The following is a 51,475-nucleotide window of genomic DNA, read 5'->3' on the forward strand; positions in this document are numbered from 1 at the left end:
GTGGGCGGTGCTTCCATCTGAGTGCCAGTCGGACCTTTGTTTTGCCCCCATATCGAGAGCTATTCCGGTCGGTCCTCTGGGCTGCCTTGCTTCCCGACGTAGAAGTCGCCTGCTGTACCATTCGCTTGGTTTGAGCTTTCTGCTGTTGCTCCACAATCTTCGCTGCTCGCGCTTGGATGAGTGCGTCGAACTCTTCGAGGGAGAGTGTCACCATGAGTTGGCGTCCAGCTTCTTCCATCTTCTCTGCTCGGATTCATGTGCGTTCCCACATACGGCACCAATTTGATCCTGTCCGAGCGCTGAGTCGATGGATGTTGGGGACGTGGCGCTCTTCGCTATCCTCTGATGATGGTGTAGACCTCCGGCGAACCTGCAAAGAAGCCGAGCCGGGAGGGGTTTCCCGGCGACGACCATCCGACGCTCAAGTCAGGCAATGAAGAAGAAGAGGAGCAAAGTAACGCTACTGTGGCTACAGTGATGAGAATCGCATACCTCCGTCGAAGTCTGGAGGGTCCTTATATAGGACCCCGGGGAGGCACGGGCATGCTTCTCGATAGGTGCACGCTTCCCCAAACATACCTCAGTAGGGTTGTGTCAAAAAAGCATTCCTGACGCCATTCCGCAATCGTCTGAGCATATCCCTGACGTAACAGTGGAAACTTCCACTGTACGATACTATGTCCGCTCCGGCCGCCGACCATGCTGTTTGTTGGCGGCAGGTGTCTCGAGGATGATGTTACCAGCTGTCCCTTTTGTCCCTTTGCGCCTCTTGCCTATTTCCGGGCCGAGCGGACCGGTCGCTCGGCGCTCATGGCCTCCGGGAATGCACATACCTCGGACCGGGCGGGGAAGCCCTGCTCATGTGCTCGGATGGGATTGCGCCTTATTGTCCTGTGGCTCGGCCGAGCGGCCTGCCCGCTCGGCTAGAGACTCTTTTAACTTCAGCATCGGAAACCCGACCCCTGGTCGGGCTGTTTTTCATCCTGCTTGGGAGACTCTTGGCCGGATGTTCGATTGGCCGGATGCTCGGTCGGCCCGCCAGTCCGCTCGGCATGACCTCTGTCCGCTCGGCACGACCTTGGGGTTGACCCTCTTGACCATTGACCTCCACGTGTCGTTGACCTCCCGCCAACGAGGGTCCCCCGTCCTTACCACCAGATCAGTATATTTGTAATATATATACTAATGTGAGTATACTGATGTGCTCTTTTTAAGAGCACTTATACACACATTTAACTATATAAAATTAACCACACAAGTAGTAAAAGGATTATCAATGTACTTATTTCATTATCAATTTCCTTGTTTGAAGCTCCTTGAATGCCCTTGTTTGTCGATGACAATGATTTCATTGAAGCCTAAATAACTTAAAGAGGTTTAGGAGAAATTTGACTGAAATAAAACCTTGATCAAATAGAACTTTTACTAAACACTCAAAATTACAGGTCTACCTAATTTTATTTTATTGCAAAATGATTCAATTATGAACCTTCACGTATAACAGTATGTTGGCAAAACAGAATGTTATTGTAGCTTGTTTGAAGATATGGATGCTGGTGATTAAACAAAATTGTTATATATATATATATATATATATATATATATATATATATATATATATATATATATATATATATTTGAAGAAATTTAAGTAGATTAATGAATCTTAAATTAAAAGGTAGGATATGCAATTAGAGATTAAGATGCTAGCATGTGGATTGAAACCTTGAGCCAACAGTCCTATTAAAATTTATTGAATTTCTCCTTAGGTATATAATTTGAGTCTCTATGACAGTTTGCTCATATGGGGCTCCAAGATTCTATTTTTTTTGTCAAACTGTAGGATCCTCACATTCGTGAAACAAGATATTTAATTTAGTAAACACGGAAATATAGTCCAATTTACAAGAATACTATTATGATTGCATATTAGTAAGTTGATTGGTAATCATCAAGGTATATAACAATGAGAATAATCACTGATCTGGTGATATTAAATCACATAAAAATTGTTCCAATGGAATTAGTTGTATATATGAATATGATGTGTTTAGTTTTGAGATAATTTGTTGAACCTGTTGTTTGAATTTTGGTTATTTGTATATATGAACATGAGGCTTGAACAAAGGATATGAATTGCAAACAACTTTAATTTCACATTGATACTTTGCATTTTATGTCATGATGATACTTTCCATGTTATGACAAATAATCTTAATAACAAATTTCATTCATGTATGTAAATGTTAGATACAAATATCATTAATATGTTTGATAGATTTTTTTAGTTATAAATGTTACTTATTGTTTGTTTATAATTTGACGTAGGAAAAGAAGCACGGAAGGCGACCGAAGCTCCGGAGACATGACGATATGTATTTTATTTTCCTTTGGATGCCTTGTTACATTTGTTGTTTGGATTATTATAGAACTTTCATGTTTGATATTATGAGTTGTTGAACTTGTTAGGATTTTGGTTAGTTGTATATATGAATATGATGTGTTTAGTTTTGGGATGATTTGTTTGGATATAAGATATATGGATTATGGATGTGTTGGATATGATGTATTTAGTTTTGGGATGATTTGTTTGGATGTCGTATATGGATGTATTGGATATAATTTGTTAAAGATGTTGTAATTGTAATATATGTAAACAGAAAAATCAAAAAACAGTTTTTGGATTTTTTTTTTTTTTTTGGGACAAATTTTGTGACAAATATATCTTTGTCGCAAATTTATTGTAAAATTCGTCCCAAACTTCGTCGCAGATTTAGGACAAAAATTAGTTTTTTGTCGCAAAAGAAACAAATTTTGCGATGAATCAAGATTTGTCCCAGAATTTGTCGCAGATTTAGAACAAAATTAGGTATTTCATCGCCAATTAGGAACAACTTTTGGGACGAATTCAGATTCGTCGCAAATAGTATTTTTCTGCTCGACGTGGTTAAAGTAACATTTTTGGGAACCAGTCCCAAATGTTTGGGACGAATCTGGATTCATCCCAAATTTGGGACGAATTCATATTCATCGCAAATTTGGGATGAATCCAGATTCGTCCCAAATTTGCGACAAATCCAGATTCGTCCCAAATTTGCGACGAATCCAGATTCGTCCCAAATTTGCGACGAATCTGAATTCGTTGCAGATTTGCGATGAAAATGTGTTTTTGTCGCAAATTCCCGACGAAAATAGGGTTTTTTCCTCTGGTTATTTGTAATTAGGCAACGTTTTTTGCGACGAAAGACAAAAGTATATGTTTGTCGCAGATATAAAATTATAAAATTTGCAACGAATAAATATTCGTTGCAGATTTGCAACGAATTCTGCGACGAAAATTTAAATTTGTCGTAAAAATTTCCAATTAACGAAAATTATGTATTTGTCGCTAACTTTTTGCAACACCATTTTTGGGACGAATATAATTTCGTCCCAAAATTCGTCGCAGAAAATTTTGCTATGAATTTTTTTATCAAATTCATCCAAATTTTGTCCCTAAATAGCAGTTTTTTTTTTTTATTATAGTTGGACTAATTCAAAAAAACTCGGTCTATATAATATTAAAATAAAAAAGAACATAATTGATATCATATCATAACTTGAGATAAGAGGGACAATTTTATATTTTTGAGACAAAAGGTCAACACTTAGGCCGAACCGACTAAGGTCTAGTTGAGCCGAAAGAAGAATGAATATGCAAGTCTTTGCATTCACATATAGTACGGATCACATTAAATCATGTCAAATCTCAAAAATATATAATCTAATGTGATCTGTTCCGAAAAAGTGGAACAGAGGATCTCATCTCATCCTAATGGGAGTTAGGAATATTTATAATTTTCCTCATCAACGATGTATTTCACTCCACCACATCTCTAATTTTTTCTTAGAAAGTCTGAGGCATCGGAAGGGCCACGCCGGAGCAAGACTAGCACTAGGTGTTTACTTAGGATAGGAATTTATTTTTAAGACTTGGAGACGATCGAAGAGCTCTCCGGCCACAAACATCCAAATTTCTCCATAACGATAATAATTTGAAGAAACCAAGCCACAAAAGAATCCTTCCAAATAATGATCACTCAGCATCGATAACAGTTATATAATGGCAAATCCAATGACCAGCAATTAATACAAGTTTATTCCCAATTGAATCAATGAAGAAGAGACGTTCCTCGCCGCCGCCCGGATCGAGCTCGCTTCAGTTAACGCTTCCGTCGGGGGATGATGCAGGATTGCACGCACAAGTCGTGGCAGGAAGTGACGGTGTTGTCCCTTTCTTCGGGGCAGCGGGCGAAGCAGTCGCGTAAGCAGTGGGCGCCTTCGACGGCCGGCGCCGACGAGGCCACGAGCATGGCGACGAGGAGGAAGACAACCACAACCATCTTAGTCTCCGCCATTACTAATTAGCGATATATTAATTAATTAATTAATTAATGACGAGGGAAAATGGATATATTAAGCGAGGATTATGATTAATTAATCCCTCTGATCGATGGTTAAATAGTTGGCTTCGACGAATGAAGGGGAGGGGGAGGGGGGTTTTATAAGGTGTGGTGGGAGGGTGAAGAGGTGGTCGAGAGAGATCTTCGGATCAGATTACTTTAAGATTGACCGAGTCGAAGGATACTAAAGTTATCATGATCAAGTACAACCGTTGATGAGAGACGGATTGGTGCGGCGTAGAATTTAGCTAGGAACCTTAAACCCTTAATTCAAATAAAATCAAACAATAAACTTAAATTCAAATTCAAATTTAGTCTGGCGTATATGAACCTTAATTCGAGGATATGTGTACTAAAATTATATAAAAATAAATAAATAAATTTTTTAAAATAAATAATGAAATCTGAAAAATATTTTTTTCAATATTTATTTTTTAAAAAAAATAGGAATAAAATGCGTCTAATACTAAAATGACATTTAAGATAAACAAAAAAATATTTAAAGGGCAAAAAAAAAATATGAAAACCAATATTTACTTTAATTATCGTTTTTAAAAATTTCGATTCGATTTGAGTTACTTTTGTTAATATTTATTTGATTTCCCTTGACTCGTCCGAAATCCCAACAGAAACCCTCGAGTCCCCATCTCCGTCGCCTTCCCCGAACATCCCAACAGAAACCCTCGTGTTCTGAGGCACACGCCAACGCATGACTCTTCTTTGTACGTAATTTCTTCTCCGATGTTGCTCTTCTTTGCACGTGATTTCTTCTCCGTCGTTCTTTCTACCAAGGCATGGATCCTCGGAACAAGTGGTAATCATAATCTTCTTCTTCAACCATCTTCTTCGTCTTGCAACATGTGACACTAATTATAACCTAATCGTGCAACAAGGATCATTTGTGTGACCTAATTACGTCGATTCTCGCAGTGGCTATCTCACTTGATGCGGGCTAACGGTTGACCTTTGCTCGTGTGACCTAATTGCATAGCACAGGGTTGTCACACACTACCTCAGTCGCTTGTGCGAACTGCGATCTAATTGCATGGTGGTTACTATTTGTCGCCTTACTACTGCTTGCGACCACCGCATTGGTCTCAATGTTTAGGATACACTAAATGAGCTATCAATGTTATCGATTAAGAAAGAAAGAGTTTGACTAGTAGTATTTATATAATTATTTAAAATATTTATTACTTTTTATTGATGTAATATATTTATTTTTAGATTATTTATATATTTAGTATATATGTTACTTGTAAATTGAACTTCATTATTATTTACTATAGTAAAAGAGTCACATTTTAGTATGTGTTTCAGGCCCCGTCGAATATAGGTATGTCTCTATTTGTGAGTTAAGTCACAGGGTTCTCTGATCCTAGATACAAACAATAAAATACCCTCTAATTCTAAACTCAATCACAAGGAGAGTTATGCCTTGCACAAGCTTCCATGTAGTGTCCTAAATGACAAATTTGAAAGGTTAGACTGCTAGAGTATTCATTATGAGTACTTTCAAGTTTATCTTGATAGTCGGTTGAAATTTTTTATAGAATCAGATTGATTATTCTTAGGATTAATTAGTTTGAAGGGTTAGATTCCTTGTGTTAGCTAAAAAAATAAAAAAAATAATTAGAGTCATCAATTTAGATTTGTCCATGGAATTGATTTATCCTGCCAAATAATTAAAGTGAGTTAGGTTAAATTATTCAGCCTATTTAAAAGCAGACCTAAACATAGTAGTTTATGTGGATTGCGGATCTAGATAAATCGATCCACGACGGACTCACGTTGACTCGTGTTTGAGATTTTTTTTTTTCAAAACCCAAAACTACAGTGAAACTCAATCAATCCTTACTCAAATTTAAAAATTCCAATATTTCATATTTTTAAATTTTTATGGGCTCGTGGGCTGATTTATCTAAATCGCAATCTACATTGATAAACACATCTCAATAAGTTGCCAGTAGCCCAGTAGGTTTTTTTGTCGTGGGATTCTCCCTTCTATCTAGTTGTAAATGGAATTATGAAACTCTCTCCCAGAGCTGCAGAATTAACCACTCTATTAGAAAGTAAAGTAGAATTAGCAACTTTGGCACTCATCTGAAATTGAAATTGGATGAGATCCGTCGAGTGGTCGCTCAGTTGGAGATGGTATTGCACTTGTTTATCGATTGAACGAGATTCAAGCTGGGAAAATGGTTGGGAAAGGAATAGTCTTAAAATCTTGAAATGCATTGGACTGATCCATCGTCCGATAGCTTTAACTACGAGAGCGAATTTAAATATATTTTGAAAGGTCTGTTTTCTGAATATAAGTAAATTATATTTTAGATTTATCCTATGAACACTACAAAAAAAAATTACAATTTAGGGACAAAATTTTGGGACGAATAAAATTCGTTGTAAATTTGGGACAGATTTTGCAACGAAAAAAACATTCATCGCAAATTAGCAACGAAAATAGACACGAAAAAAGTTCGTTGCAAATTCGCAACAAATACAATTTCGTCGCAAAAATCATTGCCAATCAGCGTCGAAAAATAAATTTCGTTGGAAAAATTAAAAAATTTACGTCAAAAAATTTGTTCATCGCAGAATTTGAGATAAACAGATAAATTTTTGCGACAAATATCTGGTTTCATCGCAAATTGGCAACGAATATAAATTCGTCGCAATTATCGTCGCAAATTTGGGACGAAATGCCGAGTTCGTCGCAAATTTCTATTTTTTAAGTAAGACTTTAAATATTTGGAAGATGACCCTAGAGATCTCGGATTGACACGAAACAAGTTTCTATGGGTTCGTATCGTTCTCCTCATCTTACTAGTGGGCCCAAATCAAATTTTTAACCAATATTCTAAAGTTTATAAATTTTCTAACCCGAACGAGTAATAAATATTAAAATCTTGATTCAAAAATTTATAAACGTCAGAATATTAGTTAAAAATTTTGTTTGGACCCACTAGTAAGATGGAGAGAACGATACAAACCCATAGAAATTTGTTTCATGTCATTCCGAGCTCTCTAGGGTTAGGGGTGTAATCGAGCCGAGCCGAGCCGAACTCTTGAATGTTTGAGTTTGGCTCGTTTATAATCGAGCCGAGCTCGAGCTTTATTTAACGATTATATTCATGGCTCATGAACTTATTCGAGCTTTTATCGAGCCTAATCGAACTTAATAATTATAAATTATAAATTTAAATATTCATTAAAAACTAAATTATATATATTAAAAAAATTATAATATTCTTGTTAAAGTTTATAATTTTATTCTAATAAATAACTTTAATATATTTGTCTATGTTTATCATAAGTAGAGTGTAAAATCTATAAATTCAATATCAAAACTATTATTTTTTTATTTAAAAGTTGATTTATGAGCTTAGCGAACATGTTCACGAGCTAACGGGCCGAATATTGTGAAGTTTGAGCTTGGTTTGTTTATCTTAACGAGCCTCATTAAACGAGTTCAAACGAGCTTTTATCGAATCGAGCTTCGAATAGCTCACGAGCGGCTTGACTCATTTACACCCCTATCTAGGGTCATCTATCAATTTTTTAAAGTATCAATTAAAGAAACAATAAAAAAGAAATTTTGGGACGAAATTTGGAATTCGTCCCTAATTTGGGACGAACCTGGAAGTTTGTCACAAATTTGGGACGAATTCCCAAGTTCGTCGCAAAATTTAAAATTTTCAAAAATCAAAATAAATGCTTCCAAAATACGGGAGATGGACCTACAGAGCTCTGAATCACATGAAACAATTTCCTATGGGTTCGTATCGATCTCATGATCGCAACGATGCCCTCAAATATTTTTTTAAATTTTTTAATCGTAATAATAAGTAGAAGGAGTTCATAAAGCTTAAGAGTTAGCGAAAAAGAGTTAGTGTTTGAAAATGGTGAAGTGATTTTGGTATTAAAAAATTACTCACCTAAATATATTGTGTGAAAAAAATATTTGAGGTCACTGTTGCGATCAGGAGATCAATACGAACCCATAAGAACTTGTTTCATGTGATTCGGAGCTCTGTAGGTCCATCTCCAGTATTTTGGATGTATTTATTTTGATTTTTTGAAAAATTACAATTTTCCGACGAACTCGGGAATTCGTCCCTAATTTGGGACGAATTCCCGAGTTTGTCGCAAATTTCTATTTTTTTTAAGTGAGACTTTAAAAATTTGGAAGATGACCCTAGAGATCTCGGATTGACACGAAACAAGTTTCTATGGGTTCGTATCATTCTCCTCATCTTACTAGTGGGCCCAAACCAAATTTTTAACTAATAGGCTGACGTTTATAAATTTTCTAACCCGAACGAGTAATAAATATTAAAATCTTGATTCAAAATTTTATAAACATCAGAATATTAGTTAAATATTTTGTTTGGGCCCACTAGTAAGATGGTCAGAACGATACGAACCCATAAAAACTTGTTTCGTGTCATTCCGAGTTCTCTAGGGTCATCTATCAATTTTTTAAAGTATCAATTAAAAAAACAATAAAAAAGAAATTTTGGAACGAAATTTGGAATTCGTCCCTAATTTGGGACGAACCTGGAAGTTCGTCGCAAATTTGGGACGAATTCCCAAGTTCGTCGCAAAATTTAAAATTTTCAAAAATCAAAATAAATGCGTCCAAAATACGGGAGATGGACCTATAGAGCTCCGAATCACATGAAATAAGTTCCTATGGGTTCGTATCGATCTCATGATTGCAACGATGCCCTCAAATATTTTTTTAAATTTTTTAATCGTAATAATAAGTAGAAGGAGTTCATAAAGCTTAAGAGTTAGTGTTTGAAAATGGTGAAGTGATTTTGGTATTAAAAAATTACTCACCTAAATATATTGTGTGAAAAAAAAATTGAGGTCACCGTTGCGATCAGGAGATCGATACGAACCCATAGAAACTTTTTTCATGTGATTCGGATTTCGGAGCTCTGTAGGTACATCTCCCGTATTTTGGATGTATATATTTTGTTTTTTGAAAAATTACAATTTTTGAAAAATTTGAGTTTGTCGCAAATTTCTGTTTTTTTTAAGTGAGACTTTAAAAATTTGGAAGATGACCCTAGAGATCTCGGATTGACACGAAACAAGTTTCTATGAGTTCGTAGCATTCTCCTCATCTTACAAGTGGGCCCAAACCAAATTTTTAACCAATATTCTGATGTTTATAATTTTTCTAACCCGAACAAGTAATAAATATTAAAATCTTGATTCAAAAATTTATAAACATCAGAATATTAGTTAAAAATTTTGTTTGGGCCCACTAGTAAGATGGTGAGAATGATACGAACCCATAGAAACTTGTTTCGTATCATTCCGAGCTCTCTAGGGCCATCTATCAATTTTTTAAAGTATCAAATAAAAAAAATAAAAATGAAATTTTGGAATGAAATTTGGAATTCGTCGCAAATTTGGGACGAAATGCCGAGTTCGTCGCAAATTTCTGTTTTTTAAGTGAGACTTTAAAAATTTGGAAGATGACCCTAGAGATCTCGGATTGACACGAAATAAGTTTCTATGGATTCGTATCATTCTCCTCATCTTACTAGTGGGCCCAAACCAAATTTTTAACCAATATTCCGACGTTTATAAATTTTCTAACCCGAACGAGTAATAAATATTAAAATCTTGATTCAAAAATTTATGTACGTCAGAATATTAGTTAAAAAATTTGTTTGGGTCCACTAGTAAGATGGCGAGAACGATACAAACCCATAGAAACTTGTTTCGTGTCATTCTGAGCTCTCTAGGGTCATCTATCAAATTTTTAGATGGCGAGAACGATGATGATGATGAGGAGGAGGAGGAGGACGACGACGACGACGATGACGATGATGATGACGAGGATGATAATGACAATGAGGATGATAATGACAATGAGGACTTTGATTTTTTGTAATGGGTAAGTTTTGTTATCTTATTAAAATAAATTTTATGATACTTTATTTTCATATATGATACTGATTTTTTAGGAGCAAATTTAGTTTTAATCTACAAATTACAAAACTCATAGCTCAATTAGTTAATCTGTCTCAATTAGTATATAATTATTTTCTTTTTTCATTTATATATTTTATATGTTAATACTATGTAGTTTTTTCTATAGGTGATTAGAAGTTATATCTCATCGTCGTCTCAGGGGTTTGTGCACTCTCTTATTTTTAGAAATTATGGTGAGTTTTTTTTTTCAAATTAGTCATTAAGCATAATATTTGTATTTACTTTATCATATTTTTAAATTTTCATAATATGTTTCGACGGGGTGGCCGTAGACGGAGCTCTCCAATTACAGCACCTGCAGACACTGTTGCTACACCCCCAGTAGAGGATGCATACACCTATGCCAGTACCATCGCATACACCTATGTCAATCCCATCGCATATATCTATGCCAGTACCTTCCTATACAAGATCGCCTTCTCCTTCGACAGTGCCTTCTCCTTCCACAGCACCTTCACCGATTGAGTCGCCAGTACCCTCTTTCGTTCCTTCTCGACACTCGGTTGCTGAGAGGCCAGACACTCGAGAGCATATATCCCCTTATGGAGATTCATAAGTAGAATCAAATTATTTTATTTTTTTAACTATTTTAATTATTTAACAATTTTTTTGTAATTTATAATAGATTTGATAATTCTGTCCGTGTTATTCACGAGATTAATAAAATCGTGAATAACCATTGGAGAGGAGACTCGATGAGTTATACAAGCACTCCAGCACCGACGAGAGAGCTATGGTGGAGTGAATTTAAGGTATATCTCAATCATTTTATATCTTAAATAAAAGTGAATATATAAATATTTATTTTTCTTCTATTGTAGCGATCATTCACTTGGGACATGATTGATGAGATGGAAATAAAGAGGATTTTCATGAAAAAATATGGCGATCACATTCGTCATGTACTCAATCATGCAAAGTCGAGGGGGAAAAAACCACCATTCATCACCGAGGAAAATTGGATAAGGATTTCAAATTTTTGGGAAAGTGAGGAGTTTAAAAAAAGAAGTTACCAGAATAAAATAAATCAATCTTTTAATTCTGGAGAATTGACTGCGACATATGCAGGAGGCTCTATCAATGTGGATGAGCATAGACGTAGATTGGTAATTTTTTAACTCTCCTAATATTTTCTTAATCTATTTTACACTATTTAATTATTTTAATTATCTTTTTTATACCAAAGAATTGGGAAAGGAGCCTAATTTTATAGATACTTTCACCCGCACATTTCAGAAAAATGATAAGACTTGGAGCGGGGACAGAGCTAAAGCAATTAAGATTTGAATAAATTTTGGATCTTAATTTATAACTTAGAATCTATTATTAATGTATTTGCTCTAACTTTATACTCTTGCATTCCTAAAATTTTATTATTGTAAATTTGTTTTATTTTATTTTTACAATACAGGAAAAATATGTTGAGTTAGAGGTAGCACAGAGATGTTCAGCTTCTGCTAGTTCTGATATTGAGGGGTCTGAGTCGTCTGTTGGTAGTGATTTCAATTTATGGGTACAGGCGAGTGGGGGGCCAAAAGGGGGAGGAAAGATATTCGGAATGGGTTCATTGAGCAGACCATAGAGTTGGTCGTATATCTTCTTCCTCCTCCTCACATACCCAACACATGCATAACTTGATTGAAGAGATTTCCTAGTTGAAGGGCATTATAAAGGACAGGGATGAAGAAATGAGAGAAATGCGTTGACAACAAGATTTTATTATGCGACATCTTCAGTTAAGTTCTGTTCCAAGTCATATTCCTCCTGGTGATGGCGATGATGGTGATGATGATAATGGCGGTGGTGGTGATTCTTGATAAATTTATGGTAAATTTTATGTTTGAATTTTTTTCATGTCATGTTATAGTTGATTATATATTTTCATTTTACCTTGATACATTGCATCTTATGTCATGTTTGCTATCTATATAAGATAACGCTGCTAAACAAATTCTACTACATTATTATTAATTTAGCTTTGTATCTTCATGTCCTTGCTCTTTTGATTGTTTCTTTTGATTTTTTTTAGAACACCTTATACTGTGATGCGTTATAATAATTCCATGCTGCCTTTGCATAATTTTGATGTTTGAGTTACAATTATGTCATCTTTTTGATGCAATGACTAGTTTAATTTGGTGATCATTCTTTTGAACCTTTCATAGAGTAACTATCTCTAATATTGATTTGAGTTCTTTTGTGAATTCTTTTACCAGCGTTTATATTTTTGTTATTATTTTTGTTGGGACTGGAAATCTTGTTCTAGTATAATCACATTAGTATATGATCCTGTCCGAGCGCTGAGTTGATGGGCACTGGGGACGTGGCGCTCTCCGCTATCCTCTGATGATGGTGTAGACCTCTGGTGAATCTGCAAAGAAGCCGAGCCGAGAGGGGTTGTTGGAAGATCGGTGGTCGGCTTGAAAGGGGGTTGGATAGCTAGGCCACCCCCAAGACGATTTCTTCTCTACAAAAGGTTAGTGCGTAGCGAAAATACAAAAACTAAAGCAATTAGAAACAAATAATAATACAAACGCTAACACGCTTGATGTAACGTGGTTCGGAGATGATGCTCCTACTCCACGACGTGTCCTTGAGGTGGACGAGCCCTTGATCCTTCGGTGGATCAGTCCCCGGCAATCTCCAGCTAGAGCTTCTCCTTTTCGGTGGAGTAAACCTCTCACAAAGGTTCTCTTCCTCTTTACAAGATGGAGTTTAGATTGGGAGGAAGAGAATTGACTTGGGAGCTTTGGGCACAAAATATGAGTTAATCTGTATGCATCAGTAACCTCCTTAATGCCCCAAAGCTCCCCTTAAGTAAGAGGAGAGAGTTGATCACAAATCAACTCAAACCCAGACACCAGTCGACTGGTCCAAGCACCAGTCGACTGGTGTGTCGTTGGACCCAGCCAATGACTCTCTGCAGAAAGTCAAATTCTGCCAACGGCTATGTACTAGGCGACTGGTCTCAGGACCAGTCGACTGGTCCCCATAGCCGACAAGCACAGAATGCTTCTGTGCATTCAGTGAAGCTGGATCAGTCGACTGGTCCCAATACATTCACTCCTCTCATCCTTTCCGGAGTTGCCTTTAAAGTCCTCTTCCTCGGCCTTCGTCCCTTAGATGCACCCGAGCCCGCGGCTCCTCTCCGTGTCATCCTTCACGCTACCTTGAAGTCCACTTCCCTCGGTTCCACTCTATTGCTCCTCGTCTTGCGGTCCCTCAGATGTCTTCCACACCACCCTTCACCGACTCAATGATCCGAGTCCTTGGATGAGCTTCCCACACTTGGTCGCACCAAGTTCTCATGTGTTCCACCAAGTCCTGCAAGACTCAAAACACATATCAAATACATATGAAAGTCTAACTTAAACTCTTTGACACACACATCAAAACCTAGGTCGATTGCACTAACAGGGGTTTTTCGACGATGACCCTCCGACGCTCAAGTCAGACAGTGAAGAAGAAGAGGAGCAAAGTAACGCTACTGTGGCTACTGTGATGAGAATCGCATACCTCCGTCGAAGTCTGGGGGTCCTTATATAGGACGCCGAGGAGGCGCGGGCACGCTTCTCAATGCGTGCACGCTTCCCCAAACATACCTCAGTAGGGTTGTGTCAGAAAAGCATGTCTGGCGTCATTCCACAATCGTCCGAGCATATCCCTGACGTAACGGTGGAAACTTCCACTGTACGATACTCTGTCTGCTCCGGCCGCCGACCATGCTGTTTGTCGGCGGTAGGTGTCTCGAGTATTATGTTACCAGCTGTCCCTTTTGTCCCTTTGCACCTCTTGCCTATTCCCGGGCCGAGCGGACCGGTCGCTCAGTGCTCATGGCCTCTGGGAATGCGCATACCTCGGACCGGGCGGGGAAGCCCTGCTCATGTGCTCGGATGAGATTGCGCCTTATTGTCCTGTGGCTCAATCGAGAGGCATGTCCACTCGGATAGAGACTATTTTAACTTGAGTATCGGAAACCCGACCCCTGGTCGGGCTGTCTTTCGTCCGACCTGGGAGACCCCTGGCCGGATGTTCGGTCCGCCGGACGCTCAGTCGGCCTGCTAGTCCGCTCGGCACGACCTTGGGGTTGCCCCTCTTGACCATTGACCTCCACGTGTCGTTGTCCTCCCGCCAACGAAGGTCCCCCATCCTTATCACCGGATCACATGCCTCCCCCTCAAGTCTAGTCGAAGGAGGCGCTAAGTCCGACTGACTGGACTATGAGTTTGGCCAAGCGACAGCCATCCTGCCACTCCCGAAAGTGTACCTCCGCTCGGCCACTATGGGGTCGAATAGCGCCGGTCGGCTAATTGCCGAGGGCCGCCCAAGTGGCTTGTCGATGAGCTGTGATGATGTCCGCGGGATCTTCTCAGAATGCGTGCAAATCTCCGCCATTATGGTTGAGCACGCGGGTTCTGCCTTGTGATGGGGCTCATTAAATGCCCTCCTCTAACCGAGTGCCATGTGGCGCAGTTGACATCATCGTACGATCGTTGCCTTACGCCCGATGCGACGTTCATCGGTTTGAAATGGATGGTTGGATGCGGGCCTCAGGTTATGTGACCTGCACCCGACGGCTCGGGCGGATCGAGCCCATCCTTATAAAGCTCTTGTCGCCTTCTTCCGTCGCACTTTCGCCGCCGCGTGCTCAGAAGCCTTTTCCTGCGCTCGTTGCTCCGATGACCTCGTTCCTCGGCACTTCGGCGACCCCTTGCCCTCTTCTTTCGATCCTCATCTTTTCTGTAAGGTTCTCTGCCTTTCTCCCTTTGATTCTCATGTTTTCTTTGCGTTCCTTGCCGCGTTCTTGTCTTTCGGTCACTGTTTCGTTCGTCTTCCCTGAGCCTTTGCGTTTTCTTCCGATCCTTGCCTCCTCCACTGTTCCGGCGATGGCTAGCTCTTCCCAGCCCACGGACCTCGCTCTCGACCCATGGAGTCGCAGTTCGATTGGCGTGATGCCGAGAGTCTGATAAACACTTTTGACATCCCTTCTAATTTCGAACTGATTTTACCCTCGCCTTCCGCTCGGCCGCACAAACCGCCGCGCGACGCTATTTGTTTCTTCCGCGACCAATTCACAGCCGGTCTGCGGTTCCCTCTCCATCCCTTCATCGCCGAAGTTTGCCATTTCTTCGGCATTCTACTCGCCCAGTTGGTTCCCAACACTTTTTGCCTTCTGTGCGGAGTTGTGATATTATTTAAGATACACAACATTCCCCTCCGCCCAGAAGTCTTCTATTATTTCTACTATCCCAAGCAGTCCGAGTCGTGCACTTATTTGTTTCAGGCTCGGCCCGGTTTAGTCTTTTTTGATAATCTGCCCTCTTCCAACAAACATTGGAAAGAGATCTACTTTTTTCTTCGTATTCCTGGTTGACTTTCTTTCCAGACCAAATGGCAGGTCGGACTGTTGGTTAGATCTAGGAAAACATACCGGTTCCACTGTACAAAAATTTTTTGTACAAGTGTCGAACCTTTCCTTAAATAACCTATTGTGTTCTTTAGAAGTTAAATTAGGAATCGCAGACGGAACTTAACATCATTTATTCCAAATTTAACTTATCTGTTATTAATTGTTTAAATTTGAATCGCAAGCGGAACTTAACACTATTGATTCAAATCTACCTAAGTTATTAATTCCATAAATATTAATTTCTAAAATTGACTTCCAGGACTGCATAGCGAGGCACATGGCCTTCTTGGATATGTGAGGAACCACCACCGCCTAGGCAAAGCCTTTTAAGGAAAGCTAATATTTATTTCCTTAAATAACTCTAGGTTAACCAAAAAGAACAATCGAATCACAAATTCGAAAAAGAAGAAAACACAAACTCGAAAAATAAATTCGATAAACACCACCCAAGATGAACACCACCCAAAAGAGCTTCTCCTCTTCTTCTAAAATTCGGCCACCAACACCACCAAGGAGAAGAGAGCAAAGGGAAAGGGAGAAGGGAGAGGGTCGGCCACCTAGAGATCTCCAAGCAAGAGAATAAGGGTTGTGTCTCATGAAGCCCCCTCACCCCTGTTGGATCGAAAAGAATTTAGATATCTTCATAATTGCATGATATTGTCCACTTTGGGTCTAAGCCCTCATGGTTTTGCTCTTGGGCTCTACCCAAAAGGCCTCATACCAAATGGAGATATCTTTCTCTTATAAACCCATGATCTTTACCATGTGTTTTCAATATGGGACTATGTTTGCAACCTTGCAACCCTAACAATCCCCCATCAAACAAAGGACCATAGACTTCCCACGTCCGATCCTCGACCCACGAGGTGTCGTGTCGCCACCTTGAGGCAGAAGTACATCCGCTCGGCGGAATTTGCTGAGAAGGTCTACGACCGGATGGTCATTGTCTTCGAGTTGGCCATCACCACCACGGCGGACTATCTGAAGTCCAAGGGTCAACTCCCCGAATCCGTGGTCATCCCTGCTACGGAGCATGCGACGCTTCTCACCACCATTCTGAAGCATGTTTTCAATTATCTTGAATGAAGTGTTTTTTGTAATCCTCCCAATCGGCAAACTTATAACTATAAATTTGGAATGCCAATTTTTGCTCTGTTAGCCTTCCGTGAAGTGTTTCTTATAACTGCACCGCTCGGTCGAACGACCTTCATTCCGCATGGAACTTCTGTTAGTTTTACGTTGAAGTGTTTTTCTCAACTGCGTTGCTCGGTCGAACGACCTTCCATTCCGTTAGCTTTTCGCTGGTCGGCGCTGGTAGACGCACACCATTGTTTGTTCCTTGTCCTTAAGATCAAGGATTGCTGATCATCGGCCCTAGACGCTGGGCCGTAGTATATTTGCGCGACGCTGTCCCGTCCGGGGGGTTTATAGTCGCCGGTTCGACTCTAGAGTCTAACGTCTCCGCTCGACGGTCTTCCAACCGAGGGGTTTATAGTCGCCGGTTCGACTCTAGAGTTTAACGTCGCCGCTCGACGGTCTTCCGACCGGGGGTTTATAGTCGCCGGTTCGACTCTAGAGTTTAACGTCGCCGCTCAACGGTCTTCCGACCGGAGGGTTTATAGTCGCTGGTTCGACTCTAGAGTTTAACGTCACCGCTCGACGGTCTTCAAGCGAGGTATTTATGGTCACCCCTTCGACCCTAGAGTTTAACGTCGCCGCTCGACGGTCTTCGAGCGGGGTATTTATGGTCGCCGCTTCGACCCTAGAGTTTAACGTCGCCGCTCGACGGTCTTCCGACCAGGGGGGGTTTATAGTAGCCGGTCCGACTCTGGAGTTTAACGTCGCCGCTCGACGGTTTTCAAGGAGTTTTGCCGTTCGGCAATAAAAGCTCATATCCTTTGTCTTTTTTATTTTTTACTCCTACAGCCAATGGATACAGACGAACAAGGCATACATGAGATAAATTACAATGGCGCACCTTTTACCCCGCTCGGTACAGCTGGAGATGGTTTGTGCTCCATGGTCGTTCTAGCCGTCGTCCGTCCTCATCTTCCAAATAGTATGCACCCGATCGGAGCTTCTCGACGACTCTGAAGGGTCCCGCCCAGGGAGCTGCCATCTTACTCACATCGCCGATCGGCTTCACCTTCTTCCATACTAGGTCGCCGACCTGGAATGCTCTGGGAATTACACGCCTGTTGTAATTCTGCTTCATTCTTTGCCGGTACGCCATCAGTCGGACGGCTGCTTTAGCTCCTGCTTCGTCAACTAGGTCCAACTCCAGCTGTCTCCGCTCGGTGTTGTCCCCATCGTAGTTCTGGATCCGATCGGACTCGACTCCGATCTCGACTGGGACGACGACTTCGCCCCCATATACCAAGTGGAACGGTGTTACCCCCGTTCCCTCCTTTGAGGTTGTGCGAATAGCCCATAGCACGCCGGGCAGCTCGTCCACCCAGCTTCCTCCATGCGATCGAGCCGAACCCGAAGCATTCGCAGGATCTCCCGATTGGCTACTTCGGCTTGACTATTGCTCTGAGGATACGCCATGGAAGTGAAGTGTTGTTCAATGTCGTATCCCTTGCACCATTCTCCGAGCTCCTGACCAACGAATTGCCACCCGTTATCCGAAATGAGCCGACGAGGAATGCCAAACCGCCAAATTATATGTTACCAGATGAACTTTTTGACCATCTGCTCGGTTATTTTGGCCAGTGGTTTGACTTCGACCCACTTGGAGAAATAGTCGACCGCCACCAATAAAAACTTCCATTTCCCGGTCGCCATAGGGAAAGACCCCACTATATCCATACCCCACTGGTCGAACGGGCAGGACACAGCAGACATCTTTATCTTCTCCGTTAGCCTATGGGAGAAGCTGTGGAACTTCTGACAGGAAAGCCAGGTAGCGACGGTCCGAGCGGCGTCTTCTTATAGAGTTGGCCAGAAGTATCTGGCCAGTAGGATCTTCCTAGCCAACGATCGCTCGCCCGGATGACCTTCGCAAGATCCTTGATGTACTTCCTGGAGAATATATTCTGTGTCTTCCGAGCTGACACACTTCAGCAGTGGCGCGGGAGAACGCCTTTTTGTAAAGTTGGTCCCCAATGAGTGTGAACCGGTCGGCTCTTCTCCTCAATAGCTGGGCTTCCTCCCGATCGGACGGCGTGGCCTCCGAACGTAAAAATTCTATTATGGCTATTCTCCAATCACTCGGGAATGTGAGGCCTTCCATCCGGTCGATGTGCACCACCAAGGACACCTGCTCAATTGGCTGTTGGATGACGATCGGCGATATTGAGCTAGCGAGCTTGGCTAACTCATCCCCTAACTGGTTCTCGGCTCGGGGGATCTTTTGTATGACAACCTCGATGAAGTTAGTTCTGAGCTTTTCAAAGGCCTCCGCATAGAGCCGGAGCCTTGCTATGTTTATCTCGAAGGACCCCGAGAGTTGTTGAGCGACCAATTGGGAGTCAGAGTACAGTATCACCCGGTGGGCTCCCACATGTCGCACGGCCTGTAGGCCGGCTATAAGGGCCTCATATTCCGCCTCGTTATTTGTTGCTCGGTAATCCAGCCGGACGGACAGAAGCATCCGTTCTTCTTGAGGAGAGAGCAGTAAGATAATGATCCCACTCCCGAGCCGAGTGGACGACCCGTCCACAAATACCTTTCACAAAGCTTTGGGTTCAGGATTTTGTACCTCTGTTATGAAATCTGCCAAGGACTGCGCCTTGATCGCCGAGAGGGGTTGATACTGGATGTCGAATTCACTGAGCTCCGTTGTCCACTTAATGAGCCGCTCGGATGCCTCAGGATTTAGGAGTACTCTTCCCAGGGGGCTATTTGTCATAACGATGATAGTATGCACCAAGAAATAAGGATGGAGCCTCCGTGCGGCCAGGACTAGGGCGAATGCGAGCTTCTCGAGATCAGTATAGAGGGATTCAGCATCTTTTAAGATGTGGCTCAAGAAATACACAGGCTGCTCTTCTCCGCCTCCCCTCACCAGCGCCGAGCCGACAGCATGCTCGGTTGATGACAGGTATATACGGAGCGACTCGCCTACATTCGGTTTAGCCAGTACGTGCAATGAATTCAGATAGGCTTTCAGCTCCTCGAATGCCCGGTCGCACTCCTGATCCCATTGGAATTTGGTTGCTCGGCGCAATATTCTGAAAAATGGCAAGCTTCGGTCGGCTATCTTAGAGATGAATCTAGACAATGCTGTTATTCGGCCGGTGAGGCGTTGCACTTCCCTCAGATTCTTGGGAGGCGGCATGTCTTGTAGTGCTTTCACCTTGCTAGGGTTCGCCTCTATGCCCGACTCGGTCACGATATATCCCAAGAAGCACCCGCCTTTTGCTCCAAACAGACATTTTTGGGGGTTTAGCTTGACTCCATACCACCTCAGTGTTCGGAAGGTTTCCTCTATGTCTGTACAAAGATCCACCGCTCGGAGTGACTTGATCAGTATATCATCCACGTAGACTTCCAGGTTGCGCCCGATCTGCTCCCAGAACACTTTGTTCATTAGCCGCTGGTATGTGGCTTCGACGTTTTTTAGTCCGAACGACATCATGTTATAACAATAAGTTGTAGGACCGTTGGGTCGGCTAGATGGGGGGTTGAATAGCCCTGTAAAAAAAACAAAAGAAACCCTTCTCAAACTCTTAAACTAACACTTGTATAAAATTAGCTAAGCAGAAATACAAGAAAGAAACGATGCACCGTGTTTGACTTGGTTACAACCGGGGAGGTTGTTAATCCAAGGAAAGTGATCGCACTAAAAACTCCTTCGGGCGGAGAAGCCTCTTACACCGGTGAAAGCACAAAAACAGAAGCTAAACTAGAATAGTGAGCGCACAAGTGTTTGGAAAGCTAATTACTGAGTTAATTGTAAGCTTCTGGACCAAGGCTATATTTATAGCCTTGGTCGGGGCGCCTGAAAGGGTTCCGGGCGCCCTGGGGGGATAAATTTTATCCCCCAACATTCAGATCGAGTCAAAGCTCGATCTGGTCAAAAACTGACTTCCGGGCGCCCGGAAGGGTTCCAGGCGCCCCGGGCTTGTCTAGGCGCCCCGGACTGGTCCGAGCGCCCCGGGCTGGTCCGGGCGCCCCGGGCTGGTCCGGGCGCCCCGGACAGTTCCAGGCGCCCCGGGTGTTGAGTCAACTCTAGTTGACTTTTGTCCGGGTCCTCTGCTCTGGATCCGCTTGATTGGGTGATCTCTGCTATCCGGAATAGGGCTCACCCGAATCCAAGTTCCGGTCTTCTCAAGCGTGCTTCCCTCCGGCTTCTCGTCCCTCGGAATTGCCGTGTGTTTCCTTCTCGTCCGCCAGCGTACTCATCCGCAGTCTTCGTCCCTCGGTCGTCGACCTTCTCGCTAGCTGCGTCTCTTGCTCCCCGAGCAATCTTCCGCTCCGGCTTTCGTCCCTCGGAACCATCGCGCACTTCCTTATCGTCCGTCGGTGTACTCTTCCGCAGCGCCTCGTCCCTCGGACGCACAGCGTGCCGTCCTTCTCGCTAGCTGCGTCTTCCGCTCGACTACCTGTGTTCCTAAGCTCCTGCACACTTAGACACAAGGTTAGAAACAAACAGGACCTAACTTAACTTGTTGATCACACCAAAACAACCTTGAGGTTCCAACAATCTCCCCCTTTTTGGTGTGATCAACCCAAGTTAAGTTAGAGTAAAATAGATATGAAATTAAAAAATTTATTGCAATAACATGCAACATGATAGAAAAAATTAAATTTCAACCATTCCAAATTTTAATTTTCAATTTTCTACCTCCCCCTAGACTTATACTTCCCCTTCTCCCCCTTTGATCACAATAAAAATGGGGTACAAAAAGAATCTAAGGGTTAAAAATATATATCAATGATTTTCAAGGAAAATATTTCCAAGTCAAGGAAAATTTCTAAGTCAAGAAATAACTTTTGTAAAAAAATTTCAAGTATTTGTCATCAAAAAACTTTCTAAGCTGAAAAGTTTATGCAAGAAAATTTAAGAGAATTAATAACATTAAAAGAAATTTTCTATGCATTTATTTATTTATATATTCTAATACTTTTATCAGAAAATTTTAAATTTTCATTTTAATTTATCATAATTTCTTAACTTTGAAGCAAGAAACTTTAAGCATGTAGAAATTTCTGCAAATTGTAACATGTCATTTTCTATTATATTTTGAATTCCTAATTTGCAAAGATACTTCGATAATATAAACTTGATAAAGTTTTTCAACAATACTTCTGATTTGCAAACTTCGTTCGACAAAATATTTTGTAATTTGCAAAAGTATTTTGACAACATAAATTTGCAACAATCTGTGGATAATAGATTTACTACTCTGAAAAACTCTTTCGATAATATCTCTAATTTGCAAACTTTGTTCGAAAAAATGTTTCGTAATTTGTAAGATTCTTTTGTCAAATCATTTTGCGATTCGAAAAACTCTTTCAACGAGATAATTTGTACTTCGGAAAAGTTTTTAGATCCGGAAAAAGTTTTCGAAAAAATACTTTGTGATTCGCAAGAATCTTTTGTCAAAACATTTTATAATTCGAAAAATTCTTTCGATGATTCAATTTTTGATTCGCAAAAATCTTCAGGTAATTTGATTAATTGAACCAGTTGTTTAGAGGTTCGAGTCCATACCTTACTTACCTCGTCGGTCATTGGTTCTCCCCCTGTTGAATTACTTTCTTCCGAAAATTCTCCCCCTTCATTGATCTCGGGACGTACTTCGGTTGTTGGGGCTGTCTCGGTAATTTCTTCCATCTCGGATTCTGATGACGGCTCGATGTCTATTGAGGGGACGGCTTCAATCGGTTCTTCGTAGAGTTTTAAGAACTTTTCCCAAAGTTCTTTTGCGATGTTGTATTTGCCAACTCTATCAAAGTCTTTGTTTGGTATTACGGTTAAAATGTGAAACTCTGCCCGACCATTTGCCATTGACTCGTCACGTTGCTTCTTGTTCCATAGGCGTAGATCGATTTCTTCTCCATTCGTTGTCTTTGGTGCTTCATAACTTGTTTTCATTATTAGAGAAATACCAATATCAGAGTTAAGAAATATCGTCATTTGTTGCTTCCAAGAAGTAAGCTCCCCCTCCAATGCTGGTGGGTAGTCGCTAGCTCCGGCCATTGTTTTGTTGCTTCAGACGGCGGTTAGTCCTTCTGATGCGTACTCGGCTCTGATACCACTTGTAGGACCGTTGGGCCGACTAGAAGGGGGTTGAATAGCCTTGTAAAAAAAACAAAAGCAACCCTTCTCGAACTCTTAAACTAACACTTGTATAAAATTAGCTAAGCAGAAATACAAGAAAGAAACGAGGCACCATGTTTGACTTGGTTACAACCGAGGAGGTTGTTAATCCAAGGAAAGTGATCGCACTAAAAACTCCTTCGGGCGGAGAAGCCTCTTACACCGGTGAAAGCACAAAAATAGAAATAAACTAGAATAGTGAGCGCACAAGTGTTTGGAATGCTAATTACTGAGTTAATTGTAAGCTTCTGGACCAAGGCTATATTTATAGCCTTGGTCGGGGCGCCTGAAAGGGTTCCGGGCGCCCTGGGGGGGATAAATTTATCCCCCAACGTTCAGATCGAGTCAAAGCTCGATCTGGTCAAAAACTGACTTCCGGGCGCCCCGGGTGTTGAGTCAACTCTAGTTGACTTTCGTCCGGGTCCTCTACTCCGGATCCGCTTGATTGGGTGATCTCTGCTATCCGGAATAGGGCTCACCCGAACCCAAGTTCCGGTCTTCTCAAGCATGCTTCCCTCAGGCTTCTCGTCCCTCGGAATTGCCGTGTGTTTCCTTCTCGTCCGCCAGCGTACTCATCCGCAGTCTTCTCGCTAGCTGCGTCTCTTGCTCCCCGAGCAATCTTCCGCTCCGGCTTTCGTCCCTCGGAACCATCGCGCACTTCCTTATCATCCGCCGGTGTACTCTTCCGCAGCGCCTCGTCCCTCGAACGCACAGCGTGCCGTCCTTCTCGTAAGCTGCGTCTTCCGCTCAACTACCTGTGTTCCTAAGCTCCTGCACACTTAGACACAAGGTTAGAAACAAACAGAACCTAACTTAACTTGTTGATCACACCAAAACAACCTTGGGGTTCCAACAATCTCCCCCTTTTTGGTGTGATCAACCCAAGTTAAGCTAGGGTAAAATAGATATGAAATTAAAAAATTTATTGCAATAACATGCAACATGATAGAAAAAAATTAAATTTCAACCATTCCAAATTTTAATTTTCAATTTTCTACCTCTCCCTAGACTTATACTTCCCCTTCTCCCCCTTTGATCACAATAAAAATGAGGTGCAAAAAGAATCTAAGGGTTAAAAATATATATCAATGATTTTCAAGGAAAATATTTCCAAGTAAAGGAAAATTTCTAAGTCAAGAAATAATTTTTGAAAAAAAATTTCAAGTATTTGTCATCAAAAAACTTTCTAAGCTGAAAAGTTTATGCAAGAAAATTTAAGAGAATTGATAACATTAAAAGAAATTTTCTATGCATTTATTTATTTATATATTCTAATACTTTTATCAGAAAATTTTAAATTCCCATTTTAATTTATCATAATTTCTTAACTTTGAAACAAGAAACTTTGAGCACGTAGAAATTTCTGCAAATTGTAACATGTCATTTTCTATTGTATTTTGAACTCCTAATTTGCAAAGATACTTCGATAATATAAACTTGATAAAGTTTTTCAACAATACTTCTGATTTGCAAACTTCGTTCGACAAAATATTTTGTAATTTGTAAAAGTATTTTGACAACATAAATTTGCAACAATCTGTGGATAATAGATTTACTACTCCGAAAAACTCTTTCGATAATATCTCTAATTTGCAAACTTTGTTCGAAAAAATGTTTCGTAATTTGTAAGATTCTTTTGTCAAATCATTTTGTGATTCGAAAAACTCTTTCAACGAGATAATTTGTATTTCAGAAAAATTTTTAGATCCGGAAAAAATTTTCAAAAAAATACTTTGTGATTCGCAAGAATCTTTTGTCAAAACATTTTGTAATTCGAAAAATTCTTTCGATGATTCAATTTTTGATTCGCAAAAATCTTCAGGTAATTTGATTAATTGAACCAGTTGTTTAGAGGTTCGAGTCCATACCTTACTTACCTCGTCGGTCGTTGGTTCTCCCCCTGTTGAATTACTTTCTTCCGAAAATTCTCCCCCTTCATTGATCTCGGGATGTACTTCGGTTGTTGGGGCTGTCTCGGTAATTTCTTCCATCTCGGATTCTAATGACGGCTCGATGTCTATTGAGGGGACAGCTTCAATCGGTTCTTCGTAGAGTTTTAAGAACATTTCCCAAAGTTCTTTTGCGATGTTGTATTTGCCAACTCTATCAAAGTCTTTGTTTGGTATTGCGGTTAAAATGTGAAACTCTGCCCGACCGTTTGCCATTGACTCGTCACGTTGCTTCTGGTTCCATAGGCGTAGATCGAGTTCTTCTCCATTCGTTGTCTTTGGTGCTTCATAACCTGTTTTCATTATTAGAGAAATACCAATATCAGAGTTAAGAAATACCGTCATTTGTTTCTTCCAAGAAGCAAGCTCCCCCTCAAATGCTGGTGGGTAGTCGCTAGCTCCGGTCATTGTTTTGTTGCTTCAGACGGTGGTTAGTCCTTCTGAGGCGTACTCGGCTCTGATACCACTTGTAGGACCGTTGGGCTGACTAGAAGGGGGGTTGAATAGCCCTGTAAAAAAAACAAAAGCAACCCTTCTCGAACTCTTAAACTAACACTTGTATAAAATTAGCTAAGCAGAAATACAAGAAAGAAACGAGTCACCGTGTTTGACTTGGTTACAACCGGGGAGGTTGTTAATCCAAGGAAAGTGATCGCACTAAAAACTCCTTCGGGCGGAGAAGCCTCTTACACCGGTGAAAGCACAAAAACAGAAGCTAAACTAGAACAGTGAGCGCACAAGTGTTTGGAATGCTAATTACTGAGTTAATTGTAAGCTTCTGGACCGAGGCTATATTTATAGCCTTGGTCGGGGCGCCTGGAAGGGTTCCGGGTGCCCTGGGGGGGATAAATTTTATCCCCCAACGTTCAGATCGAGTCAAAGCTCGATCTGGTCAAAAACTGACTTCCGGGCGCCCGGAAGGGTTCCGGGCGCCCCGGGTGTTGAGTCAACTCTAGTTGACTTTCATCCGGGTCCTCTGCTCCGGATCCGCTTAATTGGGTGATCTCTGCTATCCGGAATAGGGCTCACCCGAACCCAAGTTCCGGTCTTCTCAAGCGTGCTTCCCTTCGGCTTTTCGTCCCTCGGAATTGCCGTGTGTTTCCTTCTCGTCCGCCAGCTTACTCATCTGCAGTCTTCGTCCCCCGGTCATCGACCTTCTCGCTAGCTGCGTCTCTTGCTCCCCGAGCAATCTTCCGCTCTGGCTTTCATCCCTCGAAACCACCGCGCACTTCCTTCTCGTCCGCCGGTGTACTCTTCCGCAGCGCCTCGTCCCTCGGACGCACAGCGTGTCGTCCTTCTCGCTAGCTACGTCTTCCGCTCGACTACCTGTGTTCCTAAGCTCCTGCACACTTAGACACAAGGTTAGAAACAAACATGACCTAACTTAACTTGTTGATCACACCAAAACAACCTTGGGGTTCCAACATAAGTGTCGTCCGCGGTAACGTTGCTCACTTTGTCCTGATCTTCACGGGCGAGCGGCACATGATGGTAGCCCTGATATGCATCCAACATGCATCTCAGCTCGAATCTAGCAGTAGAGTCTACCAGTTGGTCGATCCGGGGTAGAGGGTAAAAATCCTTCGGGCATGCCTTAGTTAAATCTCGAAAATCGATGCAGACTCTCCATTTGTTGCCTGGCTTGGAGACCAGCACCACATTGGCGAGCCAGCTAGGGAATTGCACCTCCCGTATGTGGTCGGCCTCCAGAAGTTTCTCAACTTCAGCTCGGATGATGACATTCTGCTCGGCGCTGAAGTCCCTCTTCCTCTGCTTCACCAGTTGAGCGTCTGGCCGAACGTGGAGTTCGTGCCGCGCTACGCTCAGCGAGACCCCTGGCAGCTCGTGGGTCGACCAGGCGAAGACGTCGCAGTTTTGATGGAGACATCTGATCATCTTCTCCTTCTGGCTCGACTCCAGGTCGGATGCGATGAACGTGGTGGCATCCGGTTGGACAGGGTGGATCCTTACCTCCTCCTTTTCTTCGTAAATTAAAGAAGGTGGCTTTTCAGTTATAGCATTTACCTCGACGTGTGGTGCCTTCCGAGCGGCCTTGGCTTCGGATCGGACCATCTCTACATAACAGCGTCGGGCCGCTAGCTGATCACCTCGGACTTTTCCCACCAGATCTTCCACGGGGAATTTGACCTTTTGGCAAAAGGTGAAGACGACCGCTCGGAACTCGTTGAGAGTCGGTCGCCCCAAGATCACATTGTACACGGAGGGAGCGTCGACTGCAATGAAGTTAGCAGTCCGCGTTCTTCTGAGCGGCTCCTCTCCCAGTGAAATAGCCAGCAGGACCTGTCCGACCGGCAAAACTTCATTACCGGTGAACCCGTAGAGGGGGGTTGTCATCGGCAGCAACTTGGCTCGGTCGATTTGCAGTTGGTCGAAGGCCTTCTGGAAGATTATGTTGACCGAGCTGTCTGTATCAATGAAGATGCGGTGAATAGTGTAGTTAGCTATTACCGCTCGGATTATGAGGGCGTCATCATGCGGGACTTCGACTCCCTTGAGGTCCCTAGGGCCAAAACTGATCTCGAGTCCGCTCGCCCGCTCCTGACTGCAGCCGACCGCGTGGATCCCGAGCTGTCTTGCATGCGCCTTCCTTGCCCTGTTGGAGTCGCCTCCGGTCTGTTGGAGTGTATACTTAAAAGTTTAGCTTTTGTACACATTTATTTTGAAATAAAGAATCACATTGGTCAAATGTTTATATTTATTTGTTAAAGATAATTGTTCAATTAATTTATATAGTAGATAACATGGAGTGTGGAGTCACACTTAGAAGATCATGTTGTCGGTTCTCTATAAATTATAAACAGTTGCTCACGACTAAGATGGAAAGGAACAAACCATCAGAATAGACGTAGTGTAATTAAGTATTAGTTTATCTTGACTAATAAATTACACTGATACACTTTAAGTGTATTGAGTAGGATCATTTAGGTAAGTTCTTTTTGTACTGACTTAGTAAAAGAGCTAGACCTTAGTTATTATGGAAGTATGTGCTCTTAATCCTAATATAATAACAAGCATATATATTTAATATTTATTTCTTTGACTTATCAAAGGGTGAGGTTTAGCTCGATAAATCAATATGCCCGATAAGTTGGGAAATGATATTACTTATAGTATGTGTTGTTGATTATAGAAGGAATCTGTGCCCTAGTTATCTAGGTTGAGAATGTCCCCAAGAGGAGCTCATAAGGATTGTCATGTTAAACCCTGCAGGTGGACCTAGTCCAACATGACAATAAATTTAGGTGGTACTACTCTTGGAGTTAGATATTAATTAAATGAGTTGTCAGTAACTAACTTAATTAGTGGACATTCGTAATCTTAAACACAGGGAGACTAACACACTCATGATAAAAAGGAGCTCATAATATAATTTGGGATTGGTGCGGTAGTCCGGTAATAACTCTCTAGTGGAATGAGTTATTATCGATGAACTTGAGTTGTGTGTTCGGGGCGACCACGGGATATCGAGCTCATCGGAAGGCCAAAACCAATTTCTCCTCTAGGTCCCTGTTGTAGCCTCAACAAAGCCTCAAGTCCATCCAAAGAAAAGTCTATCTTGGTGTCCAAGAAGGGGCCGGTTCATTGCTTGGTGACCAAGCAATGGCCGGCCACATATTCTCTAGAAGTGGTCGGCCCTTGCCTTGGGCAAGGGGGTCGGCCGCAATATTTAAATTAGGAAGGTCGTTTTTGAATTTTTAAATTTCCTCAGATATTTACAATTTGTAAAAAGAGATTTTAAAATTTTATAAAATTTTCCTAATTTAAATTAGGCCACAAGGTTTTAAAAGAGAGTTGTAAAATTTATAAAACTTTCTTTTAAAAAGAAATATTATTAGAGATGTTTTAAATTTTAAAACTTGGTTTTAAATTTTAAAACTTTCCTTTTAATATCTACATTAGAAAAAAAAAAAGAGTTTGTAAAATTTTATTAGAAGTTTTCTTCTTTTAAATTTTTTAAAAAAAATTTCTTTCTTTCCCTTTTAATAAGTGGTCGGCGACCTTGCTTGGTGCCCAAGCAAGGGGCCGGTCAAATAATTAAACATCAACAAATAGTTGTTTAATTAATAAATCAATCTAGGATTGATTCATTAAAAGGAAAGAAAAATAAAAAATTAAAAGGAAATAGGAATGAGTCTAATTTTTTATAAAACTCTTTCCATAATTTTCCGTTGGGAAACTAATATAAAAAGGGGGGAAGGGGAGGCCTTGAAAAATATAGCAATTGATATTGTGTTGTTGGAGATCATCAAGTGGTCGGCCCCTCTCCCTCTCTTCCCTTTGCTCTCTTTTGCTCCTTTGTGGTGGTGGTGGCCGAATTCTAGAGAAGGAGGAGAAGCTTTCCGGATGGTGTTCATCTTGGAGGATCATCGCCCACACGACGTCTAAGAGGAGGCGAGGGATACGGCAAAAGATCTCAAGATTTTTAGCATACAAGGAAGAGATATAACTAGTATTTAATTTCCGCATCATACTAGTTAATTTTTCTTTGTATAAATACCAAATACAAGAGGCATTCGATTCTTGTTTTTCGAATTTAATTTCGATGTTGTGTTCTTTTTCTTTTTTCCTTGTGATTTGATTGTTCCTTTTGGTTAACCTAGAGTTATATAAGGAAATTAAATATTAACTTTCCTTAAAAGGCTTTGTCTAGTCGGTGGTGGTTGCTCCCATATCCAAGAAGGCCAAGTGCCTCACCATGCAGTACTGGAAGCTAATTTTGGAAACTAATATTTAATTGAATTTATAACCTAGGTGATTTGGATCAAACGTGTTAAGTTCCGCAGGAGATCCAAATCTAAACCTAAAAGAACATATAAGTTAAACTTGGAATCAAACGTGTTAAGTTTCGCAGGAGATACAAGTTTAACTTAAAAGAACACATGGTAGCTAGGAAAGGTTCAGATCACGTACAAAATTTTTGTACAGTGGAGCCATTGGGTTTTCCGAGTAGCAACCAACACGGTCGGTCCTCCAGCGATGATGTTGATTTCACCCCTCGACGCATTGCCTCTATTCTCCTCCTCCCAAGCGGATGGTCGGGGTCGTTCATGCGATGCCCGAGGAATGGCCCTGTTCTGCTGGTTATGTTGTCGTTCGGAAGATCTCCTTTCTGTACGTCGGCCAAGACTTTGGTGTTGATGTCGTCGATTCGGCGAAGGTGATCGACGGCGATAGCTCCTTAGCGTAGGATGAGCGATTGGGGGGAGGCTTCGACAGTCACGGGTGTTGTGAGTTGCTGACTAATGGAGCGAACAAAACATGAGAGTCCATATCTTCCCTTTCGATTTAGGTCGATCGGCCGCTACTTGTTGGACAGCATGCGACCTCTGATGAGGACGGGCTACCTCTGCGCGGGGTCCTCTTGGTGGTTGATAATTGGAAGGCGACTTCCGCTCGGCATGAGCTAGTGGCTCGGATGGTGCTTCCTTTTTCCTCGCCATCTGAGCTTCCTCCACGTTGATGTACTCGTTGGCCTTATTCAACATGTGGTCGTAGTTGCGAGGCGGCTTTCTGATGAGCGAACGGAAGAAATCACCGTCCACAAACCCCTGTGTGAACGCGTTCATCATAGTTTCAGAAGTGACCGTCGGGATATCCATGGTCACCTGGTTGAAATGCTGGATGTAGGCTCGGAGCGACTCATTCGAGCCTTGTTTGATGGCGAACAGACTGACGCTGGTCTTCTGGTAGCGCCTGCTGCTCGCGAAGTGATGGAGGAAGGTTGTGCGGAACTCTTTGAAGCTCGTGATGGATCCGTTCGGTAGCCTCCGGAACCATCGTTGTGCCGATCCAGAAAGGGTGGTGAGGAATACCCAGCGCTTCACACCATCTGTATATTGATGCAAAGTGGCTGTGTTGTCGAACTTACCCATATGGTCGTCCGGGTCGGTGGTCCCGTTGTATTCCCCGATCGCCGGGGGCGCGTAATGCCTTGATAGTGGGTCGCGCAGGATGACCTTGGAGAACTGCCTATTGATCCGCTCGGGAGACGAGTCTGTCCGTGGTGCCTTGCCCTTCCTTGCGTCGCGGAGGGGAGCCTCATCGGACGAAGAGCCCCGGTCGAGGTTGGCTTGCGCGACATCCGAGGGCGTTTGGAACAGAGCCCTATGGAAAGGTATAGGGGTGGGCGGTGTTTCCATCTGAGTGCCAGTCGGACCTTTGTTTTGCCCCCATATCGAGAGCTGTTCCGGTCGGTCCTCTGGGGCTGCCTTGCCTCCCGACGCAGAAGTCGCCTGCTGTACCATTCGCTTGGTTTGAGCTTTCTGCTGTTGCTCCACAATCTTCGCTGCTCGCGCTTGGATGAGTGCGTCGAACTCTTCGGGGGAGAGTGTCACCATGAGTTGGCGTCCAGCTTCTTCCATCTTCTCTGCTCGGATTCATGTGTGTTCCCACAGACGGCACCAATTTGATCCTGTCCGAGCGCTGAGTCGATGGACGCTGGGGACGTGGCGCTCTTCGCTATCCTCTGATGATGGTGTAGACCTCCGGCGAACCTGCAAAGAAGCCGAGCCGGGAGGGGTTTCCCGGCGACGACCCTCCGACGCTCAAGTCAGGCAGTGAAGAAGAAGAGGAGCAAAGTAACGCTACTGTGGCTACAGTGATGAGAATCGCATACCTCCGTCGAAGTCTGGAGGGTCCTTATATAGGACCCCGGGGAGGCGCGGGCATGCTTCTCGATACGTGCACGCTTCCCCAAACATACCTCAGTAGGGTTGTGTCAGAAAAGCATTCCTGACGCCATTCCGCAATCGCTGACCATGCTGTTTGTCGGCGGCAGGTGTCTCGAGGATGATGTTACCAACTGTCCCTTTTGTCCCTTTGCGCCTCTTGCCTATTCCCGGGCCGAGCGGACCGGTCGCTCGGTGCTCTTGGCCTCCGGGAATGCGCATACCTCGGACCGGGCGGGGAAGCCCTGCTTATGTGCTCGGATGGGATTGTGTCTTATTGTCCTGTGGCTCGGCCGAGCGGCTCCGCTCGGAGACTCTTTTACCGAGCATCGGAAACCCGACCCCTGGTCGGCTGTTTTTCATCCCGTCCGGGAGACTCTTGGCCGGATGTTCGATCATCGGATGCTTGGTCGGCCCGGTACTCCGCTCGGCACGACCTTGGGGTTGACCCTCTTGACCATTGACCTCCACGTGTCGTTGACCTCCCGCCAACGAGGGTCCCCCGTCCTTACCACCGGATCAGTATATATGTAATATATATACTAATGTGAGTATACTGATGTGCTCTTTTTAAGAGCACTTATACACACATTTAACTATATAAAATTAACCACACAAGTAGTAAAAGGATTATCAATGTACTTATTTCATTATCAATTTCCTTGTTTGAAGCTCCTTGAATGCCCTTGTTTGTCGATGACAATGATTTCATTGAAGCCTAAATAACTTAAAGAGGTTTAGGAGAAATTTGACTGAAATAAAACCTTGATCAAATAGAACTTTTACTAAACACTCAAAATTACAGGTCTACCTAATTTTATTTCATTGCAAAATGATTCAATTATGAACCTTCACGTATAACAGTATGTTGGCAAAACAGAATGTTATTGTAGCTTGTTTGAAGATATGGATGCTGGTGATTAAACAAAATTGTTATATATATATATATTTGAAGAAATTTAAGTAGATTAATGAATCTTAAATTAAAAGGTAGGATATGCAATTAGAGATTAAGATGCTAGCATGTGGATTGAAACATTGAGCCAACCGTCCTATTAAAATTTATTGAATTTCTCCTTAGGTATATAATTTGAGTCTCTATGACAGTTACTTGCTCATATGGGGCTCCAAGATCCTATTTTTTTTTGTCAAACTGTAGGATCCTCACATTCGTGAAACAAGATATTTAATTTAGTAAACACGGAAATATAGTCCAATTTACAAGAATACTATTATGATTGCATATTAGTAAGTTGATTGGTAATCATCAAGGTATATAACAATGAGAATAATCACTGATCTGTGATATTAAATCACATAAAAATTGTTCCAATGGAATTAGTTGTATATATGAATATGATGTGTTTAGTTTTGAGATAATTTGTTGAACCTGTTGTTTGAATTTTGGTTATTTGTATATATGAACATGAGGCTTGAACAAAGGATATGAATTGCAAACAACTTTAATTTCACATTGATACTTTTCATTTTATGTCATGATGATACTTTCCATGTTATGACAAATAATCTTAATAACAAATTTCATTCATGTATGTAAATGTTAGATACAAATATCATTAATATGTTTGATAGATTTTTTTAGTTATAAATGTTACTTATTGTTTGTTTATAATTTGACGTAGGAAAAGAAGCACGGAAGGCGACCGAAGCTCCTGAGACATGACGATATGTATTTTATTTTCCTTTGGATGTCTTGTTACATTTGTTGTTTGGATTATTATAGAACTTTCATGTTTGATATTATGAGTTGTTGAACTTGTTTGGATTTTGGTTAGTTGTATATATGAATATGATGTGTTTATTTTGGGATGATTTGTTTGGATATAAGATATATGGATTATGGATGTGTTGGATATGATGTATTTAGTTTTGAGATGATTTGTTTGGATGTCGTATATGGATGTATTGGATATAATTTGTTAAAGATGTTGTAATTGTAATATATGTAAACAGAAAAATCAAAAAACAGTTTTTGGAATTTTTTTTTTTTGGGACAAATTTTGTGACAAATATATCTTTGTCGCAAATTTATTGTAAAATTCGTCCCAAACTTCGTCGCAGATTTGGGACAAAAATTAGTTTTTTGTCGCAAAAGAAACAAATTTTGCGATGAATCAAGATTTGTCCCAGAATTCGTCGCAGATTTGGGACAAAATTAAGTATTACGTCACAAATTAGGAACAACTTTTGGGACGAATTCAGATTCGTCCCAAAATTCGTCGCAAATAGTTTTTTTCTGCTCGACGTGGTTAACGCGACATTTTTGGGAACCAGTCCCAAATGTTTGGGACGAATTCATATTCATCGCAAATTTGGGACGAATCCAGATTCGTCCCAAATTTGCGACAAATCCAGATTCGTCCCAAATTTGCGACGAATCCAGATTCGTCCCAAATTTGCGACGAATCTGAATTCGTTACAGATTTGCGATGAAAATGTGTTTTTGTCGCAAATTCCCGACGAAAATAGGGTTTTTTTCCTCTGGTTATTTGTAATTAGGCAACGTTTTTTGCGACAAAAGACAAAAGTATATGTTTGTCGCAGACATAAAATTATAAAATTTGCAATGAATAAATATTCGTTGCAGATTTGCAACGAATTCTGCGACGAAAATTTAAATTTGTCGTAAAAATTTCCAATTAACGAAAATTATGTATTTGTCGCTAACTTTTTGCAACACCATTTTTGGGACGAATATAATTTCGTCCCAAAATTCGTCGCAGAAAATTTTGCTATGAATTTTTTTATCAAATTCATCCAAATTTTGTCCCTAAATAGCAGTTTTTTTTTTATTATAGTTGGACTAATTCAAAAAAACTCGGTCTATATAATATTAAAATAAAAAAGAACATAATTGATATCATATCATAACTTGAGATAAGAGGGACAATTTTATATTTTTGAGACAAAAGGTCAACACTTAGGCCGAACCGACTAAGGTCTAGTTGAGCCGAAAGAAGAATGAATATGCAAGTCTTTGCATTCACATATAGTACGGATCACATTAAATCATGTCAAATCTCAAAAATATATAATCTAATGTGATCTGTTCCGAAAAAGTGGAACAGAGGATCTCATCTCATCCTAATGGGAGTTAGGAATATTTATAATTTTCCTCATCAACGATGTATTTCACTCCACCACATCTCTAATTTTTTCTTAGAAAGTCTGAGGCATCGGAAGGGCCATGCCGGAGCAAGACTAGCACTAGGTGTTTACTTAGGATAGGAATTTATTTTTAAGACTTGGAGACGATCGAAGAGCTCTCCGGCCACAAACATCCAAATTTCTCCATAACGATAATAATTTGAAGAAACCAAGCCACAAAAGAATCCTTCCAAATAATGATCACTCAGCATCGATAACAGTTATATAATGGCAAATCCAATGACCAGCAATTAATACAAGTTTATTCCCAATTGAATCAATGAAGAAGAGACGTTCCTCGCCGCCGCCCGGATCGAGCTCGCTTCAGTTAACGCTTCCGTCGGGGGATGATGCAGGATTGCACGCACAAGTCGTGGCAGGAAGTGACGGTGTTGTCCCTTTCTTCGGGGCAGCGGGCGAAGCAGTCGCGTAAGCAGTGGGCGCCTTCGACGGCCGGCGCCGATGAGGCCACGAGCATGGCGACGAGGAGGAAGGCAACCACAACCATCTTAGTCTCCGCCATTACTAATTAGCGATATATTAATTAATTAATTAATTAATGACGAGGGAAAATGGATATATTAAGCGAGGATTATGATTAATTAATCCCTCTGATTGATGGTTAAATAGTTGGCTTCGACGAATGAAGGAGAGGGGGAGGGGGGTTTTATAAGGTGTGGTGGGAGGGTGAATATGGTCGAGAGAGATCTTCGGATCAGATTAGTTTAAGATGGACCGAGTCGAATGATCCTAAGTTTTCATAATCAAGTACAACCGTTGATGAGAGACCGATTGGTGCGGCGTAGAATTTGGCTAGGAAAATTCAAATAAAATCAAACTATAAACTTAAATTCAAATTTAGTCTAGCGTATATGAACCTTAATTCGAGGATATGTATACTAAAATTATATAAAAATAAATAAATAATTTTTAAAAAAATAAATAATGAAATTTGAAAAATATTTTTTTCAATATTTATTTTGTAAAAAATAGTGAATAAAATGTATCTAATACTAAAATGATATTTAAGATAAATAAAAAATATTTAAAAAGCAAAAAAAAAAAAATCAGAGTGTGAAAACCAATATTTACTTTAATTATAGTTTTTAAAAATTATTCGATTTGATTTGCTTTGGTTAATATTTATTTGATTTTCCTTGACCCGTCCGAAATCCCAACAGAAACCCTCGAGTCCCCATCTCCGCCGCCTTCCCCGAACCGGAGCGGCTCTCATCGACGGCGTTCCACCTCCCCACCGCCTTCGCTCGCGTCTGGTCGGTGCTGTCCTCCATCCGAAGCTCGGCGATTTCCCGGCGCCGGTCGCCACCACCGCTCGCGAGCGCCGCCTAATTTATCTGAAGAATAATGGAAGGCGGAGGAGGATGGGGAGCAAAGGACGAAGATGAAGACGAAGAGCACCATCGAAACCCTTTCCTTTCTAATAGCGTCAACAAGCCTTCACCTTCTAAGCATCAATTCCGGTAAAGTTCCTTGTACCCTTGCAAAACGTTTGTCGATGCAATTAAGAACTACAGCCGACTTGTGCTGCATTCGTTTTAATTGAAGGAGTGAAGTATCCAAGGCTCTTTGGGTTGAAGAGATGGGTATGGGGGAGATAGTGGAAAAGAAGGGAAGCTTGTGGTCCACCACTGGTGTAGCAAAAACTAACAAGCTCTATTGCCACATTGAAGAAATATTGTGAGTCTCTTTTTTCGGTTGGGTTATTTTTCATGGATGAGATTTTTTTTATCGTCTATAACTTGTTGGTAATCAACCTTTTTGTTTGGTTTATTTAGACTGTCAGGCAAAGTTTCCTGATTAGATAAAAGGACAATAAAGTTACATTTTTGGGGGGTATGAAATCTCTACATTCACCTTCAGTAGCCTTTTTTCAAAGTTGTTGGACTAATCTCAAAAAGGAGCGTATATTGTCCTAGAAAATTTACCATTTAATATATCTGCATTTCATTTTCCTTTATATGTTACTATCTGTTCTGGCTTAGCAAACTTTAGATGGAAGAAGCTAGATATCATTCTATGCCATTTATTGCCCCCATGGCAGTCTCACTACTCTGATCTTCATCTGAATTGCATGATTATTATTTTTTCTGAGTCATTAGATTCTCAAAGTTTAGCAATAAAGACATCCATTTTTTCATACTGAAAGCAATTTGTTCTTCAAGTAAATTAATTATTTTTTTTTCTACCTTTATCTATCTCTCAGAGCTATTTGTTTTTTATAGGTTTTTGGCTGAAAAAGGGGCATTAATTCTCACAAGTCCTAATGATAAGAAACTCAGTGTTGGAGATATTTATGAGAAGGTCATAGGAGCTAAATTTGGGTGTTCATGGGAGTCTTTTCAGGCATATAAGCATCTGAAATCCCTTGGCTACATAATTCAGCGATGTGACACCTCTTGGACATCTAAGAATGATCGAATCTCTTGTAGCTTCAATTCTTCAACATATAAAAATAAGGGAACTTATGATGGCCTAGATTTAATTTCTGACTTGTTAGAAGGAATGCGAATCAACAACCTGAAGCCATTGTATAATGTTTACTTGCCTAACAGCAAGTTCAGAAAATCTTCCCCTGGTGATCCAGATTTCCTGCTGTGTTTATTAAGGTACCTAATATAACATGTATCTATTTGAAGTATTTATTCGATAAGTTATCTGATACTTTCAAATTTCCATTCTATATTTGATTAATTTCTATTGAGAAATCATGGTATTACCAATTGTAGAGTTAGCTATCTTCATTCAAATATATAGTAATTGCTAGATACTAAAATCTTGAAGCAGTGTTTCATTATTTCCTGAAAACAATTTTATATTGGCTATCTATGCATGAGCAAATATGCATATAGATCAGTAAACTTATTCTTTTACTAATCCAAGATAATATACTTCTTGTCCATCCAACTCGACTACTTGCTGCTTTACATTAATCCCTTTTGCCATTTGAAGTTTGAACATGCATTCATGAATTGCATCATTGTGTCTTGACAAGTGGTCTCTTAGTTTTTCAAATTTGACTTCTCATTTAGCATTTGAACCTTGTTCCAAAAACTAGTTAACTAATTGCTATTTTTATTAAGTCGTGCAAACTTTGTTGTCTTTACTCATATTTGACTTAAAGTTCACCTTTTGTGATCTCTGCTGTTTGTTTTGCCCACCGAGCAATGAATCATGGTCAAAGGCCTAATCATACAAGTCAAATATATTTAAACACTTGGAAAGATAATGTGTCTACGATATTAGGTGGTACATACCAAATGCCTCTTTTCCTGTATTGTCATAGATATTTAGGATACTTCTTGTTTGGAATCCTCTAAGAAAGAAGCGGTCATTTGGTTTGCTATTTTTTGTTCATTTTACTAGTTTTTCATACAGAAATTTCCAACTTCTAATTATATACTGCATGCAGTAAGCAGTATATTAAGTCTCTTTCAACATTATCCTCAAATGATTCATGATTTTCTTTTACGTTTTCTATTTTTAAGAGACAATCCACCTTCAATATCAGAATTAGAAAACCTGGAGGAGGAGTGTGATGGTTTCCGGTTGAAGTATTGCTATGTCAACAATGGACGGGCAAGCTTCTTTTCAATGGAGAAAGGATCAATTCCAACCTTGCCATGATGAGGTAGGTTCTGTTCATAGTTCCTATATTTATGTGTACAATAATAGTTTAAGTGGATGTAGCCTGTAGGGTTAGCCATACATTACAATTTCACCATATGTACTACGCTCATCATAGGACTAAATTCCACGCCTGGTGTGAATTGTAAGTCACACAGAAGAACAATCAGTGCCCCCGAGCTTTGGGAAATCTTATTCCACAAGGATGTGATACTCTGGGCTTGCTTTCGTTCTGCTACCCCACTTTCAACATCACTACATATGGCTTCTTCGAAAAGAAATATTCAAATGATGAAGGGGAGCTTTGGCACAACTATAAAGTTGTTATTATGTGATCTTGAGGTTACAAGTTTAAGTCATGGAAACAAACTCTTGCAATGCAAGATAAGACCATTTTTCTGGAATCCATTTTAACTGAACTCGAGCACCCGACTGCCCTATTAGATATCTTACAAATGAAGAATGCAAGCTTACGAGGTCAGTTGCCTCAGAGGACTTTGCTTTTAACATATTCTACGAAGTAAATAATTTGTTCCAACTGATAGAAGTTATCTTGAAAGCATTCATCTATTTTTGCACTAGTAAACAAATTATTTGGTAAAACTGTTTGAATTATATGACGGAAAATTTGTTATTGTACATTTTGAATATTCTATTATTATGTTTTGAGTGTAAGAGAATTTGATGATGAAAGAAGAATAGTTTGTTGCTAAGCAGAGAGATTAAAGAAAGTTGAATTTAACATTTCTAATGGGGTTGGCCTCGACTTTTGAGGTTGACCTTTAACGGAGTGCTATGATCCTGCCCTCACTTCAATTTCCGTTAGAACTACTCGATCGAGTAGTTCTAAGCGGAAGAATAGTTTGTTGCTAAGCAGAGAGATTGAAGAAAGTTGAATTTAACATTTCTAATGGGGTAGGCCTCGGCTTTTGAGGTTGGCCATTAATGGAGTGCTATGATTCGCCCCTCACTTAAATGCCATTTAGAATTACTCGATGGAGAGGGCAAGTCCGCGAGCGTGAATATTGTCCTTGTTTAGGTACCGTAGTAGAAGATGATAGTTTTTATTTTGGGATTTTTTTAAGGATGGGTTTATACGATTTATAAGGGAGGGAGGTAAATTATAAGAGATTTTGTGTACAGTGGGCTTTTATTTGGGATCAAGTGACTCATGATGTATTTTACACACGCACATCAAGAGGGCAACATGGTCCCTCAGTCAAGATTATGTAAGATAAGTACATAATTTTGGAACTCAAATCACATTAACCATCAATGCAGTGACGGTGCAAAATTTAAGCTTGTCTGCTTCTCAAATGAAAATTCAAACAGATCTTATGAACATGGCCAACCTGTAGGTGCCAAAATTTCATTAAAAAAAATTACAATATATTGTTAGTAAGTTGCACGTGGGGTCTAATAATTAATATTTAAAAGTAATTAGGTGTTAATCTAAAAGAGATATCTTTGTTTTTTTACTAGGATATCTAGTTCTCGTGATCTAATTATTTTTGAATATGGATGGCTCTACTTCGCGGATCCATCACTAGGTAAATTTGTATAGTATAGATAAATTTGAACGGATGATCGAACAGTATGAGTAGTTCAAGTATTGTAGGTGTTTGATATCTCCTGGAAAAGAATTGAACTATAATTGTATGGGCACACTGCTTACAAATAATGATGATCGATTTAGATTTATAAAAAAATTTATCGATCATCAAAATAAATTAAAAAATATTTATGAGAATTTATTCAAATAATAGTATTCTTAGATTTGTTATCCTATTAGAGAAAAATTATTATAATATATTACAAGTTGATATTTAAATCTTAAACGTCTAATTGACTATTTAGAGGTCTAATTGTGGCACCATCACTCTTGGGCAATTAAGAGACTCATTGATATATATATGCTAGTTAATTTATAATTAAGTGTGATCACTACTTAATGCGGTATTTATTAATATGCTTGTTTTATTGCCACGTCATTTTCCCTCCCTAAAATTATGTCGCTTGAAGTCGTGGTTATTGTCTGGAATTGACACTCGTACACAAGACCGGCCCCACCTACTCCTTTGTGTGGCTCGCGGGTACAACAATGGGTCGTCGTGTAGAGGGCCTTGAATTGGAGAAATCGCTTTCCTTCCTCTTTGATTTCTTTCCGTGGAGAAGACTCTTCGCCACCTTTCTTTTCCCATCCTCCGCTCCGCCTCATTTCTTTCTTCGCCTATTGCATTCGCAGGGCGATTTCTCAATTTCTTCTTCGTTTCGGATCGGTAATTGAGAGAGAGAAGAGAGAAAGGGGGAGAGTGAGGGGAAGGGATGAGGTGGGAAGGCGTGGACGATGAGCTCGCGAGGATGGTGTCGGAGACGAAGCTGAACGACGCGCGCGACCGCCGGAGGATCCGCGAAGCCTTCAAGGGCGTCCAGCTCGGGATCGACCATTGCCTCCTCAAGGTACTTTTCGCATCGGGAACTTGTTAGCTGATAGTAGAGATCTTCTTTTGCCTCCTCGCCTGTTTGGTGATGATATACGACAATCTATCGGTCTTAGGGTTTGTTTATTGTTGAAAGTTGAAACATGTGGGTTTTGAGTTTTGAAAAGACAGAAATGCAATTGTAACGTGATTTAATTGTGACGCGTTGTCTCTCTGATTTGTTCGAGCGAGAAAGCACTGGGCTTTCAATAGATTTGACGGCACTTAACCACAGATTCTGCTTTATTTTGAACTCTTCCTCTGGAGATGGGGCCTCTGGATGCTTCCAAGAGGAATGAGTTTTTCTATAGTAATTCATTTTTTATTCTTTTAAGTATGCTTTTTAATTAATGTGTTTGAAAACAGATTTTTGCACATACCGTACCTTCCCTGTAGCAATATATTTTGCTGCAATATGGAGAGTAAATCTCCACAAGTAGTCAATTTAGATTGATTTTTCTTCAAATATTTCATGATTCAGTTCAGTTCTTCATGAAGAAAGTTTATTTATAACTTCTTTGTGTCATTACTTGCAGGCACAGTATGATGGATTAAAGACAGAAGAGGTGAGATCATTTTTTTTTTTGCTTGAAAATAGAATCCTTTGCAGGTTTGCTTCTGCTTCAATTTTCATCTTCTTGTCCTCTTTCCTTTCCTTCTTTCTCTGTATGCTTGGCTTATGCTTGTTACTATGGATTGCTAGATCTTTACATCTTCAGCGTTAAAGAGTAAACTGTAAATTATCCCTCAATATTAGTATTCTACATTCTTGCTTATTGGTAGATTGGATTTCATGTCAATCCTGAACTTTTGGTATCTGTTAGATCTTTCGATATTAATTAGAGGTCATGTTCATCCTATCTTATTTTAGGGAATGAACATTGTAGTATTTCTATGCAGTTATATGAGGTGAACTCTAGAGGAGTAGAAATTTTCTCCAAAAGCTGGCTTCCTGAAAATTCTTCTATCAAGGCTCTTGTTTGTTTCTGTCACGGCTATGGAGACACCTGTACCTTTTTCTTCGAAGGTTTGCTTTCTGTCTGTATTTATCTCTGCCATGTTTCTGGCAATGATTTACTTGCCTTCTAATTGTCTGCATGTTGCAATACTCAGGTGTTGCCAGGAAGCTAGCATCATGTGGCTTTGGAGTTTTTGCTATGGACTACCCTGGATTTGGTCTTTCAGAAGGACTTCATGGCTATATACCAAGCTTCGATAGTCTTGTAAATGATGTCGTGGAGCACTTTTCCAAAATCAAAGGTGGGTCACCTTTACTCTTCAGTTTTTGAAGTGCTCAATTTTTTTGCCACTAGAAATTTGCTACCTTTGAAATTGCAAATTCGTGCTTTATTTGGATGGCAGAGAAGCCTGAGTACCATGGCCTTCCGAGCTTTCTGTTTGGTGAGTCAATGGGCGGAGCTGTGGTTCTCAAGGTGCATTTCAAACAACCAGATTCTTGGACTGGTGCAATTTTAGTAGCACCAATGTGCAAGGTAAAATATTTGACATGAATCTTTTGGACTTTCATCGTTCGACCTGTGTTCCCTAAAATGAAGTATTTAATATTAGATAGCAGATAATGTTATTCCTCCATGGCCTGTGAAGCAATTCCTCATCGGTATAGCTAAACTTCTACCAGAAAGGAAATTAGTTCCTCAAAAGGATTTAGGAGAAATGGCTTTTAGAGATCCAAAGAAATTACAGCAGGTCAGTCTGAAACTTTGATCAGATTATTCATTCATCTCTTATTGCTTCCCATATGATTCTTGGTATTATTCTATAAAATTCTCGATTCTTTTGTCCAATTTGTCCTTTTCTCAGAACCACATAACATATAAGTGATACATAAAACAGTGTCTTTTGATTGCAGACCAAATATAATGCCATTGCTTATAAGGGAAATCCGCGCCTGAGAACAGCAGTGGAAATGCTGAGAACAACCCAGGAGATAGAGCAGCGATTGCATGAGGTATGAGCATGACTAATAATTTTGTTTACAGGTTTTGCTATTACTTTTAATACTCCATCTAGCATTTGTCGAAATATGAATTACAAATGTTATTTATCTAATAAGACGTATCCCTAGATTATTCTTGTAGTGAATTTAGGGCAAAAATGGAAAATCCATTGAAGTGATACCAATTAATGGACATGATATTCCATATGAATTCTAGATTTATTAGAATCTAATCTGCCAAGACAGTGACACTCATTACTTGGAGCAACAGTAGGTGATTGAAGAGAGGAGCTTCTAGATGTGAACATTATGTCTCCTTGTACTAACAGGAAATAGAAATAAGGATGTGAAATGATCCATCATACTTTATTCAAAGTGTTGGATGGTTAGGAAACTTCACATGAAAAAGTTAATGTAGTAAAGTAAATATTACAGTGCTAAGAGCCTAAGATGGATGCGTGAGGTTTCAAGAAAAATAAGAAATAATTGTATACATGGGCAACTAAGAAACAAGAGATGGACTCAGTCATCTTTCTTTAAAGTTCAAAATTTGATATATATTTGATTAAATGGACTCAGTCATCATAGAGTAAAACCATGTACTAACAATAGGAACTAAGAAACAAGAGATGAACTCTAAAAATTTTTGGACAAAAATCCAAAGGATGCCCCAAATTCTGTAAATAATCAAAAAGGAAGCTTCTTTTTTTAAAAAAAATAAATCAATCAATCAAAGGAACACTTCATCAAAAATTTTATTCCCAGAATATTCCTTATTTGATAGTCTTATAATAGTTATGATGCTATGCTATAATGTGTAAAAGTTATTAAGTAGCTTCTATAATTATTTTCAAGTGATTTTAGAATTTAAGAATTAAGATTTAACTAGCACCTACGTTGTAGGATAGTATGCTCTCATTTGTAACATCTGAATTTAACACCAATCAAGTTTCTCGTCAGGTATCTCTACCACTACTAATCCTTCACGGCGAGGCTGACATCGTGACCGATCCTTCAGTTAGCAAGGCTCTGTATGAGCAAGCTCGCAGCACCGACAAGAAACTGCATCTTTACAAGGATTCATATCATGCGCTTCTAGAGGGCGAGCCTGATGAGATTATTTATCAGGTTTTTGGCGATATCATCTCTTGGCTGAACAATCACGTTGAAAAAATTTAACACCAAAATAATTAATACTAGGGTATAAACAACGTTGGGAGCCGAGGGTAATTCATATCGAAAACTGCTCATTCTTATATGATTCTCCAGCATTTATTAATGTTAATTCTGAATTATTCGATGTGTTACAGTGACCGCGATACCATAATAAGACCAAGTGAAGAAATTAAATTTAATTCCATTCTAAATTGAATTTTGGCCGGAATTAATTCAATTCCTTTTGGAATGGATTAATGAATAATAGAATAGAATTAAATTCTTTAATTTGGAATCTATTTGAATTGAATTCTATTTTTATACATTTATCATTTTATCCTCATAATTAATGTATTAGAAAATAGAAAGAAGGGATTGCACAATTAAGATAGCAGTATGAAGAAGGTGACGCATGAGAGAAACGGTACAAAGAGAAGTTTTTGACACAAAGAGAAACGACGCACAGGGAAAAAAACAGGAGAAAATAAGAAAGTCAACAGATGGATAAAAGGATTTTAAGTTAAAAGGATAATGGTAAATTTCTATCCAAATCTAATCTGATTTACTATTCACGTTTTAAATGGAATTTGAATTGAATTTCATATTAAATCAATCTCAAAAATTCATTCTAAATTATGGAATTGAATTCCAATTATAATAGGAATTCAATTCCGGATTTCAAACAGACTGTAAAGTTTATGTACAAATTTTCCGAGCTACATTTTATGAGATAAATCATGAACACTAATAATTTGTTTTAAAATAACAAATAATTTCGAGACAATTACAAAGAGAGAAATTTAATGATTTTGTAAGGAAAAAAATAATGATGATGATGGTAACGAATGAGTTTAGCAATTTGATCATTTGGGCGAGGGCAAAAGCGGTGAATTCTTCTCCCGCCACGTTTCCACCACTAGCGGCGACCGGCCCCTTCTCAAGTCCGCCGCCGTAACAACCCCGTCGTCGTCGCCCATGTAAATCCTCCCCTCCCCGCCGGAAACTCCCACCACCCGCCGCCAACGGGTGGTCCGCCACTCGGCGGAGGCCGCGGGGGTCTGCTCGCCGGACGCCCTGGCGTCCCACACTCTGACCGCCGCCGCCGCCGCGCCCTGAGCCGCCGAGAGGACGACCGCGGGGGACGCCAGGCTCGCGGCCGCAGCCGGGACATGCGCGAGGAACGATCGGAGCACCTCGCCGCGGTTCAGGTCCACGAGCGAGATCAGGCCGCTTCCGGCGCGGTCGAACCTTAAGCCCAATCCCTCCCACGTCCTCACCACCGCGCCGCCTAACGGCAGATCTAAAAACCCGCCATCCCACCTCCAGTCCACGCCGCTGTTGCCCAACGCCGAATCGTCGAAGAGCGATGACGGCGGATCATCTTCCTCCTCGTCCTCATCTGACGGCGATTCTGAGGACTCGTCATCGTCCTCGTCATCATCGCCGGAGAAGGAGAAATTGGAGTGCAACGAAATGGCCGATGCGGAACGGCGGAACCTGAGAAGCGCGAGCTTGGCGCGGGCGAGCAGGAACCCATAGAAGGCGGCTAACCCAGCGACGAGGAGGGCGACGGAAGTCCAGGCGCCGGCGAGGTCGGAGAGAAGGCGCGCGGCCAGTCCGGGAATCCGCAGCGCCTCCGCCACCACAGGTATCTCCATCAAATCCCTAACCCTAATGCAAAATTATCGGAAGAAAAGAAGAGACGCAGCGTAGCGGGGTGGGTTTACCTTAAATACACCTGCGGAGTAGCTTAAGGAAAGAGGCACGAGGTTTCTTGGCGGAAATGGATTGGGATGCTGCGTCAGCACGTGTTCACCTTGGGGTAAGGCCGGCGAGTATCCGCTATCGAATTTCAAACAGCGAATGCGCTTATCCGTCCAGTTTGTAAGCAACTGACCAATAGTAAGCTGCTCCCTGATTGGAGGTGACAGCGATATCCCGTCCCGGTGAGGGATGCGCGGTCGCGGGAAATGATGGTCCATGCGCGCGACACGTGTGGGTTGGTACGCAGCGCCGTCAGAATTAAAGAGCAGAGGAACGAAGACGGGCTACGCGTGGTCAAGATTCAAAAGTAGAATTAAGTATAATTTATATTTTTAAAAAAAAAAATCAGACATTTACTGAACCGATGATCAGGATTCAAAAGTTCGAAAAATTAAGTAGTGCTTTTTAATACAAATTAAAGGTTTAAATTTATTACGGTAATTTAACTCGGGCCAAAACTTGAGAAAATGTGATGAGATAAAATATAGAGAGAGAATGATAAAAGAGATTGAAGAGAGAAAAAAATGATGAGAGAGAAAGTAAGATGAAAAAATGAGAAGAGAATGAAGAGAGAAAATAATAAGAGAGTGTGTGTGATGAAAGAAAATACAAAGAGAAAATAATAGAGAATGTATGATGAAAGAAAATGAGGAAAGAGAAAATACGTTGAGAGAGAAAATGTAATAATAGAATGAGGAGAGAGAAAGTATGATGAGAGAGAGTGAAATGAAAAAAAATGAACAAATATATTAATAGTATTTTCGTCCAAAACTTAATTTTTATTCTCATTCCATCAAAATCCAAGGGAGGGGGTGAGTTTCATCCATACCTAAATTTTTTGGTTTCATTCCAAAATCTTGATTCCATTCCCATCAACCAAACACAATGTTTGGGAATGAATCCATTCCCTCATTCCTAAACCTCTAAACCAAACATCACCTTACTTTCTCTTTCTTTCCTCTTGCTCAACTTCTCTCTTTCCTTTGTTTTGTTTATATCGGATCGTTGGCGTTTAAAGTTTAATATTTTAATATATATTTTTTATGAAAAATAATAAATATTGAAAAATATGATTGGACTTTTTATTGTCCTAGAAATTCATAGGACTTGAAATGTTAAAATCCTTACCATCTCAAAAATTTATAAAATCTAAAATCTAAAATAATTATAATATGAGGTCTATAAGTCAATCAATAGATTTTGATCAAAATCTATTGATTGGCCTAGATATATTCGATTAAATTCATTTTAGATCATGTGGATTTCTGAGATAGCAAGAAGTTCAACGGTGCTTCCATTACTTATTTCGATTTATCCGGGGATGTTAAAATTTAATAAGAAAAAATAGATAAGAAATCCTACGTTGGGCCTAATGTAGTATTTCTTACCGATTATTTCTTATTCCATTTTAATACCTCCAAATAAATTGAAATAAGAAATGGAAGTATTGTTGGACTCCTTGTAACCTTAGAAATTCACAGAACCTAAAATGATTGCAATTTGAGTTCTCTAGGTCGATTGATGGATTTTGATCGAAACCCATTAATTGACCTAAACATATCTGATTGGATTCATTTCAGGTCCTGTGAATTTCTTAGATTGCAAGGAGTTCAACGCTGTATTCCATTGTTTATTTCGACTTCTCCAAAGATGTTAAAACGTAATAAAAAAATTTGACAAGAAACCCTACATTGGGCCTAATATGAAGAATCGGTAAAAAATTCCACATTGGCCTGATATGATTCATATCAAACTCACGTTGGATTGATATAGAATCATTACATACCCACGTTTAGGGTTTAGCTAATTCATTTGATAAACATTTTAACACCTCTAGATAAGAAGAAATAAGTCATGAAGTGCACCGTTGAACTCCTTACCGCCTCAAAAATCGACAGAATCTGGAATGGTTCAATTTGAGATCTCTAGGTTAATTAATGGATTTTGACCAAAAACCAGTGATTGACTTATAGAGGTCTGATTGGAACCATTTCAAGTCTTATGGATTTTTTAAGTTACAAGGAGTCCAACATATCAAGTCCAACGTGGATTTTCTTACTGATTTTTCTTTATTACATTTTAACACCTTTAGAGAAATTGAAATAAGCAATGAAGTGCACTGTTGGACTCTTTGCAACCTTGGAAATTCACAAAACCTAAAATGATTGTCATATGTGATATCTAGGACGATTAGTGAGTTTTAATCGAAACTCACTGATTGATCTAGACATGTTCGATTGGACTCATTTTAGGTCTTGTGGATTTTTAAGGTTGCAAAGAGTTCAACGGTGCCCCTTATTGTTTATTTCGGCTTCTCCAGAGATGTTAAAATATAATAAAGAAAAATCAATAAGAAACCTCACATTAGACTTGATATGATTTGAAACTCACTGATTGATCTAAATAGGTCCAATTAGATCCATTTCAGGTCATGTGGATTTATGAGGTTGTAAAAAAATCCAACTGTACCTCCATTGTTTATCTCGGCTTTTCCGGAGGTATTAAAATGTAATACGGAAGAATCGACAAGAGGTCTGATATGAAGAATTGGCAAGAAACACCACGTTGGGTTTGATATGATTCATATAAGGCCCAACATGAGATTTCTGACCGGTTTTTCCTTCTTAAATTTTAACACCTCGGGAAAATCGAAATAAGCAATGAAGAGGACCATTAGACTCCGTATTGTTGGAATCTTGACGCCGTTAGAGGGAGGGTGAATAGCGTCTCTCCCAAATCGTTACTTCTTACACTTGTTAATACGCAGCGGAAAACAAAATACAAACTAACAAGAACAAAACTAAACCCTATAAACAATAAGGAAAGATAATAAACCAAAAACAAACCGTAACACAAGGCGTTTACGTGGTTCGGAGATTAGGGCTCCTACTCCACTACTGTCCTTAAGGTGGACGATCTCAATCCGTCGGTGGATGACTCCCCGGAACCTCTTGGGTAGCTCAAACCTCTTTCTCGGTGGAGAAACCTCACCACAACCTTGATCCAAACACTCTTAGATCACAAGAAGAGTTTGGAGGCTTTGGAAGACTACTAATAGGGATTAACCATTTCTATTTCGTCAATCATTCCCAAGTACCCCGAGCTCTATTAAATAGAGCTCAAGAGGAAAACATTAAGCTGTTTTCCCGTTACCAATCGACTGGTATATGCACCAGTCGACTGGTCCTTTAAGTGAAACTGACCGTTACCCAACGACCGACTACCAGTCGACTGTTACACTATACCAGTCGACTGCTACAGTAACTAGTCGAGTGCTACAGTGCTGCTACAATGTCGCAACATTGCTGCTGCAATGTCGCTACAATACTGCTACAGTATCGCTACAATACTTCTATAGTAAATCCTAAAACTATAGGATTTTGTCCCGAGTACAATCACTCAGCATTCGTCCTCGGCTGACCAACCTAGACCTAGCCTTCTAGCCTCCTCCATCAGCCTCGCGTCCCTCGGATGTCTCCCCATCCTTTACGTCTTGCCTTCTGGTGCTTCCTTCGGCCTTGTCCTTATTTTCGGGTCTTCCTTTGCCAAGAGGCTCCTCACCTCCGGGACTTCATCCATTGTCAAGTCACACTTGAATTTACGTTGTCAAGACTACATACTTGGACTTACACCGCCAAGACTCATCCTTGGATTTTTCTCCTCTGCCAAGATTACACTTGGACTTTCGTTGTTGTACCTGTATCCTGCACACTCACAATACATATTAAATACAATAATAAACCTAACTTAAACCTTTGTCCAAACATCAAAACCTAGGGCACCTAGATTGCTCCAACACTTGTAACCGCAAATATTCATAGGACATGAAATGGTTGCAATATGAGATCTCCAGGTCAATTAGTGGGTTTCAGTCAAAATTCGTTAATCAATGTAGAGACCTCATATTGCAACAATTTCATGTCTTATGAATTTCTGATATTACAAGGATTTCAATGGTGCCCTTCATTGTTTATTTCATTTTAGCTGGATGTGTTAAAATCTTATCGAATGAATTAGCTAAACCCTAAACGCTAAGAGTCTGATATGATTTGCATATTAGACTCACGTTATGCATGCAAAAAAAGAGAAAAGAGAGAAGAAAAGAGAGTTTGCACGCATAGGAGAGAAGAAAGATAAAAGAAAAAGTTAGTTTAAACATAGGGGTAGAATGAAAAAATCACATAATTGAGTGTGCATTTTGGTAAATACTAAAGTAACGTATGTCTTTTGGTCAATTCAGAAATCTACTTACATTCTTGATAAATTGTTGAATTTTTTACTATATCCATTTAAGTTGTCGAATTCAAATATAAGAATATATATAGTAAGGACGGAATCAAGAATTTCATATTAGAGGGAGGAAAAAGTTTGTATGTTTACACTGAGGGGAAGGTTTGGCTGTGTTATTATTCGACCTTCACTTTATAACTCTAATACTTTTTTACTATAAAACGAAATCCATCAATTATTTTAGATAAAATTGGTTGATGAACTTAAATTTTTTTTGAATTACTTTAAATTAAAATTAATATATTCCTGCAACCCTCCTTAATATATCTATGTCATCATATTTAAATTTGGAGAGCAGATCTCCTGGACCATTTTTTTGTAATCCAGGGGATGTGCCACTCGTATTTACAGTTGGATCGTGATCGTGATCCACCCGTAATTAGTTGCGATTTCTTCTTGGGTTCACTGTCCCCACCAGGTTATAGTTTGATTCGGAGCGGGCAGCCGGAGGCCGCCCGAAGGCCTCCGATGGTGGATAAGTGGCCAGGTTACTTGGCGCCGAGCGAGGGTGTCCTTCGGGCAGCCTCCGACCGTCCGCTCTGAACCAAACTATAACCTGATGGGGGCGGTGAACCCAGGAAGGGATCACAACCAATTGCGGTCGAATCACGATCACGATCTTACTATAAATATGAATGACACATCCCCTGAACCATAAAAAGTGGTCCAAAAAATCCTGCCTCTTAAATTTGATAGTGTAAATTGAGAGTAATGAATTTATAAAAATTTAATTAAATTTGTCACACACTCCTAATAAGTTTTTATGACAATGATAATCAATGGGTTCATAGACTCTCCTAATTTAAAAAATATCAAAATTTTAAATTTTTAAATGAGTTTGAGAAAAAATTTATTGATAAATATAGAAAATATTAAATCATTTTCAATCAAAATTAATGTAGTTTTAATTTTTTTTTTAATGTATCTATACTTTCAGATTTAGATTCGATAGCTTAATAGTAAATTTCGGAATGGACTGAAAAAAAAAATTTGAACGCGGAAAGAAAAAATTTAAACTCAGAAAGAAACAGAGGTATAATGAAAAAGTATACACTATCAAATTTAATCAAATTTTTATAAATTCAAAATTCATTACTTCAATTTACTCTATCAAATTTAAATATGAGAATATAGATATATTAAGGAGGGTTGCAGGAATATATTATCTGTTTTTAAAATTTTAAAATTTAGATAAATGAAATGAGTAATAGCTCCGTCTTCAAGTCCAGTTACACTATCAA

The 51,475-nt window shown here is 40.1% G+C and overlaps 2 protein-coding genes and 1 long non-coding RNA gene across 4 annotated transcripts; all 3 read left to right on the forward strand.

Moving 5' to 3' along the window:
• The first annotated feature begins 11,112 nt into the window (after nt 1-11,112).
• LOC121973585 lies at nt 11,113-11,315 on the forward strand. The gene is made up of 2 exons (XR_006109675.1): nt 11,113-11,209; nt 11,279-11,315. It is a non-coding gene; the product is annotated as an uncharacterized LOC121973585 (long non-coding RNA).
• A 24,762-nt stretch (nt 11,316-36,077) lies between these two features.
• Nucleotides 36,078-39,276, forward strand: LOC121970713. Of its 2 annotated transcripts, none has more exons than XR_006109001.1 (5): nt 36,078-36,424; nt 36,510-36,641; nt 37,187-37,570; nt 38,473-38,592; nt 38,707-39,276. XR_006109001.1 is itself a non-coding variant. In XM_042521604.1 (5 exons), exons 1-4 carry the CDS (start codon nt 36,309-36,311, stop codon nt 38,586-38,588), a joined length of 771 nt encoding a protein of 256 aa, XP_042377538.1. In that variant the 5' UTR covers nt 36,080-36,308; the 3' UTR covers nt 38,589-38,592; nt 38,707-39,276. The 2 variants fall into 2 exon arrangements, 1 of the variants encoding a protein (XP_042377538.1); XM_042521604.1 differs by having other exon boundaries at nt 36,080-36,424; nt 38,450-38,592.
• LOC121970714 (caffeoylshikimate esterase-like) lies at nt 38,932-44,239 on the forward strand. Its single transcript, XM_042521605.1, has 8 exons — nt 38,932-39,065; nt 41,605-41,634; nt 41,969-42,095; nt 42,182-42,328; nt 42,431-42,561; nt 42,638-42,775; nt 42,939-43,037; nt 43,986-44,239. The coding sequence occupies exons 1-8, from the start codon at nt 39,051-39,053 to the stop codon at nt 44,202-44,204; spliced, it is 906 nt and encodes a 301-aa protein (XP_042377539.1). The 5' UTR covers nt 38,932-39,050; the 3' UTR covers nt 44,205-44,239.
• Nucleotides 44,240-51,475: the final 7,236 nt, after the last annotated feature.

The sequence above is a fragment of the Zingiber officinale genome, chromosome 4A, assembly GCF_018446385.1.
Source record: "Zingiber officinale cultivar Zhangliang chromosome 4A, Zo_v1.1, whole genome shotgun sequence".
Classification (NCBI taxonomy): domain Eukaryota; kingdom Viridiplantae; phylum Streptophyta; class Magnoliopsida; order Zingiberales; family Zingiberaceae; genus Zingiber; species Zingiber officinale.

Bases quoted from the DNA above. Each gene is read 5' to 3' on its own strand.
- LOC121970713 (XM_042521604.1), top strand. From the start codon at position 36,309: ATGGAAGGCGGAGGAGGATGGGGAGCAAAGGACGAAGATGAAGACGAA. The intron at 36,425-36,509 runs GTAAAGTTCCTT...TTTTAATTGAAG, and splicing joins CCTTCTAAGCATCAATTCCG to GAGTGAAGTATCCAAGGCTC. The intron at 36,642-37,186 runs GTGAGTCTCTTT...TGTTTTTTATAG, and splicing joins TGCCACATTGAAGAAATATT to GTTTTTGGCTGAAAAAGGGG.
- LOC121970714 (XM_042521605.1), top strand. The intron at 41,635-41,968 runs GTGAGATCATTT...ATTTCTATGCAG, and splicing joins ATGGATTAAAGACAGAAGAG to TTATATGAGGTGAACTCTAG. The intron at 42,562-42,637 runs GTAAAATATTTG...ATTTAATATTAG, and splicing joins TAGTAGCACCAATGTGCAAG to ATAGCAGATAATGTTATTCC.